The 72,089-nt window shown below is 34.5% G+C and overlaps 5 protein-coding genes across 5 annotated transcripts; 1 reads left to right on the top strand and 4 right to left on the bottom strand.

Moving 5' to 3' along the window:
• Positions 1-2,130: 2,130 nt before the first annotated feature.
• On the bottom strand, positions 2,131-2,653 carry LOC131805486 (NADH dehydrogenase [ubiquinone] 1 beta subcomplex subunit 2, mitochondrial-like). Its single transcript, XM_059128684.1, has one exon. It carries the CDS (start codon positions 2,540-2,542, stop codon positions 2,249-2,251), a length of 294 nt encoding a protein of 97 aa, XP_058984667.1. The 5' UTR covers positions 2,543-2,653; the 3' UTR covers positions 2,131-2,248.
• A 9,870-nt stretch (positions 2,654-12,523) lies between these two features.
• LOC101899240 (carbohydrate sulfotransferase 13) lies at positions 12,524-39,433 on the bottom strand. Its single transcript, XM_005185045.4, has 3 exons — positions 39,014-39,433; positions 13,482-13,950; positions 12,524-13,414 (listed from the first exon to the last, which is right to left on the bottom strand). Exons 1-3 carry the CDS (start codon positions 39,428-39,430, stop codon positions 13,185-13,187), a joined length of 1,116 nt encoding a protein of 371 aa, XP_005185102.2. The 5' UTR covers positions 39,431-39,433; the 3' UTR covers positions 12,524-13,184.
• Positions 28,806-30,479, top strand: LOC131805492 (uncharacterized). The gene is made up of 3 exons (XM_059128691.1): positions 28,806-29,150; positions 29,220-29,345; positions 29,567-30,479. Exons 1-3 carry the CDS (start codon positions 28,915-28,917, stop codon positions 30,126-30,128), a joined length of 924 nt encoding a protein of 307 aa, XP_058984674.1. The 5' UTR covers positions 28,806-28,914; the 3' UTR covers positions 30,129-30,479.
• LOC131805491 (putative nuclease HARBI1) lies at positions 30,556-32,045 on the bottom strand. The gene is made up of 3 exons (XM_059128689.1): positions 31,740-32,045; positions 31,012-31,687; positions 30,556-30,947 (listed from the first exon to the last, which is right to left on the bottom strand). The coding sequence occupies exons 1-3, from the start codon at positions 31,793-31,795 to the stop codon at positions 30,582-30,584; spliced, it is 1,098 nt and encodes a 365-aa protein (XP_058984672.1). The 5' UTR covers positions 31,796-32,045; the 3' UTR covers positions 30,556-30,581.
• Positions 39,434-39,818: 385 nt separating the features above from the next.
• LOC101900037 (uncharacterized) lies at positions 39,819-48,564 on the bottom strand. Its single transcript, XM_059128690.1, has 4 exons — positions 48,172-48,564; positions 47,833-48,110; positions 45,513-45,584; positions 39,819-40,378 (listed from the first exon to the last, which is right to left on the bottom strand). Exons 1-4 carry the CDS (start codon positions 48,209-48,211, stop codon positions 39,824-39,826), a joined length of 945 nt encoding a protein of 314 aa, XP_058984673.1. The 5' UTR covers positions 48,212-48,564; the 3' UTR covers positions 39,819-39,823.
• Between the last annotated feature and the right edge of the window lie 23,525 nt (positions 48,565-72,089).

Below are 72,089 nucleotides of genomic sequence, written 5' to 3'. Positions count from 1 at the left end.
ATTTGGTACCGTGTGTAGGAATAGGGATGGAATCTTCAAATTTGATATTGAGGTCTCTATTGTTGTCTGGAATTGAGATATGGAGGCTGTTTTTGAAATACGTACTATAATTCAACTAAAAATACTAAATTTGTACGAAAAGTGCTAAATGCAATTGAATCTTCAAATTTGATATTGAGGGATCTATTGGTATTTGAAATTGAGATATGGAAGTGGGTTTGAAAATATGTACTGTTATTGTACAAAAAGTATTAATTAGTCCAAAATTTGGGTATTGGGTAAAGGAATTGAGCTGAAAAAATGAAATACAGATACCTCTTGTGGGATCTTTGGAATGACAGATGCAGATTATTTCGAATATGCGTACTAAATGCTACGAAATTTGATATTTTTGGTGATAGGATAGATCTGCAATACTGAAATTTTATATTGAGGTTACTGCTGGTTTCCAGAGTACATATATGGAGACGTTAAAATAGTTTTGGACAGATAAATTGGATGTTGGTACATTATGCAATGGTTTTAATAACATCCTCTTCTGTAAACCTCAAAATTAAAAAATAGAAGACATTTTGGTGTAAAAGATAAACATTTTTCTATTATTCTTTGCGAAAAAGGAAAAACTTAAATAATATATGAAAACCTTAAGGTCTGAAAATTTAGTACGATATATGAAGTTTTGAAAATGTTATCAAACTGAACAAATTGTGTATTTTGAGCACTTAAAAGACCAAACACGAACTGGAGAATGAATCTAAAGTTTTAAGGTAAACTTTTTGCTAACGATGTAATAGGGCATTTGCTAGGATATAATAAATCAATGCCACTCCAAACTAAAAATTTCAGATTTTAAAATATTACACGATTTAAGTCAGAGATTTCTTATATTTCGAAATGTTTGAAGAATTAGTTTATGACATTTCTGATGTTGATACAAAGTTTATACAAAACCCGATATTCATCCAACGCATTTCATCCGCATAGACATAGTGTGCAAGTCGGGTTGACGTTATTTAATCTAATTTCCCTAAAACAGAGGTCCAACCTTATGGAGAAAATAATATTCTATTGGTACTCGGTCACAAAAAAAAAAAAAAATGTTGGAATATATTAAGCGGTTTTACCGACAGATGTTACCCTTGGCCTTTGAACAGACCTATATTTTCCATTTTTAAATTTGATTTAATACTCATACAGAAAATCGGACATATATTTCAAATTTTATGTAATTTTTAAACAAAGTTTTAAGCTTCCGATGAAGAGATGTCAGAAGAAGAGAATTGACATTGGAGGTTTTTATGAGTATTTTAGTTGTTTAACATGTGACCTTAGGCTGAATTAAATCCTCTCTTTGCTTTTTATGAGTTAAATTATCCTCTATTAAAATTTTGACCTTTTGTGGGAAATGGAAAAGATGGCCGATTTTTTCAATCTCCGAACTCGATCAAAGTTAGAAATATTACGATGATGAAAATTCGATACTTTCTTCTAGACCTATCGGACCCTTCAGCAGTACATACAAAAAGACGGATAAACACAGCTACATCGATTCCAAATGTCCTCTAACGAATTTTGTCTACTGACCTGGGGGTCCCATTTTTTCGATAAAACACATTTTGGCCAATCCAATTGATATGTACCATCTGTAATAATATGACGGTCCTTCTTTTTAAAGTATCCATTTTGGTTCATTTATGGCCATTAGAGACCAATTTTCTCAATATTCCTTCTCAATAATATATCTGGTGTATCGGTGCGATATATATGACTGTAGCAATCCTTCCTTTGGGTCAAAGTTTTTAAGAAATTCAATCAGAACACAAAGCAGCTCAGAGTGGAATACTCTTTTCAAAATCCAACAAAATAGAAGCGGCCCTTAGAATGGTACAAAAACTTTAATTAAAACAGTCAATTTTTTAATTTTTCTGTTGACAGGCGGATGCAGTCAAACTTCTAAGCCGATCAGATGGGTAGTAGTGTGGTCATCATCTTTAGTTTTCCATACGCCAGAAACCAGTCCATGTGTGGTATGTGAACTGCCCCCATCTCTATTGTACATAAGGGTGAATTCCACAACATATTTTCACCCACATCATCAACACATTGGCCGAGGAAAAAACAAACAACACATTTTTATTTACATTACACAATTTATTAAATTATTTAACTTCCCACAGAATCTTGCTTTCCAGGATAATTTCAACATATTTAACTAACACATGTTCGCCGATCTCCACCACTCCTGACTTTAGTTTGATGGGATGCCGAGTTCCTTGTTTGTCCACTGGGATGGATCGGGATAGGGGAATTCACCGGTGACATGTTCGTGTTCATGATACAAATGCCACAAGACCCACCACCACATAGCGGCGCCGACCATTTCAGCACCGATGCGAGTAGCCTTCGAGTGTGGTGGTGGAGCAACACGATATGAGACTACATGGCTCTGACGAACTGTGGTTGGAGCCATACCCTTCACGGCATTACGCACCAAGTGTTGCAAAAGTGGTTTGCACAAAGGTTGTAGCCTGCTGCTGATCATCGTTGTTGGAGAAATCTATGCCAGAATCCCAGGAAGAAACAATAATTTCTTGGTTTTTTCGTTTGGTGTGCCAAAACTCGGTGTCGTAACAGTTATCGATAAATGAACAACTGATTTTTGGTGGATAATTGGCAACAGCTGTGCCTCTATTGTGAATGGTGACCATAATTGTGAATGGGCCGTTAGTAGAAATTTAAGGCATTGCCATATTAAAATAAATTTTTGCATTCGTTTGAGTTGCGTTAAAAACACAAAAACGAAAAGTAACCCCTCACCAAATATAAAAATACTCAACATTATGGATTTTTTTCTAATTTTATAGCTTGTATTGAAACAATAATGTTTATTTATTTTTTTATTTTGTATAGTATTCCAAAAAATATGTACGTACCTTTGCAAAATGCATATGTCAAAAACTGCCGAAAATTTCCATTAAGAATAATACCAGATGAAAATTGCAAATTTTATTAAAACAGTTATAAATATTATATTATATATATTATATATAAATATTAAAAACCTTGCGATGAATATTAAACCGTCTATAAATACATTCATGATGAAATGTTCTTAAGTATGCAAGGAAATTACAACATTTGTATCACAATATTAGCGAAAAGATTTTCTTGTACGACGTTACAATTAAAAACACTTTATTTTTAAGAAATATTTTAAGCTTTATATTATTATAAGCGCGCTGTAACCCCGTACAATCAATAACGACTGAAATCACACCAATATTACCCCTCACAAAAAAATAGCTTTTTTAGTATTCTTATTGGACACTTAATTTTCTTCAACGTATTTCATATAAAATTTCCCGATTCTTATATTATTTTATTTGCACGAAAACAACCGATCGTCCCGTTCTTAACGACACAAGAATTATTCGAATATTTTCACGTAGGAAGCAATATTATTTTTTTAATTTTTTACAGAAAATTGATTTATTTTTCATTTTGTATTAATGACACTTCTTGATTTTTTTATTTTATTTCTCTTTTAAAGAATTTGGTCGAGCAAAACCTTTACGACTTTATTCTCTTTAAATAACTAAAAGTCATGGGCATTGCAGAGAGCACAATGTTAATATACATTTCCCGCCAAAACTTCGTTTACTTCTGACAAAAATCGCGACAACACACAAAGAACACCCGATCACTGTTAACCCGTTTATGTATGTGTAATCGAAAAGCTTTATTAAAATAACAACAATTGCAATGCAAGGAGACAATACTGTTTCATATTAATTTTCTTTGAAATCACACTTAATTTTTCTTTTTTCATTAGGTGTATTTGAAAATTGACTTATTTATGCTTTTTGTATATTTCTCCAATAAAAATTTACTTAAAATTCAACAATTTCTTTTAACGAACAAAATTCACGACCGACCATCTTTAAACTCAATTGATAACTGAGTACAGACGGAAATGGGAGCAACAGTATTGCCATAACAGAGTAAACAGATAGCGACGAACGACACGACACGAAAAAAATGTTATTGTACATATCCCGACAATTCACGACTTAAACATCCGATCACTGTTAACAAGCTTCTATAAAACCGACCGGCAAACATACGAGCATTTTGTTACTTACGCGGACGCCATTTGTATTGGAAAATAAAGAATGCCTTTTTATGCAATAATCCAATAGCAATTACTTGTACTTCACTTTTTCCTTATGAAAACTGCACTATTCTAACTTTTTTGGGTTTTTTTCTTGCAAATATTTCATTGATCTTAAGCATTCACGTTTAGCTTGCACAATTTGCGACCGACAACTTTAAAACACGATTGATAACTGACCACAGAAGCAAAGATGAATAAGGAGTTTTGATTACAGAGAGCAAATCAGAGCAATTCTCTCAGCTTCTTGTTTAATGGGCAACAAATGCAATGCAATCTTTTTGCATTGAATTTCGATTGATAACACTTTCTTGCACAATTTTTTCACTTCGTATATTAAATATTAATCTTTTTGATCATTTTTGTGTAATTTTAAAATGTCTTTCTAATTAAATTTCTACATTTGCTTCTAACAAAAATTATTCACGACCGACCGTCTTTAAAAAAGACGTGAAACTGAAAAAAGGAGTAAATAAGAATAACAATGTTGCCAATTTGGTGAAAATTGCAATAATTTAAAATCGCTAAAACAAGGAAAATGTTTTTAAAGCACGGGAGTTAAATGCAAATTAATGTTTAACGAGGATATTTTATTCCATTTGTTTTAAGAGTTATAATTTTCAAACCTATACAGGGAGAGATAAAAAAAACTGCAAACGTCATCATTTTTTTTTCTTGAATGAAAACAAAAAATTTCGGAAATAGAATCAAATTTCAGAATAAGTTTAGTTTTGTTTGAATTGGTTACCTTTATCACGAATTATGGCCTTCAAACGGCCAATGAAACCGTCACACGTTGCCCGAATATTGCTCTGCGGTATTCTGGCCCATTCCCGGCAAAACGCTTGCTTGAGGTGATCAACAGTTTGGTATTTTTTAGTGCCAACCTTGCTTTCCAAAATTCTCCAGACACAATAGTCCAACGGATTGGTATCCGGAGATTTTGGTGGTGTGCGTTGGAAATGAAGCGAGAAAGCATATTTTGTAAGCATTCTTGGGTGGCGCGTGCTGAGTGCGATGGTGCTGAGTCCTGTTGGAAAGTCCAAGGTCTGCGGCAAAAATGTTTGCGTGCCCAAGGCTTTGATACACCCTCCAGAATATTTTCGCGATAATATTCGGTATTTATTCTGATGCCACGGTCGATTAATACGAGCGGAGAGCGACCATCGGCTCTCATGGCGGCCCACACCATCACCATGGTTTGTGTTCTGGTGGCTAACCGAAGGTGCATCTTTTCAGCTGACATCTTTGGCAAGTAAACACGATAATTTTGTTTGTTTACAAACTGCTGGACAACGAATGTTTTCTCATCGGAGACGGAGAAAACCAAATTCGACAGCTCACCACATTTGTCCAAGCGAAGCAACTCTTTAGCTCTTTTGAGTCTATTTTCTTTCGGTTGCGGTTTAAGTTCTTGCGCTTTTTGGAATTTCAATGGCTTTACCCCGAGCTCATTTTCCAATATTTGCCGAATGGAATATTGCGATATGTTCAGCTCACGAGGCATTTTTCGGCCACTGCGACGCGGGTTTCGATCAAGTCGCTTCTTTACTTTTCGAACCATTTCTGCTGATGTTGCTGTTTTCTTCCGTCCACTTCCTTGACGTCGGGCTGCGCTATCAGTATCACAGAAACGAGCGATGGTACGAGACAAAAGATTTATTCACATTTAAATGCTGGAGTGCTCTAACGATAGCCATTTGTGATTTTTCAGCGAAATATAAAGAAATCACACTATCACGCTTGAATTCCATCACGAATAGCTTGTTTTCTGGAAAATTCTCACCAAAATTACTCTTGTAAGCTTGTAAACAATATAATGAGATGTCTCTGGAATAATTTTAGCAGCTGTCGGATGAGTGGCTTAGAAATAACAGCAGTCTGGATTTTGTTGCAGTTTTTTCATCTCACCCTGTACAGTCTATATACTTTTCATAATAAAAAACTCTAAGGCGATCTGGCGATGACCGCCCGTTTATTATATTCTCTCTCTCTTTCGAAGGTAATTAGCTAGAGGTAACATTTTAGTTGTAGTTTTGTATATTTTCATTATTTGTTATTTAAGCCTCATTTCCTAAGGGAACTGTTTAAAACTCAGTCTCAGAATTCCTTATTTTAAAAAATCGTTTTCCTATAGCCTCCATATAACGGTATATTCGAAAATTCAGTGTTCTGTGGTTTAAGCGATTTTAAAAACGTTTAAAATGTTTAAAGCAAAAATAATTTCAAATTGTTGTACAACAACAATCGCTGTTACCTTATATTATTATGCCATATTAGACTTATAAAAATTGATCTGTATTCAATTTTCCTCGCTTTTAAAAGGCAGTGGACTTTTGGCGTTTTTTACTTTTTATTGTTGTCATCACATTGACAACATTGTTATTCCCATTTGTTTCCTCTCCCACTTGAAAAGACGGTCGAATGTGAATTCTCTTTGTCGAACATAAATGTCGGTATTTAATGAAAGAAGTGTTAAAAAATATATGTAAATTTTCAATATACGATATTAAATAAATGCGGAAAAAATGTTTTCAAACGAAATGTAATGCAAAAAGATTGGAAGGGAATTTTTGCCCGCTTAACATGTAGTTGAGGGAATTGCTCTCACTTAGTTCTTGTTCTCACTGCTCTGTTTAACATAAGCCGAATAACAGTGTTGGCTAAAAATGTTAAACATTTTTTGGCGGAAATGAACATTAACATTTATGGTTGTTAGGTCGGTTAAATATATGCTTCTTTTTAATTACAATTTGTTGTTCATCTTAAATTAACAATTGCGTTTTAGAGTTGTTGAATATTTTGTTGATTAAACTTATATACTTAAAAGAGTAATTTTTCTTAAAAGAAAATGAAATAAAAGTACTTGCAATTTATGTATTTTAAAAATGTGTTTTATAGCTTTCTTTCAATGAAATTGCCTTCTTCTTCTAGCAATGTAGACAACAAATTTTGCAATATTTCAATTGCAAACACTTTATTTCATTTTCATTTAAGAGAATTGCACATTTGAGTATTTACGTTTGACATATACAATGCGTGCTAGAAAACTTCAAAATATGATTGATTACTTAAGATGAATAACAAAGTTTAATTAATGAGAAAAAAATATATAACGAACAGATCCAACAACGATAAATGTAAATGTTTATTTCCGCCAGAAATTGTTTAACATTTTTTAGCCAACACTGTTAATCAACTTATGTTAACCCGACCAATAAGAAAAAGCATGGATAAATGAGAGCAATTCTCTCATCTACATGTTTAAAGGGCAACAATTGCCTCCAAATCGTTTTGCATTAAATTCCGTTTGAAAACATTTTCTAATTTAATTTCGTATGGGAAATCATAACTCTAAATAATTTACTTATATGTTTTAATGCTTCTTTCATTAAAAACAGATACTTATGATCGACGAAAAGAATTCACAGACGATGACACAAATAGAAATAACAATGTTGTCAATGTGATGACAACAATAATAAGTAAAAATCGCCAAAACTATACTGACTTAAAAGCGAGAGGAATTAAATGTAGATACATTTGTATAGGCCTACACATTGTTTATATATAGGGCAACATAAAGTGTTGTTGTACAACAACAACATGCAAATCGAAATGTCACCTGAAAGATCAAAAATGAAAAATTCTACAATTGCAAGAATTTTCTAAATTTTAAATATGCACGTACAAAACATATTAAAATAGCAGAGATGGCGAGTTTTACAAAGCGTTAAACACTTTAAAAAATATAGCTAAAATTGTAGAATTCTGAAGGTGAACGATGATCCATATAGACAGTGAGTTTTAAGTAGGAACTCTCGAAACGCATTTTGGACAATTCCGATTAAACTATTGTATAATGGGAGGTACCTAAATTTTGGGAAACTGGACTGTTTGTGAACAAAACTTCACCTATCTTTCTTCCTTCGGAAGATAGAAAGAATACTATAAACGGGTGGACACCGCTAGATCGTTTAAGAATTTTATTCTGATAAAGAATATATACAAAGTGTAAGGTTTTAAAATTATTACTCATAACGATTACCTCTGATAAGCACAGTAAAACAAAAGGAATATTCATACAAAGAGATATATTTCAACACTATATTAAGTTGACCATCCGATTTCCTTGTTAAACATTTATTTGTATTCAACTCCCTGCGCTTTAAAAACTTTTTCCTGTTTTAGCGATTTTTAATTATTAGAAAATTGTTTTCACCAAATTGACAACATTGTTATTCTCATTTACTCCTTTCCTTCAGTATCACATAATTTTCAAGACGGTCGGTCGTGAATAGTTTTTGTTAAAGGCAAATGTTGAAATTTAATTAGAAAGGCATTTTAAATTTGTACAAAAATGTTAAAAAATGGCTAATATTTAACATATGAAGTGAAAAATTGTGCAACAAAGTGTTATCAATCGAAATTCAATGCAAAAAATAATCATTGAAATTGTTGCCCGTTAAACATGAAGCTGAGAGAATTGCTCTCATTTTGCTCTCTGCAATCAAAACTCCTTATTCATCTTTGCTTCTGTCATCAGTTATCTATCGTGTTTTAAAGTTGTCGGTCGCAAATTGTGTTAGCTACACGTGAATGCTTAAGTTCAAAGAAAAAAATAGAATAGTGCAGTTTTTATAAGTTAAAAGTAAATTAAAAGTATTTGCTATTGAAATATTGCATTTACAGGCATTTTTGATTTTTCCATGTAAGCAACAAAATGTTGGTTAACAGTGATCGGATGTTTAAGTCGTGAATTGTCGGTCTATGTACAATAACATTTTCTTCTCTTTTGTCGTGTCGTGCTCGCTCTCCTTTTTTCAGTGTTGGCAATACTGCTACTCCTAGTTTCTTATGTTTTCAGCTATTAATTGATGGTCGGTCGTGGTTTTATAAAGCAATTGTGTGATTTTAAGCAAACTTTTATTGGAGAAATATACAAAAAGTATAAATAAGTCAATGTTCAAGTACACAAAATGAAAGTGAATTGAATGTAATTTCAAAGAAATGTAATGTAGAAAAATGCTGTCTCCTTGCAATGCAATTGTTATTTTATCAAGCTGTTCATATATAATCGGGTTAACAGAGATCAGGTGTTCTATATATGTATTAAGGTGTGTGTTGTCGCGATTTTTATAGTAATAAAGTATATTAAAGTTGTTCTCTCTGCAATGACATTGTCTTTTAATTATCCAAAGCAAATTCGGTCGCAAGTTTTTCTAATTACTTTTAAAAGCCTCTATTTCAAAAATGAAAAGTGTAATAAAAATTTAACAAGAAGTGTCATCAATATAAACATTTTTTCTTTATTTGTTGAAAATAAAAAAAAAAAAAAACAAACCTGCAACATCGCAATTCAAAAAATAATATATTTCCGCCTTTTTGTACTGGCAACACTCTTATTTATATTTGCTTCTTCATCAGTTTTAAACATGGCCGGACGTTCGTTAATCGTAACTGTTGAATTTTAAGAAAACATTTATTGACAAAATATTTAAAAGTTAAAAATGTCGATTTTCAAAATAAAACAAATGTGATAAAATGAAACAAGAATACAATTTTAAACCGTGTTTATGAATGAAATCCAATTTGACAAATGCCATATTCGTTACCTAAAAGTGTATTATATGGTATATGGTAGTTTTAATATGATGCTCGCTGTTCCCTGTCTCTCTGTAATGCTAGGAACACAATTGGAGCGAACGACGAATTTTTTCGCGGCGTATGTTCGTCGTCAAAAATAAAACACATATGTGTATATGGAAGTGCACACAATCACGGCACCGGCGAAAATTTCGTCGGTCGCCGCGAACTCAATTAGCTTTATTTCTATTTCATACGCCGGCGACCGGCGAACAAAACAGTACAAGGTGGCCATACTTGTACGAATTTTATGTGTTTTAGTAAATAAAGTTACTTTTTACTTTAAAATTTGTTATGGTCACTCTACTATCTGTTACTCGTATAAAAAAAACATAATTAATTTGTTTATTTATTTGTGTACTTGCGCCTGAGTGAAGATGGATATCAGTGAATTTATAATAGAGAAGATGGACATAAGTGAAATTATAATAGAGAACGTAAAGAATTATGTGTTCTTGTATAATTCATTGTAGTCAACAAATGAGCAAAAAGTAAACAACTTCATCAGCTGTTTTATAATTTCGTCGGTATTGTGTTCCATACGACGAATTTTCGCGGCTCATTTTGTCGCCGCGTAGGGCGAAATTCGTCGTTCGCTCCAATTGTGTTCCTAGCATAATGGCAAAATTGAATGTTAGATCTGTATCTTTCCCGTTGTGTCGCGAATTGTGCTCGTATAAGAGAATTTCTAACTTCCAAAAAATATTGCTTATAAATAAAAAAGACAAAAAAAAATTCGATTTCATATCATATGTTAAAAGTTTAAAGAAATGTTCCACTAAAAATGAAAAAAAAAAAAAGAAATTTCTTTGATTTCTTAAAAAAAAAATAAATAAATAATTGTCAAAAAAATGTTTGAATTGTGTTAAAAATTTTGGTATTCTTCGAGTTACGAGTCAAAAGTGAAATTTTTGTTGTGTAAAACTTAAAATTTTAATATGCAATTTCGCTGAGAAATAATTCTCTATTGAAAAAATCGTTATAAAGTTGGATTATTATATATAACGAAATGACGCTGTGATGAAAATTGTAAGTCATTTTAAATGTTTAGATTTTTTTTTGTGATCTATTAATTTAGGACCGAAAATATTAAGCCACCCAAAAAGGATTTTTAACGTATAAAGTTTTATCAAAGTAACTCCCGATTTCGCAGGTCTTTGAACTATATAATGCATTTTGAATTTGAATAACACTCATCATAGAATTCTAGTATTTTGGATATTTTTGTTTCTAAATACCTCCTAATGTTAAAAAACGAGAGAAATAGGTGTTGAAAATTTATAAATAATGCGGCTTTAGTTACAAATAATTTTGGATATTAACAATCTTTCATATAAACTTTTAATCCCCTGAAGATGATGCCCGTGAGAATTAACTTTAAAATATAATAGCAAAGACACAAATCACTTGAATTTTATGTTGGTGCACAAGGGGTTAATTGAAAATAGTTTTTTTTAATAATAACTACTTTTTCCAATTTTTGATAATTGAACGTGTTTTAAACAAATATTAAGATAAAACCAATTCTCCTAAATTAATTTAACAGGGAAATGGCACAATTTCCGATGAGGACGAATAACCAGCGTGGGGTTGGCGGTAAGGAAACTTCATGGAAAATGCTGAATTGCACAAAAACCATAATAGCTGCGTCGCGGGGTTCAAATGAGGAGTACTTTCTAAATATATATGCGTAATATTCCCAAATGATTTCAGACAATCGAATTTTTCCGATATTTTGACCAAAGTGGGGTTGGCGGTAGGGAAGTTATGGAAAATTCTGAATTGCACAAAGCTGTTATAGGAAAGTTGTAAACTAAGACGGTTTAGCCAAGTCCGTCCGTATGTGGTAATCATGCTAGAGTCAAAATGAATAAAGATATGAAGCTACGGAAGATCAATATTTTGTCTGCAAGCAGGTCAAGTTTGAAGATGGGTATTTTGATCATTGTAGCTAAATTTTTCTAAACAATTCTCTGAAAATCCACAAAAGGAGTACTTTACCCCCTGGAAGAGTTTTGTCTATTTAGGTCCATGATATCGTAAATCCCCCATATAGTGGTACCTCCTATTTTGATGATTTTAGCTAAAATTTTCAATGGAATTGTCTAAAAAGAAGGTCTTTCTAAATACTTTATCCCCTGCAAGAGAAATATCTATATAGGTTCACGATATTGAATAGCCCACTTACCACGGTACCTCCCAATATTCGGTATTTTGATTGTTTTAGCGACATAATTCACCGAAGTTGTTTCAAATTTCGTATTTAGGTTCATGTCTTCGTATAGGGCTCATATATCAGTACCTCCTTATATTCACCGAAGTTGTTTGCAATTTCGTATTTGAAGTTCCTAATAGGCACTACAGCCTGTGAGAGAAGTTGTCTAAGCAGGTCCAGGTCTTCATATAGCCCCGATATAACGATACCTTCCTATATTCCTATATATTTTGATATATTAACAGAATTTTTCAAATTTCGTATTTGAATTGTAATGGCTTATGACAAAAATTGCCTACGCAGGTCGACGTCTTCGTACAGACTCCAATATAGCGGCTATAATCGGCATTTTTAATATTTTAACAAAATTTTTAATGGATTTTATTTGTTTGAAAGTCTTCCAAATTCGTTTTAAATGGTGAAGGATATTCAAAGTTCGGCACGGCTGAACTTACTGCTTTTTTACTTGTTTCCATAATAAAAAAAACTAATTGTCTTTGCTCATATCAAAATATTTCTTTTAATTAAAAATATCTTAAAAATAAACATTTCATAATTGTTTAAATCATATATATAATAAAATAAACAACAACATTGGTTTATATTTAAACTAAATGCTGTGAAAACAATTTAAGTTTACAGAGAGAGAGCATTTGTAAGGGTTCTAAAAGGTTTGTAAATTTACATATAGATTGTATTATCGAAGTTATGAAAGTGTTAATTGTTTTGATTATTTTGTTCATTATTTTAGATGAATATGTGAATGGTTTTCTATACAAAAATTCGAATTTAATGAGCTACCCTGTATAAATATAAATCGTACTATAATATTATGTCTATCTTTAAACCATAGAATTGTGTATAATATACTTACAAGAAACATGATAGGAAAGAAAAACAAATGTATTATTAAAAATATACGATTAAAGCTATTTTTGGGAATTAGATAGAATACGGTGCTAAAAGCATGATAATCTTATTAAAGTCATTCTAAATCAACATTTTGTGGTTGACTTTGCAATGTTTCAATCTAGTAGCACCGTGTAATTTAAATTGCTTATGTAATTAAACCTTTGTTCTATTAGATCGCAGTAATATACTATAAGTATGTAATAATCTTCCTACTTAACACTAAAACAACAATGTTCAATTTTAACCAAATTCAAAACCTAAAACATCGTCTAAACCATAGTCGAAAAGTTTAAAATCATCCGCATAGATTTCATACAAATGCCGAATGGCACTGATCGGTAATGGATCATAGTATTTACGCAAATAGGAACGAGTATTCGAAGGTTTGTGGCCGGAGGGAAATGTGACATTTTCAGCACCGGTTAAGTAGAGAGCCAAGGCAGAATCATCCAAAAGCGTTTCATATTTTCCTGAAAAAAAAAAATCAATCAATTACTTTCTCTCCCTTTATTCTTTGAATTATCATTGCACACTTACCAATGACATTATATTTCATAACACAGGGATTACACAACCTCGATATGGGTTCCCAGTGCTCATTATATGTCGATTGATTGTTCAGACTCAGAGATGGCGTTAAAAGGTACTGTACAAATTCCCCAAATGAAACATCATCACCATATTCCAGCGAATGATTGCTCGGATCGACACGTATTCCTCGGACAATTTGACGACCGATGCGATGTTGGAAATATTTAGTACTTGGTGCATTACCCTCCAATTTATTGCGATAGGCAGACAATATTCGTTCGAAGGGGTGCCGTACAAATATGAAACGAGTGTATTCGGACATCACCTTTTGTCGTTCCTCTTCATCTAGGCTATTGAATTTCGTAAAGATGCCATCCGAGTGTGCCAACGAACCGGGTATGCGCAGGGGATCGGTACCATTTTGCCAGATACCTTTAAGTAGCATTAAGACGCGTTTCCAATTTGTGCAGGCAACCTGAAAATATGGAAATAAATAAAATTGATTAATAAATTTCGAATCATATGGCACTAAAAATATGGTAAACAGTGTTTTAAGTTCGTTACGTGTAAATTTTTTAACAATCCGCTTTTGTGTGTGTGTTTTTTTTGGAAATTTATATAAAATACTTATATAAGCAAGGAGAAAATGTTTTCGTAGAAAAATCGGAAAACAAATGAAAATCTGTGTAGTATACTCTTTAGTGTACAGTCCAAATTATTTATATCATTCTTCATAACTAGCCAGTGCCAGTTACTTCGTCAGCGAAAATAACAAATTTTAGATTCGTTCCAACAGTTCGTGTTAGACCTTTTTTGTACTCAAAATACACAATTTGTTCAGGTGATCGACACTTTGGTATTTTTTAGTGCCAATCTTGCTTTCCAAAATACTCTAGACACAATAGTCCAAAGGATTGGTATCCGGAGATTTTGGTGGCCATTGTGAGCTGGAAATGAAGCGAGGAACCTCATTTTGTAACCATTCATGGGTGGCGCGTGCTGAGTGGGATGGTGCTGAGTCCTGGAATGTCCAAAGTCTGCGGCCGAAATGTTTGCGAGACCAAGGCTTTAAAACAACCTCCAGAATATTTTCGCAATCATATTCGGCATCTATTCTGATGCCACGGTCGATTAATACGAGCGGAGAACGACCATCGGCTCTTATGGCGGCCCACACCATCACCATGGCCGGCGCTTGAGTTCTGGTGGCCAACCGAAGGTGCACATTTTCAGCTGACCTCTTTGGCAAGTAAACACGATCATTTTGTTTGTTTACAAACTGCTGGACAACGAATGTTTTCTCATCGGGGAAAACCAAATTCGGCAGTTCACCACTTTCGGCCAAGCTCTTTTAATTTATTTTCTTTCTGTTGCGGTGTAAGTTTTTGCACTTTTTGGAATTTCAATGGCTTTACCCCGAGCTCATTTTTCAATATCTGCCGAATGGAATTTTACGATATGTTCAGCTCACGAGCCATTTTTCGGCCACTGCGACGCGGGTTTCGATCAAGTCGCTTCTTTACTTTTCGAACCATTTCTGCTGATATTGCTTTTTTCTTCCGTCTACTTTCTTGATGTCGAGCTACGCTACCAGTATCACGTTAACGAGCGATAGTACGAGACACAAAAGATGTATTCACATTTATATGCTAGAGTGCTATAACGATAGCCATTTGCGGTTTTCCAGCCAAATATAAAGAAATCACACTATCACGATTGAATTCCATGACGAATAACTTTTTTTCTGGAAAATTTTCACCAAAATGCTTTTGTACGCTTATAAACAATATAATGAGCTGTCAATGGAATAATTTTAACAGCTGTCGGACAAGTGGCTTAGAAATGACAGCACTCTGCAGTTGGTTGCAGTCTTTTCATCTCATCCTGTATCCCTTCACCACATACCCAAATCAGTATAGTTTAGTACTTTTTATGCAAATTTAGGACGCCTTTCCTAACGACCGTCAGATCTTAAATACAGCGGCCAACAGTAATCTAAATATCAAATTTCAGAATTTTATATCTACTCCTTCATTAATTACTATTTAATACTTTTTGTACAGCTAACCACCTCAATATCTCAATTCCAGATAACAACAGAAACATAAATAGCCAAATCTGAAATATAGATACCACCTGTAATCTAAATATCAAATTTCATCTCAATCCCTTAAACCAAGTCCAAATTTAGTACCATTTTGTACTTTTCGTTCAAATATAGTACACATTTCCTAAACCACCTCCATATGTCCAGGCTACATATGAACAATGACCCTAAAACCATTATTTCAGATTTCAAGCATTATCTGTACCATATTGTACAAATATAGTAATATTTAGTACTTTTCGTGCACTTGTAGTACATATTTCCAAAACCACCACTTTATCACAAACCTACCCAATAAAAAATTTCAAAAAATCTAGCATAATCAGTTCACCCTAAACCAAACTGTTTAAAATGCCATTTTAGTAGTTTAGTACCATTTTAGAACTTTTCGTACTCTTTTAGTACGAATTTCCAAAAACCTTTTGATACATCATACCTGCACTCTATTAGTGACTCTGATTCGTGATTTCATAATTCTAGCTTATTCCGTTTGTTCAATACAAAGTAGTACATGTTTAGTACTTTTCGTACACTTTTAATACGAATTTCCAAAAAACCAATGGCTTCGCGCCTTAGACCCTCTCAGAAATCCTTACTATTCTTATATTTTCTGTACATTTTGCTTAGAAAATTTTGTTGGGCCCCCCGAAATGATTTCTGCCTACGTCCCTGGTATGTATAATAGCCTCATCTTACAATTACGTAGGGCATGACACTAGTTCGTTACACAACAACAAGACATTAAAAATGTATGTGGCCGGCTTTTGTAATTGTCTATTTTTTATGAGATCAGATAACATTTTTCTTAGAAACAAACATTAATAAAATGAATTAAAACGAAAAAAAACTAAATTAAGACACAAACAAAAATTTGAATTATTTTAATTTCAATATAAGTCATATTTTTATTATGGAAACCTGTGAACATTAGCCTGTACGGATTATTTTTAACTTTGCTCAGGTTCACGGCATCGTCGTCGGTCATTAAAATCTTGCGTAAATTTTTGCCAAAAAGATACGAGTTTAATAATTGGGGAGGTCGTCTACTCGGTCGAACAACCGGCCGGATGGCCATTAACTAAAGCAAAATGTTAAAATGTAATGAGTTTTTTTGGTTTTGGATTAAGCAGCAGAAAAATAGCATTGGTTGAGAAAAAAATGCGCGTAAGCATTTCACACATAGCTGCTATGGAGAAGTGGGAAATTTACAATGAATTATTCACAAATGTTTACAACATTCTACTTTATGGCATTTTTATTTTAGTTGTGGCGTTGGAGAACAGAAAATAACACACTCTTTCGAGAAACTTGTAATAGAGGCAATAAATGTTGCCAAACTACATCTGATCTGATAGACGACGCCTCCGTTGACTATATCATTCACACAATTCCAATTTTGTTTATTCATAATGTTCTGAGCAGAAATTCTCTAATCATAATTTTTATTTCGCAGAACACGTGTGTTGAATCTAACCAACCCCAAAAGTTTGTCATTCCTTCTTCATTTTTTTTTTGTGGATTCCAATGAATTCTCGCAAACATTCTTATGTAGTTTTTTTCTAATGACTTCCGCCAGTTAGGGGGTTATCAGTTGGGACACTAAATCACAGCTGCCATAGTGACAATAATGCTGTCTTTAGTTTTGAAAACTAATTGTTGGCACGTCAAATGCCGTAAACCACCACAGAATGAAAGCCAAGATATCGAAAACTATTCGATAGGTTTCTATGGAAATAACAATGACTTGTCTTTATCGCGATAAAAGTCCAAATGGTAATTTAGGACGAAGTCGATCTATTTTTACCCCCTTCCACCTTAATTCATACGAAAATGTGAATATAACTTGTCATTCCGCATGTGACTCAACGTTTGTTTGATCGGTGTGAAATTCTAATTGATTTGAATCATGTAGGTCGAACGTTCTTCCAAAAGGGGTTTGAAAAATTTATCATACATCTTGATATTAAAAGCATTGAGAGAACAAGCAAGTAAAAAATCTGTAAGCTTGGCCGGGCCGAACTTTGAATACCCTCCACCATTTGATACAATTTTCAAAAAAAATAAAATCCGTAAAAATTTCTCTTAAAATCTTAAAAATACCGAATGTAGCCGTTATATTAGGGTCTATACAACGACGTGGACCTGCAACATGAGCCATTACCATATTCAAATGCGGAGAATAATGTAGCTAAAATCATCAAAATATAGAATATAAGGAGGTACCATTATATGGAGGCTATACCAAAACGTGGACCTGCACATACTATTTTCTGTCTCAGGCTGTAGTATCTATTACGAACTTCATATATCAAGTTTGAAACAATTCCGGTGAATAATGTCGCTATAATCATCAAAGTACCGAATACCGGGAGGTGCCGTTATATGGGAGCTATTGGAAGGCGTGGACATGCACAGACAATTTTTTGTCTTAGGCTGTAGTATCCATTACCAACTTCAAAATGCCAAATTTGAAACAAGTCCGGTGAATAATGTCGCTAAGATCATCAAAATACCGATTATCGGGAGGTACCGTTATATGAGGGCTATACCAAAACGTGGACCTACATGGACCATTTACAATACCAAAAGTCCTGCATACATCATATACATTTGAGTAAAATACTATCAACCTACTTAATTTCGGTCGGAAGCTAGAGTGATTTCCACAGCTGATCTTCAAATTTCGCTAATCTCAATATTTTTAAAAACACCAGATCTGGTATGAAGAACGAACAGAGCGGACCATTTTTTCTGGTAGATCCCCCGCTAGGGGTCAATATTTTGAATAACCATGAAGCCTCTAAAATGAGAAATGAGCATCCGATTCCTTTCAAAATCGGCACATCCTAATAATAATATTAAAACGAGATCTGGTGTGAAGGTAGAATATATTGCACAACTCTTTCTGGTACGTTCCCCACAACGGGTCAAGGTTTTGAATAATTATATCTCTAACAAATACGAAACAAACATCCGATTCTCTTCAAAATTTCAAACATCCCAATATCCACCCCTCAGGTACCTCCACCCAAATGTTCACATTTTCTAATGGTTACATCTCTCATAACTTGAGAATAAAAATAATCAGCGATTCTTTTCACACTTGGTGTATCTAAATATTCTTCTCAAGCAGAGATCTGAAGTAAATATGAATTGGAATCTCCCTCATGAAGGATCAACATTTCAAAATTCATAACGCAAGTCAAAATATATTCAAATAAACTAATATAGAATATGAATATAAAATTGATTAATAAATATAAATTTAGACAATGAGATATTGTCAAATTAATGATTTTAATAACATTTTAAACATATGATCGATTGACTTTACCTTCCTAATTCTGTCATATTTCAGCACAACGATCCCCAAATTGGATTTCAGTTCTAGGACCTACAATTATATATTTACCTTTTTATGTTTTTTTTTTTTTTTTTTGTTTTGTAAGAACTAATTGTTTTCCATAGTTTATATTCCCAGCAAAACTTCGGTGCCCAGCAAAACCCGGATAATCAATCAAACAAACTACCCTCAGTATCTACGATGATTTCCATACAATTTTGTTTTCTCACAGACCTTGATAGGTTTTGTTAAGAAAATGTGTCGCTTCATACTTATATGCATATGTACTTTGACACCCACCAATAACAACCCATTACGGAAGTAATTGCATTGTCGGGTGAAAGAAAGCTCAGCTTAATAGACTGTTTATCTATCTGTCTGTGAGATGATGGCACACAATAAAATCGCAGACTTGAAAGAAAAAAAAAAAAAAAAAAAAACAAAGACAGATAAGCCTCATTTTACACGAATTGTGATAAAATACAAACAACGACATCTACACGGAACTATATATAGACTGGGCAAAAATGATATATCTACAAATAATGATAATTTTAAAAATAATTACAAAAATCTATAACTGACAAATAACGTACCACAATACTGTAATCTTGTAAATTGCATATTCAAGTTGGAGATTTCTTATTTAAATATATTTGCATGGCAATATCAAATGTGCCCATCAGCCGAACATCAACTGCAAGTGAGAAGGCGGATATCAGACAATTGTGAATAAAAAGCAGCAGCATTATCATGTGTGGGACCGCACGCCACCCAAGTATAGTTGGGCACATTTTAACTTGTGAAATCTGCTACAATAAAAAAAACATGTGTCAATTTGGCGACGTTGGACCACATCACATATTCTAAAATAAGAAAATTTGGACATGACTAGACATGTGTCAAATTATTAAATATGTTATTGCTTATGCGGAAATGTGTTTGCTATACATTAAACTAAAAATAAAATAAACAACGTTTGCTGAAAACAAAGACATAAAACTATAAAGACTGGACAAAATGCATATGGGCTTCAATTTTTCCATCAGGTAACAGATGGCAGGCGACATAACAGAAATGCATTGGAAATCTTAGAAAAATATGTTATTCCGATATCGCCGAAAATTGGCGGAAATACGAGGAAAAAAATATCAGGTATGATAGACCAAAAATCAAAAATCTATTCCAGAGCATTTCCTTGTACATTGAATCGATAAAATCAACAACAACCCTTAAAAAGTGTCAGCTCTGTTAAACTATAACATAATGCTATGTCACGATATCGTGACATAACATATTTTTCCACTACCAACGCCATCTATTAAAGAAAAGTGAAAATGTAATGTCGCATCTTATTATATTATATGTCTTTGCTGAAAATCAATATTTATTTCTGTCAATAATATTTATTTTTGAAAAAAAAAAGAAAATTATATTTTAGAAGAAATGTTAGCTATTTTCGTAATTATTGGTGTTTTGGGTCCAAGGACCAAAAATATATATGGGAGCTATATCCAAATCTTGACCGATTTTAATATAATTGGACAAATGAACCAAACTGGAGATATATGGCGTGTTGGGTGCATCAAATATATGAAATCGGTCGAAAATATATACAGGGTGAGATAAAAAAGCTGCAACAAAGTCAAACGCCACAATTTTTAAATTTTTTTAATTTTATTGAATGAAAGAAAAAAATGTCGGAAAAAGCATAAAATTTTAGAATAAGTTTAGATTTGTTCGAATTGGCACGAATTATGGCCTTGAAACGGCCAATGAAACCGTCACACGCTGCCCGAATGTTGCTCTGCGGCATTTTGCCCCATTCCTAGCGAAGCGCTTGCTTGAGGTGATCGACACTTTGGTATTTTTTAGTGCAAACCTCAATTTTCAGGTGACCTCTTGCCCCGAGCTCATTTTTCTATATTTGCCGAATGGAATATTGCGATATGTTCAGCTCACGAGCCATTTTTCGGCCACTGCGACGCCAGTTGGAAAGTTAAGTTGGTAAATGCACCATAACGGTCCACGTCTTCCCATAGTCTTCATAAAACGATACCTCCTAATATTCGGTATTTTTCTGATTTTAACGACATTATTTACCGGAATTGCTTCAAAATTCGTATTTAAATTGCGTATGCAGGTCCACGTCTTCCCATAGTCCTCATAAAACGATACCTCCCAATATTCGGTATTTTTCTGATTTTTACGACATTATTTACCGGAATTGCTTCAAAATTCGTATTTAAAGTTAGTAATGGGTACTACAGTCTATGACAAAAAATTGCGTATGCAGGTCCACGTCTTTGTATAGCCCCCATATTGATCGGTTTTTGATGATGAATTGATTCAAAATTTTGTATTTGAAGTTTGCAATCGGTACTACAAGCTACGAAAGAAAATTGTCTATGCAGGTCCACGTCTTTGTGTAGCCCACATATAACAGTAGCTCCCGATGTTCGGTATTTTTTGATATTAAGTACTACAGCCTATGATAAAAACTGTTTTCATTTAGAGGCATTTTTCGACGGATTTTTTTTTTTAATTTTTCAATTTTTTTCCTCTCCTACTCTTTGCTACATTGGATAGATCGATGTAGTCCCCTGAGGCCAGGCTGATTTAATTATTCTACCTTTCAGATAACAAATTGCTGGCGGTTTTGACTATTAATAGCTTTTCTATGACTAACAGCCTTAATAAGTGGTGACAGTGAACATTTCATAAAAATTATCACCTTTTATGATCTTCCACCAATTATGTTTTCAAAATGTATTTATGTCGAAACTTTTATTTATATTTCTCAAAAACTAGTCATTTAGTTTTAAAATCAAAATAGAAATCCCCTTTGATTTTCGACAAATCACCTTTCTAGAGAGTGTCAGACAGGCCATGTATGTTTATTTAAACGATAATTGGTTATCAAAACTCATTAATGAAATAATTACTCACACACTCTCTCTCTCTCTCTCTCCCCAGTTTTCTGCCAATCCAAAAAATTTTCGAAAGTATCAAAGGCCACAAAAATATTGCTTCTTGGCATTAAATTTTGATTAAAAAAATTACGTGTTCTAGCCGAAATAAAGTTCCATAGAACGTGAGATAACCAAGCGTGGGGTGTTGAGAAAGGAATGTCACCAAATTGAATGAAAATCAAAATTATGAGTTTTAGTTTCAAAATATTCTTTGTTGTATTCGTATTTATAGATTTAGTTGAGAAAAACGAAGGCATGACTAAAAATGACACCAATAAAATTTAAATGTAATGTTGGCTTTAGCCCACCTTTAATTATTGCACGGCGAATCGGAATATCTTTATCGTGGAAATTTTTGTAAAAAAATCTGGTAACATTGCAAACATTTCGACAGCTAATCAATCATAGCCTATGATAAAATATCATGTTGAACAACAAAACCGCAAAACATCTGGTTGCCAAATGTATGATAGTGGTCATTTGATTTCCGTGGCAATTCTTGTTTATGTTTAATAAATACAAATTTGTCACGGCATTAAAAAAAAAAACAATTAGATTTCATTTTTTGGACAAAAACACATTTCATAACCGGAATACGTATGTGAAATAATGCAATTTTGCTAAATTTGACAAATTTGATATCCAACTTCTGACACCTGTTATGAAGTGAAATAACGACATCCCCAAAATTCATGGAACGTGACAAAGTATTTAAAAGCCAATTCAAAAAAGGTGGCTACATAATTTGTATATGAGATATGCCCCTTTCTAAATGTATTTTAGGCGCAGTTTCACTAAAAGGAGTAAAAACCGACTTTCAGTGGATCTAGGTGTAGACAGCTTCATCCACCATTTGAAAATTTGACTTTTGGCCAAATCAGTTATTATCAAAATCCCTAAGATATGAAACTTCCGTTATATGAACACTATACTTATAGTAATTTTTTTTGGGACGTGTAAATCTACCCCCAAATCCCCCTTAATGTCGAAGCCTTCAAAAGGCCAAAATTCAGAATGTACCATAGTTACGGGGTTACACCAAGAAGTGAAACTGCTTTGAAATTTTATTGCGAGGATCTCATCTACCCACTGCAAAAACGAAATGTCAAACTATAGCTGATTTGTTTGGAAGTTGGGGACAGAAGTCTCAAAAATATCGAAAATTAGGAGTTACGTTTTAGGGGAGCTATATCTGAACTTAATACAGGGTGAGATAAAAAACAGCAACAAAGTCAAAAGCCATAATTTTTATTTTTTTTTTTAATTTTATTGAATGAAAGCAAAAAATGTCGGAAATAGCATCAACATTTAGAATAAGTTTTGATTTGTTCGAATTGGTCACCTTTGGTACGAATTATGGCCTTCAAACGGCCAATGAAACCGTCACATGCTGCCCGAATGTTGCTCTGCGGCATTTTGGTCCATTCCCGGCAAAGCGCTTGCTTGAAGTGATCGACACTTTGGTATTTTTTATTGCCAACCTTGTTTTCCAAAATACTCCAGACACAATAGTCCAACGGATTTGTATCCGGAGATTTTGGTGGCCATTGAGTGCTGGAAATGAAGCGTAGAACCTCATTTTGTAACCATTCTTGGGTGGCGCGTGCTGAGTGCGATGGTGCTGAGTCCTGTTGGAATGTCCAAGTTCTGCGGCCAAAATGTTTGCATGTCCCAGGCTTTAATACACCCTCCAAAGTATTTTCGCGATAATATTCGGCATTTATTCTGATGCCACGGTCGATTAATACGAGCGCAGAGCGACCATCGGCGCTTGAGTTTTGGGGGCCAACCGAAGGTGCACATTTTCAGCTGACCTCTTTGGCAAGTAAATCATTACGAACATTTTGTTTGTTTACAAACTGCTGGACAACGAATGTTTTCTCATCGGAGAAAACCAAATTCGGCAGTTCACCACTTTCAGCCAAGCGGAGCAACTCTTTAGCTCTTTTGAGTCTATTTTCTTTCTGTTGCGGTGTAAGTTCTTGCACTTTTTGGAATTTCAATGGCCTTACACCGAGCTCATTTTCCAATATTTGCCGAATGGAATATAGCGACATGTTCAGCGCACGAGCCATTTTTCGGCCACTGCGACGCCGGTTTCGATCAAGTCGCTTCTTTACTCTTCGAAAAATTTCTCCTGATGTTGCTGTTTTCTTCCGTCCACTTCCTAGGTCATAATGTGTTCTGTTGGTCATAATGGGTTGTGTGTATAGGCCTAAGATTTTTTTATAGTCCACATATAACGGTACCATATTTTTATACCGATTTGTCTAAAATTTGGTATTTGAAGTTCATAATGGATTCTAGTTCCAGTAGCAAAAAATTGAATATTCCTATGGCGCACATATAATGATACCCACCGATATTCGATATTTTGATAATCCTAGTAACATTTACCCACGAAATTTTTTCAAATTTGGTATTTAAGAAGATTTGGTAGACGACAATCCTTGAAATATAAAATTGTCTATAGAGGTTCGCGTTTTGGCATGGCCACCATATAACGGGCTCACTCAGCATTATCCAAATGGTCTCACTGGTATTTGTAGTCTAAAGTGGAACAAATTTGAATTCAGATACTTTAATATAAAAATATTTTCTTTACCTAATGGTGGAGGGTATTAAAACTTCGGCCCGGCCGAACTTAATTTTTTTTTTTCGCTTGTTACGTAGTGATGAGATTTTTGCTAGCTTTTCATTTTTATGCGTTTCACTGTATTTCTATGCACCATTACTTTTTTCAAGTAATTTCATCAATTTCATTCAAATAAATTTTACTGGAATTTAAATTATTGCCAAAATAAAGAACACTACCGGCTCATAAAATAAAGAAATTACATTTTTATTGGGGCACATTAGCAATTTCAGGAGAATTATGGCGGTAGTCCGACACATGTTTATCATTTATTTGCAACCGCAGCATCGGTGGGAAGAAGATTCTATCATTGAAATCCAGCAGCAAATATATTTGTGTGCGTGGTGGTATTTTGAATTTAAAGAACTTTGTATGATGATACAAATTTCCGTTATATATCTGATCAACAAGATGACCCATCGGCCCACTCAAGAGAATTGAAGTGATTTTGTTGTTTGTATTTGGCAAGTTTGTGTTTGTGGAGCACTTTATACGGCAAACATAACACTTCATTTCATCTCTCTTTAGGTTATCGAGAAAACTCAACAGAAAAGTAGGCGCATTTTTTTTGTTAGAGGTAAGGCAATTCTAAGTGAAGAAGTCATTGTTTGTTTTGGTTAAAAAGTTGGTAGTTAAATTTCGGTTTCAGCATTAGAAGAAGATTGAAGATAGATGATTTTAAATTTTGAACTCAGCAATGTATTTGAAAATTATGGACCCCTCTTTCTTTCTAAAAATAGGATAAAACTAAAATTTGTTTTGTTAAAATTTTGATCAATTAATTTGATACCAATGACCAAGTAAACGAGTTAAAAAGTATCAGTCGGTTTTGGCGATAGAAGTATACCCTCAGCTTTGAGTTATGATTATATACAGGGTGAGATGAAAACACTTCAACCAACTTTAGACTGCTGTCATTTCTAAGCCACTCGTCCGACAGCTGTTAAAATTATGCCAGTGTCATATCAATATATTTTTTACAATCGTACAAAAGCATTTTGGTGGGAATTTTCCAGAAATAAGGTTATTCGTGATGGAATTCAAGCGTGATAGTGTGATTTCTTTATATTTGACTGGAAAACCACAAGTGGCTATCGTTAGAGCACTCCAGCATTTAAATGTGAATAAATCTTTTGTGTCTTGTACCATCGCTCGTTACCGTGATACTGGTAGCGTAGCCCGACGCCATGGAAGTGGACGGAAAAAAACAGCAACATCAGTAGAAACGGTTCGAAAAGTAAGAAGCGACTTGATCGAAACCCGCGTCACGGTGACCGAAAAATGGCTCGTGAGCTGCACATCCTGCTATATTCCATTCGGCAAATATTGAAAAATCGGGGTAAAGCCATTGAAATTCCAAAGAGTGCAAGAACTTACACCGCAACAGAAAGAAAATAGACTCAAAATAGATAATGAGTTGCTTTGCTTGGCCGAAAGAGGTGAACTGCCGAATTTAGTTTTCTCCGTCTCCGATGAGAAAACATTAGTTGTCCAGCAGTTTATAAATAAACAAAATTATCGTGTTTATTTGCCAAAGAGGTCAGCTGAAAATGTGCACCTTCGGCTGGCCACCAGAACTCAAGCGCCGGCCATGGTTATGGTGTGAGCCGCCATAACAGTCGATCTCTGCTCGTATTAATCGACCGTGGCATATGAATAAATGCCGAATAATATCGCGAAAATTATCTGGAGGGTGTATTAAAGCCTTGGGCACGCAAACAGCAAGAATGATTACAAAATGAGGTTCCTCGTTTCATTTCCAGCGCAGAATGGCCACCACAATCTCCGGATACCAATCTTTGTGGGGGATGTACCATAAGAAATAATCCGATCTCTACCATCTTTATAACAGCCCTTGTGTGGATAGAAATATTGAGATTTGCAAAGCCTGAATGGAATCGGATTTTAGTTTCGCGTTTTAGGAATTTTGACCCTTTGTGGTGGAGGTACTTTATGGAGTGGACCGATATTGTACATTTTCGCACCTGACCTAGAACTGTAGCAAATATTAGAATTTGACAAGTTGGAGAAAAATCGGATCATCCTCTCACTTTTTGTGCAGTAAAATATTTTCTATAAAATTTCAATTTTCATTTCAAATTTCAAAATTGTGGGGGAGGTACCAGAGGGAGTGGACCGATATTGCCAATCTCCGAACTCGATCTAAGTTTGATAATAATATTACGATGTACCAAGTTTGGACCAAATCGGATACTCCTTCATGCGCACCAGCCAGACGGACGGACATCGCTAAATCGACTCTAATTGTCCTGAAATGGATTTGGTCCAAAGAGACCTAGGGCCTAAAACCGTTATTTCGATAAGGTACGTTTTGGCCGTATCAAATGATACTCGAAAATATTTCTAATTTTTTGCAACAACAAAATACTACGGTATTCCGAACAAACATGCCAGAACTTTTCAATTTCCATATTTATTTTATTTATTTATTTTTTTATTTTGATCAAATTCTTCTTGAACACATTTCGAGTTGATGTGTGAAATTAACATATAATTTTGTTTTAGTAAAGTATTACTTAGTGAAATGTAAACACAAAATTTTTACTAAGTAGTACTTTTTCAAATTTCATAGTGAGTTTTTAGGCACATACAATTTCTTTACTTGGAAAGATAAAAGTGAATTATCTTTTATTTTTAGGCTTACTGTAATGCAGAGGGTATATAGTTATCATTATTATTATTATAGTTATCATTACTATTATTTTCTTTTAATTCCCTTTAATAATTTATAAAAATATTATGGGGTAGTGATAATCCAATGTTGACACTTCCTTTCCAGAGCTTATAAATCATTTCTCATATTTTTGAATTTTAGTTGCCCAGTGTTGGGGGTTTCATCAAATCCAATGGTAATCTTATCATCAAAAGCGGCTATGTTGTGCTTAATCAAGTGCCGCGTAGTAAAAATTAATTGGTATCAAGTATTTCTTAGCTGGGCTACAATAGTGCTATCAATAAATTTTTTAAAGAGCAAAACAGAAATATAACCGAAGCAAACCTAAAAAAACCTAAGACGTTAAGGTGACACACTTCTTATCAACAATAAAAAGACAACCATAGTGCTGGAATCATCCATCCGTCTGTATTATTTATCGACTGGGGTTTCTCGCCAATTGACTTTTATTATATTTAATAAGCCGATTGCTAATCAGATTTTGGAATTTTTCATTTACGTCTTTGGTGTTGTTCTCCTCATTTAATTAAGTCGACAACTAGTCGACCATAAACTATAAATAATATTATTAAATTACCTTTATCAGTATTTGACGTTGGGATTTAATATACATTTTTTTGGTCAATTCTATCATTATTATTTTTTTTCAATAAGTCATTATCGCGAATTCAAATCATTTGTTCTTCCAAGTATATGAATTAAAGGTCAATGATTATGAATGCAGTAAAGTCAAATAATGTCAGTTTTTGGTGCAAAATTGCAATTAATTCATGTATTTGAATTCATGAATTTTGTTGAAATGTACAGGGTGAGGTGATAAAACTGCAACAAAGTCAGATGCCATAATTTTTACTTTTCTTTTTTTTAATTTTTATTGAATGAAAGCAAAAAATGTCAGAAATAGCATTAAATTTTAGAATAAGTTTAGATTTGTTCGAATTGGTCACCTTTGGTACGAATTATGGCCTTCAAATGGCCAATGAAACCGTCACACGCTGCCCGAATGTTACTCTGGCATATTTGGACCATTCCCAGCGAAGCGCTTGGTTGATATGATCGACACTTTGGTATTTTTTAGTGCCAACCTTGCTTTCCAAAATACTCCAGGCACAATATTCCAACGGATTGGTATCCGGAGATTTTGGTGACCATTGTGCGCTGGAAATGATGCGAGGACCTCATTTTGTAACCATTGTTGGGCGTGCTGAATGCGATGTTGGAATGTGCAAGGTCTGCGGCCAAAATGTTTGCTTTAATACACCCTCCTGATGCCACGGTCGATTAATACGAGCGGAGAGCAACCATATGCAACCATGTGTCGGGCCACACTACCACCATGCGGCGCTTGAGTTCTGGTGGACAACCGAAGGACACAATCATTTTGTTTGTTTACAAACTGCGGGACAACGAATGTTTTCTCATCGGGAAAAACCAAATTCGGCAGTTCACCACTTTCGGCCAAGGGAAGCAACTTATTAGCTCTATTGAGTCTATTTTCTTTCTGTTCGGTGTAAGTTCTTGCACTTTTTGGAATTTTAATAGCTTTAAAAGTTTTGACTCCAATTTGTAACCAGGGGGTCAATTCTGGTTCTATGAAAACGTAAAATGAAAAGTTTTTTCACCGTTTCATACAAATACTGATTCGAGTTCTATGAAAACATAAAAACATATGTTTTAATGTTTTCATATGAAAGGAACGATAGAAAGTGAAACTAGTGTTTTCACATTTTCACAAAGTAAGCTATTCCGATTCTATGCAATCATGAAAATTGAATCAAAAAAGTTTTCAGTTGAAAAATATTTTTTCATACAAATTTTCTTTATGAAAATGGAAAAATCGGTCCGTGGTAAAAGAGCCTCAGAAGAACAAAAGGAATTTTTAATAAATTTCCTTGAGGAAAACGTCGATTTGGCGAATGACAAGTAAGACAATTTAAAATTTTACAAAAAAATCATGTTTCTTTACAAAATAAAAATATACGTATATTGAAGATTTTGTACTGTTGATGGTGCAAAATATAGAGAAGAAAAATGGAAGGAATTGGCGGAATGCTTGAATGCTATTGGAGGGACTATGAAGGATGGTGCCAAGTGGAGAAAATATTGGAGTGATTTGAGGTATGACTTATTTTAATTGTAGAATATTAAAAATAGTAGTAAGATTTTTTGGAAGAATGTTATAAGTATTATTATTTGTAGAGGAGCAAAATTGGGAAAATGGATCTAATGATCCGGAGAATGGAAATGGAATCGCTCGATATGATTTTACGTATTTTAATACCAACCAATGTTTGTCATTGTACATGCGTTTATCTATGCAATTTTTTCCATTGGTATAGGCAACATACACGCTCCAAATACCTTTTGATGAAAAGAGACGAACAAAAAAGTGGAATTAATGGACCAAAAAAAATCAAGCAACTATCTGAAGTAGAACAGAGGATTATAAATATTACCAAAATAGAAGCGGTTGATGGGGATAAAACTCAGGAGATGGGGTTCCTATGTAGTCCCGGAGTACATGTGGAAAATAACTCATCAGATATTTGCTATCAGGAAGATATGGTGGAGATACTTGATGACCAAATTGTAGAGTTGGATGAAGATCTTGAAACTGGAGAAAATTCCACATTTACAATTAAATTGGGAGGAAAAAGACCAAGGAAAGAAAAACGGAAGGTTGCTTTATATCCTGATGAATCACAATTTGAAATATTGTTTAAAATAGAAGAAGAGAAAGTGGAAGCTATGAGAAAGTCTAATACTCTAAAGGAAAGGGAGATTGAAGCTATAAAGGAGCAAACAGAAGCGATTAAGGCTGATACACAAGCAAAAGTGGAATTTTTAAAAAAAATACATGAAGTCATTCAAGTTCTACCTTGTAATAATAATGGCTACTGACATAATAATAAATAAATTCTAGCCATTACTAAAAATGATGTCGATTATTCTTAAACTGTTTTGGAAACGAGCTTGACACAAATCAGCAAGGTGTGGATAAAAGTTGTCTGTCCGTGGAAATCACCCTAGCGTCCAAACGAATTGAAGTAGATTGATACAATTTTATTCAAATGTGTGTTTGGTCTGCAGGACTTTTGATATTGAATATTTGTTATGTAGGCCCACGTATAGGTAAAGCCCACACTTCGTTATAGGTACAGACAGAATTTTAGATCCAAGTCTTCGTATAGTATTTTTAAGATTTTAAAAAATTTTGTAACGGATTTTGCCTTTTTATTTAGTTTTTTGTTTTTTTTTTTAGAATTTTTAAATTCTTTCCAAATGGTGGACGGTATTCAACTGCTTTTTCACTTGTTTTTCAATGATTGTTTTGATTTTTCAATCTATTCTTATCTATTGAGCAAATACGTTTTCAACTATCTCGGAACGTTGCCTTTTTGCAATACTTGATATATTTCGGCATGAAATATCCGCAGTTGCATTTGTTTGTTCCCCATTGTCATTCATTTCCTCTGATATTATTTCCGGATGCGGTATCTTTTTCCGAACTAAAAAATTATGCAGGACCAAACAGGCGTTTATTATCAGACCTGCTTTTGGTGGACTATAGTAAAGTGTCCTTTCTTTTGATAAGCATCGAAATCTTGATTTTAGTATACCAATACATCTTTCTACTAAAGCTCGTGTCGATTTGTGCGCGATGTTATAGCGCTCTTCGGATGTATTGCACGTTGAAAGTATAGGAGTCATCAACCACGGCTATTTGGTAAATTAAACGAATACACTTTATTATCTCTACACATAATACGTTCGTATATTTTACCTGCAATGGGTAACCACTATCTCCTAAAAGCCAATAATTACGTTCTCCTCCAGTATATAAATCTTCCAGTCTTCTGCAAGCTTGGGAACTTCTCCAAACATAAGAATCATGTGCTGTACCACCAAATCGTGCGTTAGCTGCCAAAATAATATAATTTGAATCGCATATAATCATCACATTCTTTGAATGTCCTCCTTTTCGACAGTAATATATATGCTCAATTTCACGCCTTGGAGCAGATATTTTAATATGAGTGCCGTCAATTACTCCTATAATCCCTGGAAATTGATATTTCTCCATAAACTTTATTTTAAGTCCTGGGAAATCTTCTTGTTTGGGAAATATTATATAATTGTGTGAAATATTGTTCAAAGCTTTAGCAACCATAGTTACACATCTGCTTACGGATGTTTGAGATAAAGCGGATAAATTATCTTGTCCTACACTTCGTTGAAAGCTACCAGTAGCAAAAAAACGTAATGAACTTAGTACTATTAGATGGCATGGAATTGCATGGACTCTTCTTGATTTCGGCAAAAATGGCTTCAATTCTTCGATGAGTTCCAAACACAAATGCTTCGGCATCCTATACAACTCAAAAAAGCTCTCCTCTGTGGCTATTTCAAATGGATTGTGGTGATCCCGAAGACTGCGTCTAAGAATTCGAAGCGAGTTCCTAAACAATTTTATATTTATTTCATGTTAACTTTTTAGATAATTGTACTAACCTTTGTTCTATTCTATGTCTTTGCGATATATAATATAATATAATGGAACTTGACATTTTTTAGCGTATATTGTTTAATTTTACGACAATATTATTTTTTTCCTGTTAACATATGAACGTCAACTTTACAATTATTTCAATAACATAGTTACAAAAGTTTCATTGCGACACGGAATTGAAACATTGTTTTCACAAAATGAATCAGAATCGGAAAATATGTTTTTATGAAAACGAATTATGAAAAGTTGTTATGAAAACGAAATTCAAAATAATTTTTTCATTTCATATTTTCATAGAACCAGAATTGACCCCCAGATCTGAAATTACGGGCTCTCTGTGGTGAGTTGTTGTCCTACTTTTACAAATATTTTTTCTAGGTCTACTTTTTGGTATAGCTCCCATATAAGGACACCCCCGATTTCATTTATTTTTAAGTATTCGGCTCCAACTTCGAACCAAATCAGCTGTAATTTGATACTTTGGGTTCCTTCTAGATGGATTAAATGGTATCTAAAATATGTAAAGTATATATATCCCTCCTTTTCATGGAACTTACAAATGTTAGGGATTTTAAGGATAGCGGATTTTGTAATTTTGCTTAAGAGTTTTCACATGGTGTAGGGTATAAAAATTTCGACCCGAACTAAACGTTTTTTATATTTTTATTTTTAATTTATTGTTTTATTCTATCGCAGTTTTTCACCACAAAACATGGTAAAGGTCACCAGATAATCATAATGCAATTCACAACTGACAAGGTTTACAAGACACAATAATAACAATTTTCACAACATATCAGATGGTATAAAAATAGTTGTTCAGAGATGGTTATAGTTTTATTATTTATTTTTTTGTAGAATTTTTGCAAAAAAAAATATTAAATATATCTTTTTACACTGAAGCAAAAAACTTCAATTCACGAATTTGCTTAAAATTTGGTATTCGATAAATCATACCACCTTAATTAAACTGATATGGTTTATTTATTTTTATTTTATGTCCTTATTTTAAGAACTCGAATATTTTTTTAATTTCCCTAGAAAAATAATGCACAATACAATATTTTTTACCATCCCTGTCTGTTTCTATAGTTATTTCATTAGTTTTCACATTAAACCAACAACAAACATACATAATTAAGACGCATTTTCTTGATAGTGCCAATTAATGGTTACAATGAACTTTTTGATCTTTAGTCAGTGTAATTATATACAACATGCAGTAGATTATAATTATTTTGTACAACAACAACAAATACAAAATAAAAACAAACTACAACAATAAGTTATTGCATGATGAGATTATATTTCCATTTGCATAAGTCAGGTATCGAGTTATTTAAAAAAGAAAATAGTCAGACAGTATTGAATTTGATTCTTTTGAAATCTGAAACCATGTATGGATGACATAAACTAAATGCCGCAATAATAGAATGAGAATGCAATATCAGAAAAGGTGTGTTCTTCAAAGATACTACAATGTCTCAATTTATTTCAAAATGTAACATAATAGCGAAAAATTTACAATTAAAAAAGCTGTAATTTCGGCCGGGCTGAACTTTGAATACCCTCCACGATTTGAACGAATATGGCAACTCTCGAAAACAATAAAATCCGTTAAAAATTCTGTTAAAATCTTAAAAACATCAAATGTAGCTGTTATATTTGGGTCTATACGACAACATGGAACTACACAGGTAACTTTTGTCATAAGCCATTGCAATATTCAAATGCGAAAAAAATAGTGAATAATATTGCTAAAATCATCAAAATACCGAATATTGGGAGGTACCGTTATATGGAGGCTATACCAAAACGTGGACCTGCACAGACAATTTTCTGTCTTAGGCTGTGGTATCCATTACGAACTTCAAATACCAAATTTGAAACAATTCCGGGGAATAATGTCGCTAAAATCATCAAAATACCGAATATCGGAAGGTACCGTTATATGGGGGCTATGCGAAGACGTGGACCTGAACAGACAATTTTCTGTCTTACGCTGTGGTATCCATTGCGAACTTCAAATACCAGTGAATAATGTCGCTAAAATCATCAAAATACCGAATATCGGGAGATATACGAAGACGTGGACCTGCACATACAATTTTCTGTCTGAGGCTGTAGTATCCATTACGAACTTCAAATACCAAATTTGAAACAATTCCCCTGAATAATGTCGCTAAAATCATCAAAATACCGAATATCGGGAGGTACCGTTATATGGGGGCTATACGAAAACGTGGACCTGTACACACAATTTTCTGTCTTAGGCTGTAGTATCCATTACGAACTTCAAATACCACATTTGAAACAATTCCGGTCAATAATGTCGCTAAAATCATCAAAATACCGAATATCGGGAGGTACTGTTATATGGGGGCTATACGAAAACGTGGACCTGCACACACAATTTTCTGTCTTATGCTGTAGTATCCATTACGAACTTCAAATACCAAATTTGAAACAATTCCAGTGAATAATATCGCTAAAATCATCAAAATACCGAATATCGGGAGGCATCGTTATATGGGGGCTATACGGAGACGTGGACCTGTCTTAGGCTTTAGTATCCATTTCGAACTTCAAATACCAAATTTGAAACAATTCCGGTGAAAAATGTCGCTAAAATCATCAAAATACCGAATATCGGGAGGTAACGGTTATATGGGGGCTATCCAAAACGTAGACCTATATGGCCCATTTTCAATACCAAAGCTAGAGTGATTTCCACAGACGGTGTTACAAACGGAATGACAAACTTAATATACCCATACTCCATACTATGGTGGAGGGTATAACAAATGGTAATTTCCCCAACAGGGAACAAATAAGTTAACCTCGCCTATCATACTCCACTTTTCTTTTATAAACAAAATATGTGTTAGGGGTAATGGACGCATATTTAGAAAAATTTATGGAGAACGGTAAAAGGTCCAGAATTTCGCTGCCCATTTGGTGCGCCAACCCTACAATCTTTCCTCATTTTAATGCTGAAATATAAATCGAAACTAATTAAATTTATGTTGTATCTATAGTCTCTTAAGCATATAAAATGCTAACAACTCACTCGCAAACTGACACGTGACAGAAATAGAGAAGTACATAGCTACATCAAATCTCGGAGTAATTTATAAAATTCACAGAATATTCCAAATGTAATTGTATACAAATTTTCCTTTCTCTTTTTTTTTTTTTTTTTGTAAACATTGCCAATCGATTTCGAATTCACTTTAATTTATTGTTTATTTAAACAATCTTTTTTGGTTTGGCCACAGTGTAGGTCATTTTAATAGACAGCATATAGAATATTTCAAATCTAGCGCGCCAGCCAATTGAAGATCAGTAACCGATTGTTTATGCTATGAAATAGAGCAGCACAGTAGCCAACAAAAAGTCAATGGCAGCGAAAATAGAACACGCTATTCTGTATTATGGGAATTAATTAACACCTTCTGCCTAATTTCCATGTGTCCCACATACAGCTGCATAGATGAAATTTCCGCATAGTTCTGTGGTCCAGTGTAAAACCAAAAAAATGAAGGTTAAAATAAACAAAACACAAAATACGGGAAAGTTCCCTTTCTCTCTGCCTCTCTTTGATTATTTTGCTCTCTCGTTGATTATAAATGGGCATGTTTCCCTAAACAAAATCAAACCTTAAAATAAAAACAAGAAACCTAACATATGCGACGGGATTTTATGGCTTGCCCGGTTTTCTCATGGATGTGTGAGTGTGTCGGCGTTTCGGCTCGTATGATTTTCAAGTATTTTATAACGACAGACAGACAAAAAACAAGAATTACAAGAACAATACTGTTGACTAAACCCCCAAAAATAAACAACAGCGGCAGCAAGCAAGGCTCTAAACTAGCCCCCAACAAAAAACCCAGACAAACAAAAGACAAGTCCAGAAGAGCGTATTGCCATTCAAAGCAAAAAAAAACTTAAATCATTTCAAATTTGTGGAAATTAAGTTCAATAAACTTTCAATTTATGGCGGGGGGAATCAGTAAAATGATCAATCGATATAAATTGGATAAAAAATTAAGCGAAATGTCTCAATAAAAAATGGAATCAGATATAAAATCAGGAATAAATAGATTTCAATCAGGAATAAATAGATTTAACAGCTTTTTATAGCCTCCACCATAAAATGGGAAGTACATTTTTGATTTTTTTTACTGGTCTTATTCTCTGTTCGCAACACCCCATGCATATTTACGATCAGCGTAAAACATTATGTCGATTTAGCCATGTCTGTAGATGGATAAAGTTTTCATCCGTAGAATGGTTTATATTAAAAATATCGGTTTCGTTTAGATTTTGCCCAGTGGGTAGATTTGCCCTCACAAAAAATTCGGTCTAGGTCCATTTTTCGCCATATAACGATACTTCATAACTTAACCAGTACTATATTGATATTTTATAAACATTTAATTGTCCCTTATAATTCAAAATGCTTTCATGAAGGGGTCGTCGTTACTTTAAAAAAAATATCAGCTAATACTCAGGGAATCAAAGTTCAAAACTTAAACCGTTTTATAAAGTTGGTTGTATCAGGTGACTCAAGTCTGGGATTTTGAAGTTACTCATTCCTTAGGTTACGGGTATAAACATGTTGTCTTTCCTAAATTTAGATCGCTTTGGAAAGACCATGGCTTTATGAGATTTCATTGCCCAGCGCAATTTATGATATTCCGCCGTTGGTAATAATCAGAGGTAATGAACGCTGGAGTAGCTAATATACAAAACATATTTGGGTCAGTAAATGAGGATGCTCCCAACCGAAAATTGCGAGCGGCGCAGTTCGCCAAACTACCTATCGCACCACTGGGTCTCTCAATGTTTAGATACCAGAAAACATTCTCTGAGAAAACATATACGGTGAAAGCGCAGATTCAAAGAGTGACAGGGTGAATTAAGGGTACCATATAGTGTCGGGTAAATTTCCGGGGAGGAGGTAGTTCTAAGTCATCCAAACAGTTGGACCCATTCCGAAATTATTAGTTGGGGAAGCTAGCTGACCTGGGAGTTGATAATTGGTATAATTGGATATATCAGGTTGATTTTGTTTTAAAGGCATATTAATCTTGAAATCAACCAAAACAGTGAAGATGCAAATAAAATACAAGAAGGAATACAAGGAGTTCCGACCATTAATCACCTCGAAAATCTAGTGGTCACATTCGACGGTGTGCTAAAGTTGCCGCACAATCCACAAATATCTAAAATACCCATTTCAAAAGTAGAAACCAGACCTTTAAATCGCTAGCCGGCAGCACATGGATGGCAAAAAAGATATCCTATAACACAAGAGGTCAGGTAATAGGGTGTCTCCTATATAGGGTGTTTAAAAGAAAACTCCAACAAAGTCAAGCGCCATAATTTTTACATTTTTTTAAATTTTATTGAATTAAAGCACAACATTTCGAAAAAAGCATACAATTTTGGAATAAGTTTAGATTTGTTCGAATTGGTCATCTTTGGCACGAATTATGGCCTTCAAACGGCGAATGAAATCGTCACACGCTGCCTGAATGTTACTCTTCGGTATTTTGGCCCATCCCAAAGCGCTTGCTTAGTGCCAACCTTGCTTTTCAAAATACTCCAGACACAATAGTCCAACGGATTGGTATCCGAAGATTTTGGTGGCCATTGAGCGCTGGAAATGAAGCGAGGAACCTCATTTTGTAACCATTCTTGGGTGGCGCGTGTTGAGTGCAATGGTGCTGAGTCCTGTTGGAATGTCCAAGGTCTGCGGCCAAAATGTTTGCGTGCCCAAGGCTTTAATACACCCTCCAGAATATTTTCGCAATAATATTCGGCATTTATTCTGATGCCACGGTTGATTTATACGAGCGGAGAGCGACCATTGGCTGTTATGGCATCCCACACCATCACCATGGCCGGCGCTTGAGTTCTGGTGGCCAACAGAAGGTGCACACAGTTGACCTCTTTGGCAAGTAAACACGATCATTTTGTTTGTTTACAAACTGCTCGACAATGAATGTTTTCTCAGCGGAGAAAACCGAATTCGGCAGTTTACCACTATCGGCCAAGCGAACTAACTCCTTTGAGTCTATTTTCGTTCTATTGCGGTGTAAGTTCTTGCACTTTTCAATGGCTTTACCCTGAGCTCATTTTTCAATATTTGCCGATTGGAATGATGCGATATGTTCAGCACACGAGCCATTTTTCGAATCATTTCTGTTGATGTTGCTATTTTCTTCCGTCCACTTCCTTGACGTCGGGCTACGCTACCAGTATCACGGTAACGGGCGATGGTACGAGACAGATGCTCTAACGATAGCCACTTGTGGTTTTCCAGCCAAATATCAAGAAATCACACTATCACGCTTGAATTCCATCACGAATAACTTTTTTTCTGGAAAATTCTCACCAAAATGCTTTTGTACTCCTGTAAACAATATATAATGAGCTGTCACTGGAATAATTTTAGCAGAAGTCGGACGAGTGGCTTAGAAATGACAGCAATCTGAAGTTGGTTGCAGTTTTTTCATCTCAATCCAAAAATAGTGTATATTAGAAGGCTAAATACAAAATTACCAATTCCAATCATCAAAATACCGAGTCTCGGAAGGTGGCTATACCCAACTAAAAATTTCAGACATAACTCGCGAATGAACAAAATTTGAACCATATAGGTTGATCCCTTCAAAAGTTAGAGTAATAACCAAGTCGTTCAAGCCGTTTTAGAATTTTAATCAGGTTTATTCTCTACCTCTACATAATTTGACTCGATATCATATATTTCCATATATGATAAAATACAGATGTTTTCGAATATAGAATACCCTACACCACTATGTATGTTTAGCAGAGCTACCCGTAACAACATGAAGTACGTCATAATCTTGTCCGTGATTTGATTTGAAAGAATCACATACACATTTTTTAATACTGGTTTACTGTCAAAGCTTATCAGTTTCGGAAAACGACTTTCTAATCACTTCACATTGTAGATCATCACATTTGCTTTGAAAAATATCACTAAAATTTTCAGAAATACTTTTAAAACTGGATTTTCAAATTTTGATCATTGGCGAGAAATAAGTATGGTTATTAAATTAGACCTTAAGGGCAAATTTTAATTTCAAAATCTCGACTGGGTAAATTCCCACCATCTCCAATACCGGGATAAAATATAACACAAATCATAATCCTTTTGCTAACAGTATTTGAAAATTGCAGAATTCCTGGTTTAGAAATATAATTTTTTGCAGTTCTCTTAATCTCTTTTTTTCCAACTCACCTTTGGTACATAACAGTACAAAAATTTCAAATCCTTATCCACAATCATGTGCTCCATTTGTTCCTCGGTTAAATCGTTGATATCCTGTTGGCTATAACCCAACGAATCACATTGTTTTTGTAAATATTCCTGGCGCTGCAAATTAATAGTTTGGGTCAATTCCAAACTACGTTTGGTAATTTTCACCTTGCTATTATTGACATCCTCAAATGCCCCGCGAATCAGATCAATTTGGAGAGTGAAAAGAAATGCTATTACAACGAGTGAGACCAAAAGTGATTGACGATTAAAGAATTTTCGGCGCTTAATGGGAACTGATGTCTCGGCTATGGAGAAATTTGATATCAAATTATCCTCCTCTGCACAAGTCAAATGTTGATTCGAAGAATCTCCATTCGTATTGGTTGTAGTCATCATCTTGGTTTCACACAGAACGGAATGCTGTTGTAGCAACAACTCTTGGAGGAGATCTGGTTGTATTTGCTGCGGGTAGATGGCGACGCCGATGATGATGATGTTGGTGGTGGTGGTGTCGTACAATGAAGCAGGACTTGATGCTTTGAAAGTGAATATTTTCTTTTTTTAACTCTGGTCTTGATTGCAATTAATTGGCACATGGAATGTTTCTTGGACTTTGATGGTTGTGGTTGGATTCCTTTTAAAATCATTTGGTAAATTATAATAGCTTTTTAATTTGAATGCTTTATTTTTTATTTCTCTTTTTGCGATAATTTCAATATCAACACTTAATTATTTTTCAAACACTTGCTGCTGACCCAATAACCATATGGTGGTGGTCAGCTTGCTTTTTTATTGCCTCTTTTTGCCCAAATACTTTTCACGTTTGGTAAACCTTAGAGTCTGTGCATTCTCGATGCCACACTCACTTAACAACTTGCGACCGTTTTCGTCATTTATCAACGTTTTGTTGGCGGGATCGAATAAAGCGTACGCTCGCCATAGGTAACGCCAGCTAACGCACGGCCTATGTTGATGACCGTTGTGTGCCGCAGAACAAACTAATTCGCCAGTCAGGCGAATGGACGGTTTGGACTTCAGCTCTGCCATTGTTTCTCGAGTTTTTTTTCTTGTAACGTTGTCTTGCTCTTGGCATTTCTCTTTGTTGTTATCGCTGCTCTCAGTGTTGGCTGGTGTATGGTTGTTGTCGTCTTTTCCCCACAATTGAGACCCACCGGGGTATGGAGTAGAGGTGCTGTTGCTCCCGGTTGCGTGTTGGAGCACATTTTGTGTTCTTCTTCGTATGCGCTCTTCATGTCGCTCTCTTAACTCTCTTTTTAGTTGAATGTTTGCTTGTGCGGCAATCGCTTTCTTTAACTGTGCAATAGTCGGTTGATCTTGTGGCAACTGTAATGATATTAAATTTCAATAAAGTAATGATTAAATATATAGCATTGGAAAATATGGGAATATATATTAGCGGGTTTTATAATAGTTTTGGTTTGCAAAAATTTGACCTTTTATGGGGGAGGTACGAGAAGGAGTGGTCCGATATCTACCATTTTTATAACAGACCTTGTGTTAATAGAACTATTGAGATGTTCCAAGCCTGAATGGAATCGAATGATAATTTCGCGTTTTATGAGCTTCATGGATATTCAAAATTTTGACCCTTTGTGGGGGAGATACCAGAAGGAGTGGATTGACATATTCCATATTTATGCTAGACCTTGAATTAATAAAAATATTGTGATATGCGTAATTTGAAGACAATCGGACTCTTACTACCCATTTTTTAAGAGTAATAATTGTTCAAAATTGTGACTTTTTGTAAAAGAGGTACTTGATGAGTGGGCCGATATTGTCTATTTTCTCACATGACCTAACACTAATACAAACAGTAGGATTTGCAAAGTTGGAACAAAATCGGATGATCCTTTCTCTTTCTGTGCAGTAATTTTTTTTGAAAACTTCAACCTTTTGTGGGTGAGGTATAAAAGGAGTGGGCAGATATTGTCTACCTCCGAACTCGATCTAAGTTTGATAATAATATTGCTTTGTACCAAGTTTGGACCAAATCGAATACTCCTTTGAAGAGTTACCGTGCACACCAGCCATCCATCCAGACAGACAGACGGACGCTGCTAGATCGACTCCAAATGTCCTGAAACGGATTTGGTCCAAAGATACCTAGGGTCTAAAACAGTTATTTCGATAAGGAACGTTTTGGCCGTATAAAACTATATAAACCCTCTCTAGCCATATGGCGGGGGGTATAAAATGTATTAAAAGCATGAATTAAGCACTGATTTTTGGGTTCGCCCATATGTAGAAGATCTTTCGAGAATCTTTGTCTTTATATAAGTAATATCGTTTCAAAACAATTTCTTAATAAACTTATTTTGGTACAATCACAATGTTTAAACTTTACCACCACATCATAAAATACGTTCCAAAATTTCCCCTCGACAGTTAAAGGTTAAATAATTAAAAATTATTCTGGTTTTAAATGAAATACTGAAAAAAAATGCTGGCAAATAATAAATAAAAATATTCCCAAAAATTATTTAATGCGAAAAATAATATTCCATAATTAACAAAGCGGCAATAAATGACTTCAAAGAAACTGAACAGGTTATTCCTTAAAATAAAAACAAGTGATAAATCTTCATTTAACTAATTTTACATAGATATATAAATTTATAAATGTATAAAAGGGAACCTTAAAGAATATATATTAGGTGATATAAATAGCATGTAAAGGTATACGATCGTTTTTCTAATGTCGAAGAAAGTGCGTCCCAAAAAATCAGGAATTCGATACATGTGTTTTTCAAAATTTTTATTAATCCCACCGGTCATGATCCTTATAATTGGGGTAGGAATAGCCAGTGTCGGAATATCCCAGAGGAGAAAATCTCATGCCCGGCTCAAGGACGGCTACTTACAAAAGCTTAAAGTTAGAAACATATAATGGAAAAAATCTTAGTTTCATGATTTTATATCTTCGGAACTTTTTGAAATATCAGAATATTTTGCACCAATGAATGGCAAAGTGTAGGCTGTTTTGTAGTATATAGATCTTAATACCTTTAATACATAACGGATCTATTTTTAACTTTATAGGGGTTTTTCAAAAGGTTCCGGTACAAAAATACAAATTTTATTCTATTGCTCCGAAACTAGTTCAAACAACATCATGTGACCACTTGTTGATACGGCACCGTTTTGGACCTTGTGTTAAAATCCCAATCAGATACCACCTATACAAGGTGAGATGCAACAAAGTCAAACGCCATAATTTTTACATTTTTTTAAATTTTATTGAATGAAAGCAAAAAATGTCGGAAATAGCATGAAATTTTAGAATAAGTTTAGATTTGTTGGAATTGGTCACCTTTGGCACGAATTATGGCCTTCAAACGGCCAATGAAACCGTCAGACGCTGCCTGAATGTTGCTCTGCGGTATTTTGGCCCATTCCCGGCGATGCGCTTATTGAAGTGATCGACACTTTGGTATTTTTTAGTGTTAGTTTTGCTATCCAAAATACTCCAGACACAATAGTCCAACGGATTGGTATCCGGAGATTTTGGTGGTCATTGTGCGCTGGAAATGAAGCGAGGAACCTCATTTTGTAACCATTCTTGGGTGGCGCGTGCTGAGTGCGATGGTACTCAGTCCATGGTCTGCGGCGAAAATGTTTGCGTGCTCAAGGCTTTACACTCTCCAAAATATTTTCGCGACAATATTCGTCATTTATTCTGCTGCCACGGTCGATTAATACGAGCGAAAAGCGACCATCGGCTGTTATGGCGACCCACACCATCACCATGGCCGGCGCTTAAGTCCTGATGGCCAACCGAAGGTGCACATTTTCAGCTGACCTCTTTGGCAAGTAAACACGATCATTTTCTTTGTTTACAAACTGCTGGACAACGAATGTTTTTCATCGGATGAAACCAAATTCGGAAGTTCATCACTTTCGGCCAAGCGAAGCAACTCTTTAGCTCGTTTGAGTCTATTTTCTTTTTGTTGCGGCGTAAGTTCTTGCACTTTGTGGAATTTCAAAGGCTTTACCCTGAGCTTAGTTTTCAATATTTGTCGAATAGAATATTGCGATATGTTTAGCTCACGAGCCATTTTTTTGGCCACTGCGACGCGGGTTTCGATCAAATCGCTTCTTTACTTTTCGAACCATCTCTGCTGATGTTGCTGTTTTCTTCCGTCCACTTCCTTGACGTCGGGATACGCTACCAGTATCATGGTACGAGACACAAAAGATTTATTCACATTTAAAGGCTGGAGTGCTCAAATGATAGCCACTTGTGGTTTTCCAGCCAAATATAAAGAAATCACACTATCACGGTTGAATTCCATCATGAATAAATTTTTTTCTGGAAAATTCTCACAAAAATGCTTTTGTACGCTTGCAAACAATAAAATGAGCTGTCATTGGAAAATTTTTACAGCCATCGGACGAGTGGCTTAGAAATGACAGCAGTCTGAAGTTGGTTTCAGTTTTTTAATTTTACCCTGTAGAGATCTATCTAGATTTTGACTATTTTAAAAGAACAATACATAAAGATGTGTATATTCTAGGCGGATTCGGAATTTCCTCTTTAAATTACCGAAAATTCTACATGGCATCGCAGCATCGACTTAAAATGTACTGAAATGAATTTCGTCCAAACAAATGTGGGATCTGAAACCTCAATTTCGATTAAACACATTTGTGACAACATCAAGGTCTAAGAGTGCCAAATGAGACGATAGGGTACCAGACCTGAGTAGGTTACAAATATAACTATGTATATATATTCACGATGATTAAACATTTTGAGCATGGGAGCTATTGAAAACAGTGTATTTCGTGTCCAATATTTGACTTAATAATGTACCATATTAATTTTTTTAATGACTTTGTTCCAAAATATTTTTCGAGGGGTGGTACCAGAAATTCTATATAACACTTGTATATAGAGAAATATAAAAATATATTTTTTCAAATATTTTTTAAATAAAACTCTGTTCTTACAATAATTATGAAGTATAAATTTAAATATTTGGTATATTATTTTGCACAACTTCCTTTTCCAAATATTCAAAAGAAAAAAACCTCACTGCAATTCTTTAAAGCACTAGATTTCGATTGCATAAAACATTACAAAAGTTCTGAATGTGAGCAAGTGTCAAGTTCATTTTTTTTTAACATACGCAATATAAAGTCTGAATAACTAATTATTTAAATGGCTATATAAAGCGAATTGACGGTAATTATAAGCCATGTGTGAGTGCGACGTTAATAAATCAAAACAAATAATAACAAAACCCATATGGGGGATTTTGTGTCAGATTTCTCAGTTTTCAAGTGGAGTTTGAAATACAATCTCGTTATAAATTCATAAAATTTTAGTTTTGTTGACCCTAATAGCAGAAACATCAGGTACTGTCATTTCAAGAACAGAAGAGGCACAACATCATCAGCCATCGGATTTGGAGCATTACGTTTTCATTTTAATTTGAATAAATGTGTCATTTTCATTAGAAATGCTTCACATAAATATGTTTGGGTAACGGAAATATTCTCCATACGTCTGTGTGCCCGATTAACCCAGTAACACCAATTCGGCTTTCCCTTACAAGAAAAGACATTATTATTATTATTGACATTATTATTATTATTATTGCAAGCAATTAGCAAATCAAATTCGAGTAAATATCAAATTTGTTTACAAATATTTGGGTATTTTGCTAAATCAACAGTCGGTGAGAATACGAAGCAAATGATTTAATTTCCGAGTGCAATTACAGTTATGCCAAGATACGTCACAACATTAGGGTGATGTTAAAAAAATAAGGCCTAGATAAACAAATGCTTAACTATTAGCCGAATTGCAAATATTTTCTTTTGGAAGTTTTTGGTGAAAGCTAGACGGTTATAAATTGGCAAAAAAAAAATAGTTTGTCAATCTCCTATCCTATCTGCTAAAATTTTCCTAAAAAACTTAATCCAGTTTTTAAAAACTAAGCACTTAAAATTTCTATGCAAGAAACTTTGTTGATCATCTACGTTATGGTTTTTAACGCATTTTAAGCAAAGTATTGTAGAATATAACACGTGGTTAACAATTAATATTTTTTTTCTTTCTCGATTTTGCTAAATATTATGAATAACTGTAAACTCTAGCCATTGCCAACAGCTTATTAGCATCTACATTAGCTAATTATTGACTATCTTCTCTAAGCGTTTATGTAACGCTAATGACTATTAATTACACATTTGAACTTGACAATCGCCTCAAAGTTTTCCATTTTTGTTTCGTCTTTAAAACCAAACAAAAAACTCACACTTTAGAATGAGTTTGCGTAAATCATCAAATATTTACTAATCACTTTGGAAGTGTTTACACAAAAACAAATCACCTTTCCATATGTAAAGCTAACATGATTGATTGGCGAACGGCGTGTATCAATCAAATGCTAAACATGGGAAAAATACCTTGAAATGTGAAAAAGTCTTGATTTTTGTTTAAACTTACCACAACTTTGAGCGTCGACAATCCATCCCGTTCAATGTATATAATAGTTCCGCCGCCTTGGGCCAGTGCAATCTAATTGAAAGATAAGAAAATGTGTAGGGGTTATTAAAAAACTTATTTTTTTAATAGTTTACTTAAAGAGTATGGCCTACAAAATGCTAATTAGTTTCCGTCAACGGAATAACCGAGAACGCCCACTATCTGCTAAATTTTAGAATTAACAACACGTTTTAAAAAATACATCGAAAATGCAATTTGATCACTAGTGTAAGTGAATTTTGGCAAATATCGAAATTACATGTTTGGTTTGTCGTTCCTATGACTAATGAGTTGCAAAGTCTTGATAGATCCCTATACTATATTTCAAATCGGAACTTAGAGTTATGTGGATTATGTGGATGTGGTAGATAATATGAGAAAAGGCTTAAATATGCAAAAAAAGTTAGAACTTATCAGCCGACTTAGCTGAGTGCTCTATGCATTATCCATCCATACATTACACTATCCATTTAAGAATTTTACCTTCTCTCAGTAAATCAGAACAAATATTCCTCTCGAAAAAATGATGTGGAAAGTAGAAGAGGTGTTGTGATGAAAAGTGAAAAATGCCCCCAATTTAAGATTTGTATGTTATTACGATTATCCAAAAATTTTATGGTTAAGGAAAAGCCAGTGTTTAATCCAAGGTATAGAAACAGTCCGATATGGAATGTTCGATTAACTTCGTTTTATATAAAATTTGAGATTTTGTTATACCAAAAGAGTAGGCTGATAAATTTCAAATTTAGACAAAATTAGCAAAACGTTGACGCGGTGACAGTCGATAGGAGGTTAAAAATAATCATTAATTTAGAAAATTGATAAATATATCTCATTGTGGGATCTTCTTGGAAAGTTACAGTGCCATCGCCCGTCCAGATGAAAGAACAAATGGCTGGATCGACACAAACGTCTAAACCCTCAGTTTTAAAAAACCTGTTTGGGACACGGAAACGATTTCAATATAATTTGGAAAATTTAGTTTTGCATCAAATTTCATTGAAGTGGGAGGTACATAGCGCGTTGGTGCATCAAATACATGGGATTGGCCAAAACACATATGGAAGCTATATCCAAATCTTAACCGTTTTCTAATTAATTTTTCAAATTTATTATTGTAACCAAACTCGGCCAGACATTCTGAATTTCATTGGAATCGAACATACATATCGTGTTTGGTGCATAACATACATGAAATCGATCGAAAATATATATGGGAGCTATATAAAAATCTGTACCGATTTCAATATAATTTAGCAAATTTATTTGTGTACCAAATCTAGTCACTCATGCCGAATTTCTTTGGAATCGGATATACGTATCGTGTTTGGAGCATCAAATATGTGAAATCGGCCGAAAAAATATATGGGAGCTATATCCAAATCTTAACCGATTTCAATATAATTTGAAAAATGTATATTAGTGTAAAATTCCGTTACACATTCCAAATTTCATTGAAATTAGAGATACATAGCGTGTTTGGTACATAAAGTACATGAAATCGGCCGAAAATATATCAAATCTGAACCGAATTCAATATAATTAAGAAAACAAATTTTTTAGACAAATTCCATCACACATTCGAAATCTAATTGAAATGTGACCTACACAGCGCGTTAAGTGCATCAAATATATGAAATCGGCCGAAAATATATAAGGGAGCTATATTCAAATCTGAACCGATTTCAATATAATTTGGCAAATATATTTTCTGATCAAATGCCGTCACTCATTCCAAATTTTTAGACTGTATCTGTGATCGATCAATGGAGATGTACATATAAAATCTAAACTTTTGGGAGGTACCTCCGATTCTGATGCTATATCTCCAGTTCCAAGTGGAATTTCAAAAATTGATATAGTCTATGTTACTTCCAGGCGATGTTGTAGTATAATGTTGTGACGTATCAGGAAAATCTGTTCAGCGGTTTTCGAGTCCATAAATTACAAATATACGAACGTAGGTTACATATCAATAGTGACCTATTTGCATCCTGATGGGGAAAACAAGGTATATACCCAATTAGAGATTTGACTCTTCCTTTTCTAAAGTGTCATATATATCAATATTGTTATTTGGCTCCAGAGATATCAGTCTTGGAGTCCAGCGAAACGCCTACTGCATTGAATGGCACATCTTATAGACAGATGGATTGTACAAAAAGAACCAAGGATTTTATGTAACATAATTAATTACTCACAAATCCGACGTGAGGTACAGCCTTGATTTAATGATCTATTATTATACGCCATATCATGACTTCGTGTCATATTTTCTTACCTCTCCTTCGAGCTCCTCTGGTATGACATCAAATGGAATATCGGACAAAACGTCATCCTGTTCCAGAATCACTTTTAACTGCATTTCACTAGCATGTATCAATGCATCCAGTTCCGAAGTTTCAAAGTCTTTAGAACGTCTTTCTAATTTGCTTCTATTTTTTCTGCGATTAACGCCAATGCCACCATTACGAATGCGACGTTCCCTTTGGAATTTGCGGGCCAAGTTAATGGGTAGATATCGGCGTTTGGGGCGAGCTTTTATTTGATGACGTTTTCCTGAAAATATGTATGATACCTTTAGAAGACCATCTTTTATATTTAAATGAATGTAGTGTACCGGTAGATTTCTTGGTATTCCTAGAAGTATTTCCCGGCATCTTGTTGTATCAGTAGATTGTTGGAATTACAATAAATTATATATATATATATGTCCTCTCTATATCTAGAGAATTTAAATATAGGCCTATAAGAGTTTTTGAGAAGGAATATATAGACATTTTATAATCCAGAATTCATCACACCGCGCTTAACGGACTTCTGCGAGCTTATAAAGATTGAATAACTAAGGAATTCAGCAAAATTTTAAAAATGTCACCTTTCAACAGAGATAGAAACAAGTAAATTGTTCAGTGTCGTTGTCTGCTTGATTGTTGACGAGGACCGAAACGGTAAAATTTCCTTTTTTCCTCGCGAATTTTAGCGATTTTTGTTCTAAAGCGCTTCGCTCTTGTTGTTTATAAACAAATGCTTCTTCTTTCTTGCCATTTGTTAAATGGATTGATATCATGGCACATAAAAATAATAGGGTATGTTCAGTGAGATATTCTCAATAGAGACTATTCACAGTAACAGCGATGCAATTCATAATTGATGGCATATTTAAAATATCAGTTAAACTAGTCTGTATTTTAATTAAATTAGTCTTTAAAAAAGAATTTTAAGCTATTATGTGTAGACTAAATATGGAAAACAATCCCTAATAATTAAAACCTTGGGTAATTTTGTCCAGTTTCTTGGGCTTGTGTAACCTATTTGGTTACGAACTTACAGTTTGAAACTTGATATGCTGAAGAGGCAGAAATAGAGACTTTACACACCGATTCCATATTCTGAGAGAAACGGAATAAATGTTATATATACGGATCGATATTGGGGGCGGGCTTGTCAAGGTTTATATAGGTAAACAGAAAATAATTATGTGACTGTTTTCAAATTTCGCACATCTCAATATTTCTATCAACTGTGTGGTGATGGGATACACAGGGTGAGATAAAAAACTGCAACATAGTCAAGCGCTATAATTTTAACAAAAAATGTCGGAAATAGCATACAATTTTAGGATAAGTTTACATTTGTTGGAATTGGTCACCTTTGGCCCCAATTCTGCGGATGCTGCTGTTTTCCATCCGTCCACTTCTTTGACATCGGGCTAGGCTACCAGTATCACGGTAACGAGCGATGGTACGATACACAAAAGATTCACATAAATGCTGGAGTGCTCTAACGATAGCCATTTGTGATTTTCCAGCCAAATATAAAGACACAAATCACACTATCACGCTTGAATTCGATCACGAATAACATTTTTTCTGGAAAATTCTCACTAAAATGCTTCTTTACGCTTGTAAGCAATTTAATTAACTTTCACTTGAATAAGTTGAATAGCTCTTGGACGAGTGGATTAGAAATGATAGCAGTCTGAAGTTTGTTGCAGTTTTTCATTTCACACTGTATAGTCCAAGCCTGGCACGTCGCAAAATTTATATCATATTAATACGGAATGAGCAATATTGGCCAATTCCTTCGGAACCTACTCAATAGAGGGTCAACAATTTAAATAATCATAACAGAAGTTAATATGCATTTAAATAATCGAACATTGGCTGAGGGTATGTATCTGTCAGCAAAACCGACTAAATTGTTTTTTTTTTAGAAAACAGAGCGACAATATTCCCTGTTTTTTTCATGAAACTTACCATTTTCAAAACCATTTAAATAAAATTCTATATTTTTTGGTTCCGCAGAGAGAGCTAAACGATTTATTATTTCGTAATAATATTTTATATTTTTCCGACATTTCTATAAGATTCTGGTTGATGAATTCTTAGAAGTGTATTACAATAAGAATAATATGTATGATGGGGTTTGTGTGGGTGTTAATAGTTATGCAATATTTTTTGTATTAATTTTAATTATTTTTAATGTATATTTATTTATATTCACTAATTTATAAAAAAAAAAGAAAATTAATGTTTTATTATTATAAATATTGAATGTGTTATTGATGGCCACAAGACAGATGTTGTTGATGTGGTGTCCATCAATGGTCACTAGAACTGCAATTGTTTTATTTAGAGTCGATGTTAGGTGTATTTTTTTATGTGTGTGGGTGTTTGTGCCCAAATAAGCTAAAAACTACATTATTATTGTTGAATAGAATCTATATTTTTAAACTAAATACAATTTTATTATTTTTTATAATTATATTATTATTATATTGAATAAAAGTTTAATATTTACATTTTAGGATAATGATTTTTTGTGCCATTTTCTATTTGTATCTCGCTAAGATAATAAAAATAATATGAGAAATGTTTATATCTCAATGTAAATATTGCTGGTTGCCCTTTTCGTAGTTTTTCTTTAATGCATTAGGACCCCAAAATCATTGCCAAATATTTGTGTGCTTTTTTATTTTCATTTGGTCTAATGTATTTTGGCATCCTTTGTGGTCGGTCGTGTGGAAATAACATTCCTTTGGTGTTTTATTTTCCACATAAAGTTTACCGCTGTTGATTGGTTAACATCTCCCCATGCAAGCCTTTCCAACCAATTACAGCATTGTATTTCTGGTCCTCCTTCCTTTTTTGCTTGCCAACAACAAAATCCATGGAAACCGTTGAGAGTGAAGAGTATGCTGGCTTCGATGGCAACAACTGTTGTATACTTTTAGGCGTGTGAGTTTCATTTATTATTTCTCTTCAACAGTATCATGTTTACTCTCTCTCAGCAGCATTGCTTGTGTGTGTGCGTGAAATGGAATACAGGAGCTGGAGTACAGTTAACATTTACACACACACTATTACAAACTGCTTGTAGTATTGTCATTTCCGGTGTTGGTGGTGGTTTGGGCTTTATTTCCTCTATTTACTTCTACCATTGGTTGGTCAGGCCAATGAGTGAGAAGCTTGACATTGTATATAAGGTTCATATAAGTTAGCATTTATTGCGTGGCTTATATACAACCATATTGCAATGCTTGAAGAAATAAAAGAACGACGAATGCAGTTTTTATGGGTTTCCAAAATTGTTGGCACTATTGGCTTTAAGTTGACTGTAAAAGAGAGAAAGGGAGAAAGACAATAAATTAGTTAACATGTGCATATTTTTAACTAATGTATAAAAGATACGCCTTCCACACTGCTCTGTAATCATTCGAAAATTTGGAAGGAGTTATAGCACAGTACTTTTTTATTGAATAATTTAACAGTTTATTTTTTTTTAATTTGTTTTAAAAAATTTCAGTGCATAAGTTACATTTTAGACATATAGTTTTGACTGTCATGGCTCGATTGACTAGTGTTTTTTACTACAGCTGACTTTCATTACTATTATAAGACTTATATTATAAGTTCTGAAATCACGACAAAATTATTTCACGCAGATTTTTAAAATTTAGCACAATAGTTTGTACTAAGAAGTGCCCGCTACTTTGTCAGCGAAAAGTCCTCCATAATGACGAACTTAATATGCCCTCCATACTATGTATGGTGGAGGGTATAACAAGGCCTTTACTATGTGTGGTGGAGGGTTTGTAACTCGTCGAAATAATAATCGTAAACCTAAGTATATAGATTGTTGATCAGCGTGAAATTCTAAGATGATTTAGCCTTGTACATTCGTCTGCCGTGTGTTGTAATCAAGCTGGAGTTAAAAAAAAAAAAAAAATTGCACAGGTCAGTCTTTTGTATGTAGGCATGTTAAGTTCGAAGTTGTGCTATATCCGTCCACGATATCGTATAGCCCCCATATAACAGTACCCACCGATATACGGTATTTCCATGATTTTAGCGGCATTTTCTACCAGAATTGTTTTAAATCTCGTATTTAAAGTTCGTAATGGCTACTACAGCCTATGACAAAAAAATTTATATGCAGAACCGCGTCTTCGACTAGCCCCCATTGACAATTTTTTTAATCAGAACTTCATACATCGTACTAAATTTTCTATCTTTCAATCTTCTATATATTATTTAAGTTGTTCCTGTTTCGAAAACAATAATATGAAAATGTTCAACTATTACACCAAAAATTCTTTACAATCTTCCATTTTGAAGTATACCTGAGAGGATATTGGAAAAACAGTTGCACAATGGACCACATCCACATTTTCTGTCCAAAAATATTTCAGTATCTTCATATGTACATAGCGATAGCATAGCGATCTCAATATGAAATTTTAGAATTTCAGCTCTATCCCTCCACCCAATACCAAATTTAGTAACAATAATTATAGTATGTATTTTCAATATTCCCACCAGATACCAACTGAGACTTAAATATCAAAATGTCGGTATTCCAGCTTTATCCCTTTAGATAATATACAATTTTGTACCATTTAGCATGCATTTCCAAACCTACCTCCAAATCTCAATCTCAGATACCAATAGTTATATGAATCTCAAATTTCAAGATTTTACCTGCATCCCTTCAACCAAGACTAAATTTAGTACTATTTGTACTTTTCGTTCAGAATGTACTAATAATAATATGTACTAATATTTCCGAGACCATCTCAATATTTCAAATCCCGATTTCAACAGAAACGTCAATTTCAAGGATATGAGGATTCCAACCTTACCCCTTCATTCAATACCAAATTTAGTACTATGTAGTACTTATCGTACAAATAAAGGACGCATTTGCAAACCACCGCCAAATTTTAACCTCAGATACCAACAGTTATCTAAATATCAAATTTCAGAATTTTAGCTCTACCCCTTCACCCACTATTAAATATAGTATACCATTCAGTACTTTTCGTACAATTATGGTACACATTTCCGAAACCACCTCCACATGTCCAGGCTTCATGTGTATTTTTAAATATAGTACTTTTCGTGCATTGGTGGTACAAATTTTCAAAACCCAACGTTAATTCCCAATCCTTTACGCTTACTGAGGCCTTAAAGCAAAATTTCTGATTTCAAGCAATATCAGTACCATTTCTATGCTATTTGAACTAAAATTTCGAACCCAACTATTTATCACTTGAAACTACCAGCTCCTTCCGTTCACCCAAAACCAAATTGTACCATGTTTAGTATCCTAATATTTGCGTGAGTGCTAGGTCAGGTGTGAAAATGGACAATATCGGTTCACTCCATCAAGTACCTCCCCCACAAATGGTCAAAATTTTGAAAAATTACAACTCTCATAAAATGTGATATAAGAGTCCGATTGTCTTCAAATTTCCCACATTCCAATATTTATATTAACCCAAGGTCTGGTGTGAGGATGGACAATATCGGTTCACTCCTTCTGGTACCTCCCCCACAAAAGTCGAAATTTTCAAAAAATATATTTTTTGCACAGAAAGAGAAAGGATAATCCGATTTTATTGCAACTTTGCAAATCCTTATATTTGCATCAGTGCTAGGCCAAGTGGGAAAATGAACAATATCGGTCCACTGCGTCAAGTACCTCTTCCACAAATGGTCAACATTTTGAATAATAACAATTTCATAAAATGTGATGTAAGGGTCTTTTGTCTTCAAATTTCACACATCCCTATATTTATATTAACCCAAAGTCTGGTGTTAAGATGGGCAAAATCGGTCCACTCCTTTTGGTACCTTCCCCACAACTGGTCGAAATTTCCAAAAAAAATATTTTTTTTTCTGCACAGAAAGAGAAAGGATAATCCGATTTTGCTCCAACTTTGCAAATCCTTATATTTGCATCAGAGTTATGTCAAGTGGGACAAAGAACAATATCGGTCCACTCCATCAAGTACCTCTCCCACAAATGGTCAATATGTTGAATAATAACAATCTCATAAAATGTGATGTAATGGTCCGATTGTCTTCAAATTTCACACATCCCTATATTTATATTAACCTAAGGTCTGGTGTTAAGATGGGCAAAATCGGTCCACTCCTTTTGGTACCTCCCCCACAAAAGGTCGAAATTTTCAAAAAAAATATATTTTTTTTTGCACAGAAAGAGAAAGGATAATCCGATTTTGTTCCAACTTTGCAAATCCTTATATTTGCATCAGAGTTATGTCAAGTGGGAAAAAGAACAATATCGGTCCACTCCATCAAGTACCTCTCCCACAAAAGGTCAACATTTTTAATAATAACAATCTCATAAAATGTGATGTAAAGGTCTGATTGACTTCAAATTTCACACATCCCCATTTTTATATTAACCAAAGGTCTGGTGTTAAGATGTACAATATCGGTCCACTCCTTCTGGTACACCACAAAAGGTCGAAATTTTCAAAAAATATATTTTTTTTTGCACAGAAAGATAAAGGATAATCCGATTTTGCTCCAACTTTGCCAATCCTAATATTTGCGTCATTTCTAGGTCTCGGGCCAAAATGAATAATATTGGTCCACTCCATCAAGTGCTTCTCCCACAAAAGGTCAAAATTTTGAATAATTATAACTCTTAAAAAATATGATGTAAGAGTCCGATTGTCTTTATATTTCATATATCCTACTATTTTTATGAACCCAAGATCTGGCAGTAAGGCAGTCCACTCCATCTGGTATCTCTCCCTCTAACGCTCAAAAGTTTGAATATCCATGAAGTTCACAAAAAACGAAATCAACATCCTATTCCATTCCAGACATGGCACATCTCAATATTTCCATCAACACAAGGACTGTCATAAAGATGGTAGAGATTGGACCATTTCTGTAGCTACCTGCCCTACACAGGGTTCAAAGCATCCAACTCTCTTCAAATTTCACACATACAAACATTTTTGCTAACACAAGATCTGTTGTGAAGATGCGAACCTCTTCTGGTACCTCACCTACTTTCCTACTACGTTTCTCTGTCATAAATTGCGAAACAACTCAGCGATTATTTACAACTTGCTATATCTAAATATATGTCTCTCATCTAGGATCCTGAGATAAATATGGAATTTATGACTTTCCATAAATTGGATATAAATGGTCGACAAATGTTCCATAGAGGGTCAAGAGTTTGAAAATTCATAATAGAAGTCAAAATATTTTAAAATAGTCAAACATTGGCTGTGGGTATACATCTGTCGGCAAAATCGACCGATACTTATTTAGACATATCCTAAATATTCTCTGCGACTACCCTAATATTACAAACATTTATATAAACACAATATATGTATGCATGTATATATACCGAGCATTTCTTCTCGCTAAATCTATCACATGAATGTATCTATCTGCATATATATGTATGTATGTATGAGTGTATAAAAAAACAAAAAGGGTATTTGGTTGTTTATGAAATTTGTGCCAAGAAAATAATTGCAAATCTGACGTAGATTTGAAAACAGACACTCGAAGAAAAATGTTCAGTCAAAATGCACATATATTTAGCTTTTTTGATTATATTATTAAGAAATAAATGAAAAATAAAATCAATATTTACAACAAAAAGAATGCAAGGAGGTGTGGTAGATTGGTATTTGAGATATAAATGAATTGCTGTTTGTTTTGTTGTTGCAAAGGGGCATGATGCCGTTTTGGCTGGCAGTGGCCATAATGATAAGATGACATAATTTATGATCGTGGAGTTGTGCCAATATTTGTTTCTGGACTACTTCCCAAAAATTAAAAAAAACAAACAATAAGGCAACATAACCCAGCAGATTGTTGGTCGTCTTGATACAGGGAGAAGGAGGAGGAGAAACAGAAACGAATTTCTTGTATTTTGGCTTCATTTATTGTGTTATTTTTGTTGTTGTTTGTTGTTGTTTGTTTATTCTTTTCATGCGACGTTGTAAACAAAAAAAAAAAAAAAAAAAAAAAATTCTTGGCTCACGATCGATATTTCTTTTGCTTCGAGGAATACCCCTGCCTTGATAAGGGATAGAATTGTGCGTAAGCAAGTCTGTGTATGACACATACACACATAGAAACATGCGTAAAATTACGCCACACCAATGAAGTAGATTCATTCTTTTAATTGACCATCTTTAGCACGTGTTCGCAAAGGTCAGGTTTTTTTGCAATGTGTGATGTGTGTATGTGACGTCACAACAAGCCTTTGCTTGCCAATATATTTTCCTAAGGCACACACAGCCACACAACATCTCAGGCAAGGCCACAAGGAATTAAAAGTTAGCCATTGAACATGTCAGCCAAATAGGTATGGGGAGATCGAAACTAAGTTGTATCTCGAACAAGTTCATGTTGCTGTTGCAAAGTGTTAATTATCGAAATGATTTATTCTCGCCTACAAACCCCTCGAAGGATGTCTTATGAAGATGTAAGGACTTTCTTTGAACATTTTATTACCCAAATGATGATGTTGATGATGAGGTTTGGTTAGCCGTGTTCCATGTTTTCGGTGTTCGATTTATTGCCAACGGATGTGAATAATTGAATTTGACTTGTTCCACGAGTTTTGCCATATCGATGGCCACAAGGGAAGAAATTGTGTTGTCGTCCTTGCTTTGGAAATTGATGGTCCTTACAAGAATTTTATTAGCAAACCCATAATACCCCTCCACACACACGGACATAAGTGGTACTGATTTATGGAATTAGATCAATTAGTAGGGAGGTAAGCAGATTAGCCTATGGGCTCAATGAAATTAAACTGAAGATTTGAATGCTTGTTTAATAGTCAAGATGAGAGAAACGTAATGATTTGGAAATAATACATAAATATAAGATTTTCTTCCTTGATTCCGAGTGACAGTTTGGAAAAATTTTAAAAAATATTATTATTATTTTTAACGCTTTTTCAAAATATTTGTTTTTTTTTTTTAGTTTTTATATCACATTATTTTAATCGAATCTTTTAAAGATCATATCACGAACCTATTAAAGATCTAATCTAATGTTTCCAATAATTTTAAAATTTATGTCAGGGATCCTATCTTAAAACTTATTGATAAACATTTTTTTTTTTTTCAAATTCGGGTATTGTTTATATACAATTATATGACTTTGTACCTGATTTTTTAAAAAATCAAATACTGAACTATTTTTCTCTTTTCTGGACATCTTGCAGAACATTTTCTTCATGATTTTCATGCTATGTTCGTACATTCCATCAAGAAATTATTTCCAATAAAAACTGGAATTGCAAAACTATCTCGATTCCTGCTGGAAAATTATCTCTATATCATTCTCTAATATATCAACTTATATAGTATCCACCAGATATAAAACCATTTTTATGTATCAAAACATGCTTCATCGAAATAAGGGTTTTAGACCCTCGGTCTTTTTGGCCCAAATCCGTTTCTGGACATTTGGAGTCGATCTAGGGATGTCCGTCCGTCTGTCTGGCTGGTGGGCGCGGTAATTCTCGAAGGTAGTATCCGATTTGATCGAAATTTGGTACATCGTAATATTACTGTCAAACTTAGATCGAGTTCGGAGATGGGCTATATGTTTACAGAAAATAATTTAATGCACAAGAAGTGAAAGGATAATCCGATGGATGGATGCTCCAACTTTGCAAATCCTAATATTTGTATCAGTGCTAGGTCAGGTGCGAAAATGAACAATATCGGCTCACTCCATCAATTGTAAATATTTTTCCTTTAAAATGGAAATAAGAATTCCATTGTCTGCAAATCTAGCACATCCTAGTATTTCTATCAATACAAGATCTGGTGAGAAGATGGGATATATCGGATTACTTTCCAGTATATCCCCTACATCGGATAAAAATTTTGGATACCCATAACGTTCATAAAATGCGAATAAGCATCGGAATTTTTTAAAATTTGAACAATCAAACCTATAAACACAAGATCTGGTGGTAGGATGGAATATAGCGGACCACAACGCAATACATTCACCTACTTTATATCTAGTGAGATATAAGTTCCATGTTCGGTAAGTTCAACATTCAGCAATTTTCTTAAAATTTAGAGCATCTCAATGTTTCTTTCAATCATAGATTTTATGTAAATACGGGATATGTTGGTCCACTGCGAAAAAGAATATTTAAAAAAATATCGGAAGGAGCTGATATATAGGGAAAATGCGATATTGTGGACCTACATAGACCATTCTCTTTCAGGGGGTGAAGTACTCACAAAGAACTCCTTGTGTAGAATTTCAGACAATTCCGTTGAAAAATGTGGCTAAAATCATCAAAATACCGAATAATGGAGGGTACCGTTATATGGGGGCTATACGATTTTGTGGACCTATAAAGACAACTCTCTTTCAGGTGGTGAAGTACTCACAAAGATCTCCTTGTTGAAAAATGTGGTTAAAATCATCAAAATACCGAATATTGGGGGGTACCGTAATATCGGGGGTATACTACATCGTGGACCTATATAGATAATTCTCTCCCAAGGGTACTCACAAGGAACTCCTTCTGTGGAATTTCAGACAATTCCATTGAAAAATGTGGCTAAAATCATAAAAATCCGAATATTGGAAGGCGCCGTTAATGGGGGATATAAGATATCGTGGACCTATATGAACAATTATCTTTCAGGAGGTAAAGTACTCACAAGAAACTCCCTGTGTAGAATTTCAGACAATTCCATTGAAAAATGTGGCTGAAATCATCATAATACCGCGTATCGGGGGGTACCGTTACATGGGGGCTATACGATATCGTGGACCTATATAGCCCATCTTCAAACTTGACTTACCTGCAGACAAAAGACAGATCTGTGCAACATTTTAGCTTCCAATCTTAATTCGCGTGATTACAACAGACGTACGGAAAGACAAGGCTAAATCGTCTTCGAATTTTACGCTGATCAAGAATATATATACTTTGTTGGGTCTAAAATTATTATTTCGATGAGTTACAAACGAAATGACGATCTTAATATACCCTTCATACTATGTATGGTGGAGGGTATAAAAATTGGGAATAAGAAATGTATATTAAATGTGAAAATAAAATACATCGGCCCACACTCTCTGGTACTTCACAACAAAAGTTCAACTTTTTCCAAAAAATATATTCACTTATCTCATAGAAAGTGTAGGAAATAGCCAATATGGTCCAAACCTGGAACGTTATAATATTTATATTAGACCTATAAACGGACTATTCCACCATAAAATGGAGAACATATAAATTATGTCATTCCATTTGCAACACACACTCATTCACCATTTTGTATAGCCCTTCGGATTTCCGATATTTTTAAAGTTTCTGCCCCAATGCTCAATTTTGTTCAATCAGCTGAAATTTGATACTTCGGATCCTTTGAGGGACAAACAACTCCCCACTTTCTCTCTCTTCAAAGAAAAAAAAACAGCAATATTCCTTATAACAGAACTTTAAAGACCAATTCCATCGAGAAATCGACTAAATTAGAATAGAACATACAATACATTCTCTTGCAACAAAACTGTAGGGTACCCCAAAAATAATTAATTATTAGTACAACAACAAACAACATGATTAAAATAATTTTCGTAATGAATAAAACTACACTATTCATTTAAAAAATTACTCAATCAAGATCTGCAGGCAGTCTCGAAAAAAAAAAAAAAAAACAAAATGCCGCTGTTATTGATGTAGCAAACCTAAAAGGAACGACAGAAACTAATTTATTTTTATCTGAGAAATAAAATGAAAACAAAATTCGAAATGATGAGCAAAAAATCGCAAAAGAAAAAACGACTACTAAATAAATCTAATTGCATTCACATTCATCCGATGTTTGGCTACATCATTTGATGGGCATCAACGGCTGTTCGCAAATTCAAATGCATACGAATTTGCAGGCAATGCCGTGACAGGAAAGCGACAGACGATCGACAAAAAAAAATGAGACGAAGAAAAAAAATCGCCAAAACATTTTGCAATGAGACAAAGATTTTTTTCTCCTACTAGACTTGACACACAGAGAGAAACAACAAAGTAGCTTTTACATAAATATTTTTTGGATAATGTGTTTCATATCCCAGTACGAAATGTCAAGAAAACCTCCCAAAGGGTTCGGATCTATGTAAAACCTAATCTCAAATTTTTCATACCTACAGCACACTGTGATCAGGGCATAATGTGTTTCTGCATTTCTTTGTAACATGCATAAGGAAACGTGACGGACCCATAGTTACTTTTGAGGATTCTCATAGAATCACTCACACTCCGCCCTTCTGTTTGCTTATGTATTTTTATGAACAAAGTACATATCGAATTTACTGTCTGATCAAGATAACATGTTGCCAAAATCACTTTTTTTGGCTTATAGAGGACAATTGGAGATAATCGGTCAATATTCAGATAGAGCTCCTATACATATATATCTTCATCCAATTCAGTCCGGTTCAGATATACCTTTAGCTCCCACATATAGTTTATTCGATTTGTTATTTTTTCCTTCACAGCTAATAATATGAACTCGATAACGATATTCGAAAAAGGAATTTAAATACAGCTCCGAAATATATTTGTCGAATTTTATCGAGATTGGTTCAGATTTAGATATAGCTTCGGCTCGCTGTTCCGCAAGAGCTTTGGCGCTCTGTTCCCCAGGAACTTCAGCTCGCTGATCCGTATCATAGTAAAACATTGGTAGTGGCGTAGAGGTAGTTATCATCTGTAGTGCTAGCTAGAATAGTTGTTGTGGACGACCCGAATAACTATAGCATACCCGAAGGGAACTGCCGAACCCGAATTAGTTGCGATCCACCTATAAAGACCGAAACCAAATGAGTCCCTATTCATCTGCGAAGGTCTATATATCGGGCCCCAAACACATCCGCAGTGAGCTGCCAAACCCGGGCGAATCCCGATTCGCATCCGGAGAACTACACATCAACATCCCAGCCGCCCATGTCATAAGCCCCGATTATCTTCAACCCGTCATCCCGTACGCCGACGTCTATAAAGACCTAGACATCGGTTGCCGAAAATACCTTTAGCGAGTTGCCGAACCCAAACGAGTCTCTATCCATCTGCGAAGGCCTATATATCGGGCCCCAAACACATCCACAGTGAGCTGCCAAACCCGGACGAATCCCAATTCGCCTCCAGAGTCTTACATGTCAACATTCCAACCGCTTACGTTGTAAGCCCCGATTACCTCGAAACCGTCAACATCCCGAACGACGTCACAAAGATAACATTCAACCCCTCGACAACCGACGACCAAAAGTTCCCGATTACCTTCAAATTGAAAATGGGCCATGTAGGTCCACGTTTTGATATAGCCCCCCATATAGCGGTACCTCCATATTTTCGGTATATTGTTGATTTTAGCGAAATTACTATTCACAATTGTTTCAAATTTGGTACTTGAAGTTCGAAATGGATACTACAGTCTAAGACAAAAAATTGTCTGTGCAGGTCCACGTCTTCATATAGCACTAATGTAATGGTACCTCCCGATATTCGGTATTTTGACGATTTTAGCGACATTATTGACCGGAACTGTTTCAAATTTAGTAGTTAAAGTTCGAAATGGATACTACCGCCTATGACAGGAGATTGTCCGTGCAGGTCCATGTCATCGTATAGCCCCAATATAACGGTACCTTCCTATATTCGGCATTTTGATGATTTTAGCGACATTATTCATCGGAATTGTTTCAAATTTGGTGTTTGAAGTTCATAATGAATACTACAGCCTAAGGAAAAAAATTGTCTGTGCAGCTAAACATTTTGGTATATCCTCCATATAATAGTACCTCCCTATATTGATGATTTTAGCTACTTAATGTGCCCTAAAACTCAAAAATGTACTACGAGCGAATAGCATTAATAGGAATGGATGATTAGACCTATAATTATAATAATTCGTATGAGGCTCAATCAAGATATTCGCTATTCAAACAAGGGATTGGTATTAGTGAAAAAATTAAATTCCTAAATATTCGGAAATCAGGAAAAGCATGGGAAAGCTCGAGGGCTCTGAAATTGCGTCTCTGGCATAGAAAATCATGTAGCAAAACCATTAAATAAATTAAATTATACTAATAGTAAACAATTATGAAAGTTACCAAAGAGTACAAAATATGGTACTATATTTTTATAAGATTATTATGGGAAACTTGTTGTTATATGGGATAACTGTACGTCCTCGAGTACAATTATCACCTATCACAATATATTTCCCATAATAATCCGCTAATTGTTTCCCGGTGTATTGGGGTAGTTTCTATCGCCACTATCGTTGTCGTTGTTGTTGTCAACAACTAAGGATTTTGGTATTTTTTTAATGAAGCATCAGTGACAAGAACAAAAAAGCAGCAGCAACAACAACAACGACAATAATAAAGCAATTCAGAAGAACAACTGGGAAACTTATTTTCGAAACGATTATATGGTCACATAACACACTAAACCTTAACAGATGAACGATGAACAGAAATACAAAAACAAGAACAACGAGAAAAAAAAAACACTTTGAACAAATCGCCTGTTCTTTTTGGTTTGTTTTGTTGCTGTGAGTTTTTTTGTCTACAAAAATAGACTCCTTTCGATCTGCTTAGAGTCCGAGAACATTTGGTGTACGTTAATTTTATGTCGATCATTGTCGTTGTCGTGGACGGCAACAACACCGGCACCAGAAGTGTTCTGAAGAGCATATAAAAATAGGGGAGACTATTAATGACAAGGGGTTTCAGCAATATGATTATGGTGAAGGGCATGTTTCAGGTTTATTAAAATAAAATTCTTCTAAAGAATTAAAATGAAAAGTTAGAATATAAAAATGGATCATTACATTTGTTTCACTTGACATGGGCATATCTCAATAGGCATCGTGTAAATTATAACCTCGAATATGTTGACAATCTTCCCAGTATAACAATATCAGGTGATCCAGCTGTGTGGACAGATTTTTAAAGCTAATAATTATTCAGGGTGAGAAAAAGAACGACTGCAACAAAGTCGAACGCCATAATGTTTTAATTTTTTTTAATTTTTTTGAATGAAAGCAAAAAATGTCGGAAATAGCATAAAATTTTAGAATAAATATAGATTTGTTCGAATTGGTCACCTTTGGCACGAATTATGGCCTTCAAACGGCCAATGAAGTCGTCATACTCTGCCCGAATATTGCTCTGCGGTATTTTGGCCCATTCCCGACGAAGCGCTTGCTTGAGTTGATCGACACTTTGGTATTTTTAGTGCCAACCTAGCATCCCAAAATACTCCTGACACAATATTTTGGTGGCCATTGTGCGCTAGAAATGAAACTAGGAACCTCATTTTGTAACCATTCTTGGGTGGCACTTCCTGAGTGCGATGGTGCTTAGTCCTGCTGGAATGTCCAAGGTCTTCGGCCAAATGTTTGCGTGCCCAAGTCTTTAATACACCCTCTAGAATATTTTCGCGATAATATTCGGCATTTATTCTAATACCACGGTCGATTAATATGATGGGATGTTTGAAATGTGAGAAGAATAGGATGTTTATTTCGGATTTTATAATCGTTTGGGCTATTCAAAACTTTGACCCTTTGTGGGGGAGGTGCCGGAAGAAATGGTTCTACCTCTACCATCTTTATAACATATCTTGTGCTGATAGAAATATTGAGATGTGCCAAGTCTGAATGGAATTGGATGTTAATTTCGCGTTTTATGAGCTTCTTGGATATTCAAAATTTTGACCCTTTGTGGGGTAGGTAACAGAAGGAGTGAAACGATATATTCCATGTTCCCACTTGACATTGGGTTTATAAAAATATTGCTATGTGTGTAATTTGAAGAAAATCGGACACTTACATCACATTTTATAATTATTCAAAATGTTGATCCTTTGTGGTGGAGGTGATTGATGGAGTGAACCGATATTGTCAATTTTGACTTAGGACTGATTCAAATACTATGATTTGCAAAGTTGGAGCAAAATCGGTTTATCTTTTCTCTTTCTTTGCAGTAAAATATTTTTATTAAAAAGTTCGACCTTTTGTAGTGGAGGTACCAGGAGGAGTGGTCCATCTCCGAACTCGATTTAAGTTTCATAACTATATTATGATATACCAAGTTTGGACCAGATCTGATACTCCCTTCGATAGTTATTGAGCGCTCGCCAGCCAGACAGACAGATAGACGGACGGTAGCTAAATAACAATGGACCCTTAAACAGAAATTTTCAAACATTTCGCCTCACCACAATCTATTTCTGCTCTAATCTATCGGTCAATATCAATACGGTGTCATTAGTTTTCTTTTGGTACCCTTAACATACGAAATTCCAAAAATCCCGGCTTTAGTATTGATCGTTGTTATTTCACCCCTTCACACCATCAGCGACCCTCAATTCAAATTTTAAGATATTAGATTTCGTCGTTGCCTGACAGCTATTTGGTCGGTTAGTCAAACACATTTCTCTTATGTTATTACCCTTCTCTTATGTTATTGTAACCCCTTTTCATTACAAGTCTCCGCTAGTGAAAAATTATATTAGAGGACACAACAAAAAATAAGAACACTTTTTTTAAACTCTTTCAACGTTTGTTGTCTTTTATGAATGTTCTTTTTGTTGGGGCTTTTCTTCTTGTGTTTGATGGTGGATTTTGTTGCCTGAAGTCAATTGCGCGTTATTGGATTTTGCGACGCTACTTCTGTTTTTTTTTTTCGAAAAATAATACAACAAAAACAATAAAAAAGTATATCAGATCTTAAGAGATTACATAAATGCATGCATAATTTATTGACGTTGATCTGTTGTCTATTTTTTTTTTTTGCTGTCCGAGCATTGGGAGGGACAAAATCTGACAATTGATGAAGAGGATGTATGAATGTGTCTCATTCACCAGAGGCTTATCGGGTGTCATGTTGAACTTACAGTAACATATTCCGTCACTTTTGTCTTGCTAAGTTGAAACACTTTCTTTAGAAAAACATTTTTCTTGTCATTTAATACTTTGTGTAATTGTGCCTGATAACGATGTGTTTTTATGTGATGGCGGTTTCCAAATATACATTGATTGTTTCAGATTCTCAGAGTAATGAAATCCCTACAGATTATTTTTAAAGTAGGACCACATTTTTTGGAACCTATTATGCAGTATTTCTGATTTAAATTTCAGCGTTATTTTTTATACGATTTGGACTACATCACTTTGTAGGAGATATGTGATAATTTTTAGAAAATTTCCTACTTCATCTAATGCAGATAAAAATATTGATATAGACAAAATTACTAGAAAATCGAACATTTATATTCAATTTTATGCGAAATCATAAATTCCAGACACATCATAGGTTTCTAGTTGAGAGAAATATTTGGATATAGTAAGTTGTAAATAATAATAATTTCGCAAGTTATGACAGATAAAAGTATTGAAAATTGTGACCTTTGTTGAGGTACCAGAAGGGGTTCGCAGATATAGATCATCTTCACAACAGATCTTGTGCCAGCAAAAATTTTATAAGTGGAAAATCTTGAACTCTTTGTGAGAGAGATGCCAGAAGAAATGACCCGATGTTTATAACAGATATTGTGTTAATGGAAATATTGAGATGTACCAAGTCTGAATGGAATCGGATTGTGATTTCGCGTGTTATGAGCTTCGTGGATATTGAAAATGTTGACCCTTTTGTGAGGGAGGTACCAGAAGGAGTGGACCGATGAATTCCATCTTCACAACTGATATTGTGTTAGCAGAAATAATGGGATGTGTGAAATAAGAAGAAAACCGGATGCTTATTTCGGATTATATGATCGTTTTGGTTATTCAAAACGTTGACCCTTGGTGGGGGAGGTACCTGAAGGATTGGTCTGATCTCTACCATTTTTATAACAGATGTTATATTGAAATAAACGTTGAGACGTGTTAAGTCTGAATTAAATCGGATGTTATTTTATTTTTCGCACCTGACCTAGAACTGATGTAAATATTAGGATTTGCAAAGGTGGAGCAAAATCGGATTCTCCTCTCTCTCTCTCTCTCTCTCTGTGCAGTAAAATGTTTTTTTAAAAATTACGACCTCTTGTGTGGGAGGTACCAGAAGGAGTGGACCGATATTGCCCATGTCCGAACTCGGTCTAAGTTTGATAATAATATTATTTGCGCATCAGCCAGCCAGACAGACGGACGGACATCGCTAGGTCGACTCAAAATATACTGAAACGGATTTGGTTCAAAGAGACTTAGGGTCTAAGGCCTTTTTTCGATGAGGCACGTTTTGACCGTATTAAATGATATATACCCTCTCTAGCTATATGGCTGGGGGAAGAATAAAAAACCTTGAATATTATTAGATTCTATACGAAGACGTGAATATGTATAGAAAATTTTCTGGAATAGAAAGTAGTACCCATTACGAATTGCAAATACCAAATTTAAAATAAATCAGATAAAAAGTGTGACACAATTTCGTCTAAATACCGAGCTAAGGTTACTGAAGGTACGGTTTATGTGAGGACTTTACCAAAACTTGGTCCCGTATAGATAGTTCTATACAGAGATATTTCCTATATACTAGGGACACAAACAGCAAATGAATAGCAAATTCGGCTTAAATCGGAACCACAACATGGGACCATAAATCTACTGGTACGGTTATACGGTGGCTATAACTATAAAACCTATTCTAAATACCATAAATGCGCCCCTAAAACACTTATAAACAAATTTAAAATTTTATCAAGCTTTATCATTTTGTTCGCAAGCTAGACTGATTTCCAGAGGCGAACGTACGTCGCTTAACCGATATATAATTTTATACTGATCAAGAACATATATACTTTGTAAGATCTAAAATGAATATTTTAGATGGAAGGTATAATAAAAACACTACGAATTCATGTCCAAAAATTTTTTACTTTTTTGATTTCACATGATGGAGAGTACAGACAGATATGCGAATCCTATTGTGCTAATTCCGTACTATATGTAATTTATAATTTTTCGCAATTTTGTCCCTTATCTAGGATATTGCTAGAAAGATTGGAAGGTCTCAGTTTTAAGCCCTAGACTTCAGGCTCAAGCAACTACCCCTTTAATAATGTATTATAAGATATATTTAAAAAAATGTATAGGGCGTCATATAGGGTACCTTGTGCGTTCATTCTTTTGACTTATTTTCAAAAGTTCTTGACTTATTAGCGACCAACAAAAAAAAATATGAAATACATTAAAAATATCACAAGAAATGTGCATCTGTTTTGCCATATTTCTTTTTTTGTGCAATAAAGTCATTTCCTCTCGACCACAAAATTGAATCAAAAAGAAAAACATTACCCTTGTGTGCCGGCTTTTAAAAATTTTGGGTGCAATTAAAATCATTCACTCATTTCGTTTTGGGCTGGGAATGCGCTTAACTTTATGAATTTCGAAATTTCAACACGCCCAAACCGAAACAACCAAATTGAAGTGTTCCACTTTCTGAGTGATGAATATTTGGACATTTTATTATCGCCTCATTCGCGGGGGGTTTCAAAGGCTACAAAAGAATTTCGGTTGGTGAGTGGTTCAAGTGCCTCATTGCAATGCGCTGCTCTTTGATCGGAAAAACTAAAACAAGAAGTTTTGCAAGTTTTTGTTTGTTGACCAGCCAACAGCCAGTCGGCGATGCAAACAATTGACATAAATTCCCTTGGCAGACAATGTCAATGGATGTGGGGAGGGGGGCGGAGAACGAGAACAAGGGATTTTGTTTTTGGTATAATTGTTGCCGCTACATTACTTTGGATGGTCTGGTTCCGTTTCGTTTGTGACCATTCCAGAAAATCTCTCGCATTGATTAACATATAAAAGGCATTAAATACTGCATTAGAAAAATCATTAAATCATTTTTGTTTGTCTTTGTTGAAATCTCCACAAAAACAAAAAAGAAAAAACAAATTCGAACAAAACAAAGCAAGTGCTAGCAAGTAAATGTTGAGGACCAACCAGCCAGACACATAATTTCTGGCTTCTTGCAGGCTTTTGCTTCTTTGTCAAAATTTCACAGTTTCGGGAAAGGGGGGAAATTTGCGATAATTGCTGTGGACAGTTGTTTTATGGCCTGCAAAAATCTATGACGCCTAAAAAGTTTTGTTTGCCCCCAAAGTGCCGAAGAAGACTACGAAGCCGCCAATTCGAAACGTACAAAAAAAAACAGCCGAAAAATATAATGATTTACCGTATTTGCATATTTTGGTCATAAGAAGAAAAACAAAGTGGACAGAGCAAGAAAAAAAAACTCGTTCGCAGTTGTGGGTGATGAATTAAAAGCAAACAAATTAAAAATAGATCTGAGAGAGAGAAAAAAAAAACAACAACGCAAAATTATTATTCAAAGGAGTCTGAGTGCATTATTTTTAATGGAGACAACAAAGCGAAAGCGAAAACAGCCTTTCAATAATGTCTGCGTTTTTTTATAATTTTATGTGGCGTATGAGTGTTGGCGTTGTCAGATTTTATTGCTCATACAACTATGGGGTAGGGAAGTTGGGAGCAAAAGAATTATAATGTAGGCTCTCAAGACTTTCATGACAAATTCTACAAGCAATATTATTTAGTGAAAATTTTAAATTCAGTTTACTACTGAATCCTTTTGAAAAAGGCTTCAAAATCGTTGTTTTGATAACAAAAAATATCGGTTTCGCAAGGCAAAGAAAAATAAACTCCTTTCTTTACTTTCCTCAGGTTGTAATAAATTTTTGGAATTTGTTAAGCATTTGGCATGAGGGTCGATTTTGGTATGAAGAAAATAAAACGAATTTTTTGTGAGCTTTAAAAATTTGTGGAAATCCTATCAAACAGAGCGTAAAACGTATAGGCCTAGGTATCTGAAATTTAATAGAATCAGTGGACTCCGATCGTATATATGAAAACTCTGCGTATGAGTGTTATGAAATATATGAAATGACTCATACTTTAAGGAACTAGGGTACTGAACAACGAACTAGATTGACACAATTCTACTGTCATACATACAGGGTGAAATAAAAAAAACTTCAACAAAGTCAAACGCCATTATTTTGAAAAATTTATACCCTCCACCATACTATGGAGGGTATATTAACTTTAACATTCCACATTAATCACGCTATCTTTCAAACGAATTGAGATAGAAGGCTAACATTTTGCAATCATGTTTATTTTGCCAGCAGGCAGATTATTCGTAAATGGGCCATGTTTGTCCACGTTTTCATATAGCCCCCATATAACAGTACCTCCAGATATTCGGTATTTTGATGATTTTGGCGACATTATTCACCAGAATTGCTTCAAACTACGTATTTAGAATTCATGATGGGAACTACAGTCTGTGACAGAAAATTGTGTATACAGGTCCAAGTCTTCTTATAGGTCCCATATATCAGTACCTCCCTATATTCGGTATTTATATGATTTAGGAACAATTCTCACCGGAATTGTTTGAGATGTCGTATTTGAAGTTCGTAATGGATGCTACAGCCTGTGACAGAAAATTGTCTATGCAGGTCCAGGTCTTCGTATAGCTCCGATATAACGGTACCTCCCTATATACGGTATTTTGATGCTTTTAGCTTATTATTCACCGTTCATTTCAAGTTTTGAATTTGAATATGGTAATGGCTTATGACAAACAAAGCATATGTAGGTTCACGTCATAGAGACCCCAATATAACGGCTATATTCGGTATTTTTAAGATTTTAACAGAATTTTTAACGGATTTTTTGAAAATTTCCAAATTCGTTCCAAATGGTAGAGTGTATTCAAAGTTCGGCCCCGCCGAATTTACTGCTTTTTAACTTGTTCTAAATTTCACTGAATAAAAGCAAAAAATGTTGGTAATAGCATCAATATTTTATAATAAGTTTAGATTTGATCGAATTGGTCTCCTTTGGCACTAATTATGGCCTTCAAACGGACAATGAAACCGTCTCACGCTGGCCGGCGAAGCGCTTGCTTGTGGTGATCGACATTTTGGTATTTTTTAGTGCCAACCTAGCTTACTCCAGACACAATAGTCCGGAGATTTTGGTAGCCATTGTGCGCTGAAAATGAAGCGAGGAACCTGATTTTGTAACCATTCTCGTGTGGCGCGTGCTGAGTGCCATGGTTCTGAGTCCTGTTGGAATGTCCAAGGTCTGCGGCCAAAATGTTTGCGTGCCCAAGGCTTTGATACACCATCCAGAATGTTTCCGCTATAATATTCGGCATTTATTCTGATGTCACGGAGATACGAGCGGAGAGCGACCATCGTCTATTATGGCTGCCCATACCATCACCATGGCCGGTGCTTGAATTCTGGTGGCCAACCGAAGGTGCACATTTCCAGCTGACCTCTTTGGCAAGTAAACACAATCATTTTGTTTGTTTCTCATCGGAGAAAACCAAATTCGGCAGTTCACAACTTTTGGCCAAGCGAAGTTGCAGTGTAAGTTCTTGAATTTCTTGGAATTTCAATGGTTACCCCGAGCTCATTTTTTTAATATTTAATTTTGGAACCATTTCTGTTAATGTTGCTGTTTTCTCTCGTCTTTGATTAGGCACCCACTCTACTTCGATCTATTCATTCCCCTCTCTATTTTTAGCAGCGAAATATTTTTCATGACCATTCAAAATCTTAGCCCTGCCCGAAATTTCGTGTCGATTGGTCAATAAATGTGACCTGTAAAGCGAATGGACATCAGGAAACTTTTCAATTTTTGATCCATTGAAAGCCCTGAATATTTTGCGATCATCTCCAAAAACAATAAGCTTCTATTTTGACCCTAACCCCAACTCCATTCATTTGATAAGGATCGGCCCATAATTGCGTTCGTAGCGAGATAACAAAATAACATAAACAGATGGACGGAAGGACGCACATAGCTAGATCGACTCAGCATGGCCAAATACAATAGTCCATATATAACATCGGTTGCCTAGAACCCAAGTATGGATGTAGTAGGTAGTAGTAGGTAAAGGTAAGTGTTAGATCACCCAAAGTATATAAATTCTTAATCGTCACAAAATTGTATGTCGATTTAACGATGTCCGTTCGTCGGTCCACCCGTCTGTGGAACTTCTCTAGCCTCTGAACGAAATAAAGTATGTTGATAATATTTTATTCAAATGTGTGGTTGATCTGATGTGTATTTTGGTATTGAAAATGGGCTATATATGACCACGTTTTGGTATAGCCCCCATACAACTTTACCTTCAAGTATTAGGTATCTTGATGATTTTAGCGACATTATTTACAGGAATTGTCTCAAATTTCGTATTTAAAGTTCCAAAATTGCATATGTAGGTTCAGGTCTTTGTATAACCCCCATAAAACGGTACCTCCCTATATTCAGTATTTTGATGATTTTAACGACATTATGCACCTGAAATGTTTCAAAATTGTAATTTGAGGTTTCCGATGGGTACAGCATTCTATGACACAAAAATTGTTCATACACGTCCACGCCTTTGTATAGCCCCCATATAATGGTAACTCCCTATATTCAGGATTTGATGATTTTAGTGACATTATTCACCGAGATTATTTCAAATTTCGTATTTGAAGTTCCTAATGGGTACTTCAGCCTATGACAGGAAATTGCATATGCAAATTATATTAAAAAAAAATATATCAAATTGCGTCTATGACAGAAAAACGCATATGTAAGTCTAGGTCTTCGAAAGCCTCAAATATAGTGGAACCTCCCTATATTCGGTATTTTGATTATTTTATTGACAGTATTTACAGGAATTGTTTCAAATTTTGTTTTTGAAGATGGATACCACAGGCCGACAGAAATTGTATATGCAGGACTAGGTCTTCGAATTCGGTTATTAACGTTTTAGCAGGACTTATCTGCGGATTTTTTTTTTAAACTAGCAAATTCCGTTGAAATGGTGAAGAGTATTCAAATTCGATCCGGCCGAACATACTGTTTTTTCACTTGTTATTTGTATAATCGTTTAAAATCCACGAAGACTTAACTACGACATTTCAACTTCTATTACACCATAAGTAAGTTAAACTGCCACTCTTTGCCACATCCTTAATATTCACAGCGTTGCGGCAGTACTGCTGTGTAACATCAACTCAACTCGCAGTGCCGCATTAAAAATCTGCAATTGGCAGCGCCTATTTGTCTGCTGCCGAGTCAAGAAAAAAAAAACATAATGCAGAGGGGTGGCCATCCTGCCATCTAACCAGCCAGCCAAGCAAACAAACGATGAG

Source organism: Musca domestica, unplaced genomic scaffold (genome assembly GCF_030504385.1).
Source record: "Musca domestica strain aabys unplaced genomic scaffold, Musca_domestica.polishedcontigs.V.1.1 57, whole genome shotgun sequence".
Taxonomy (NCBI): domain Eukaryota; kingdom Metazoa; phylum Arthropoda; class Insecta; order Diptera; family Muscidae; genus Musca; species Musca domestica.
The sequence above is the reverse complement of the archived record's forward strand: the minus strand, read 5'-3'. Positions and strand labels throughout refer to the sequence as shown.

Excerpts from the sequence above, each read along its gene's own strand:
- LOC131805486 (XM_059128684.1), bottom strand. The coding sequence starts at position 2,542 with ATGATCAGCAGCAGGCTACAACCTTTGTGCAAACCACTTTTGCAACAC.
- LOC131805492 (XM_059128691.1), top strand. The coding sequence starts at position 28,915 with ATGAAAGGAACGATAGAAAGTGAAACTAGTGTTTTCACATTTTCACAA. Across the intron at positions 29,151-29,219 it reads GTCGATTTGGCGAATGACAA|ATTTTGTACTGTTGATGGTG; the intron begins GTAAGACAATTT and ends CGTATATTGAAG. Across the intron at positions 29,346-29,566 it reads AAATATTGGAGTGATTTGAG|GCAACATACACGCTCCAAAT; the intron begins GTATGACTTATT and ends CCATTGGTATAG.
- LOC131805491 (XM_059128689.1), bottom strand. The coding sequence starts at position 31,795 with ATGTCAAGTTCCATTATATTATATTATATATCGCAAAGACATAGAATA. Across the intron at positions 31,688-31,739 it reads AGACATAGAATAGAACAAAG|GAACTCGCTTCGAATTCTTA; the intron begins GTTAGTACAATT and ends AAAATTGTTTAG. Across the intron at positions 30,948-31,011 it reads ATAGTGGTTACCCATTGCAG|CCGTGGTTGATGACTCCTAT; the intron begins GTAAAATATACG and ends TTTACCAAATAG.
- LOC101899240 (XM_005185045.4), bottom strand. The coding sequence starts at position 39,430 with ATGATGACTACAACCAATACGAATGGAGATTCTTCGAATCAACATTTG. Across the intron at positions 13,951-39,013 it reads TGTACTGTTATGTACCAAAG|GTTGCCTGCACAAATTGGAA; the intron begins GTGAGTTGGAAA and ends CCATATTTTCAG. Across the intron at positions 13,415-13,481 it reads TATGAAATATAATGTCATTG|GAAAATATGAAACGCTTTTG; the intron begins GTAAGTGTGCAA and ends TTTTTTTTTCAG.
- LOC101900037 (XM_059128690.1), bottom strand. The coding sequence starts at position 48,211 with ATGCCGGGAAATACTTCTAGGAATACCAAGAAATCTACCG. Across the intron at positions 48,111-48,171 it reads GAATACCAAGAAATCTACCG|GAAAACGTCATCAAATAAAA; the intron begins GTACACTACATT and ends ACATATTTTCAG. Across the intron at positions 40,379-45,512 it reads TGTCGACGCTCAAAGTTGTG|TTGCCACAAGATCAACCGAC; the intron begins GTAAGTTTAAAC and ends ATATCATTACAG.